This window comes from Acipenser ruthenus, chromosome 21 (assembly GCF_902713425.1).
Source record: "Acipenser ruthenus chromosome 21, fAciRut3.2 maternal haplotype, whole genome shotgun sequence".
Taxonomy (NCBI): Eukaryota; Metazoa; Chordata; class Actinopteri; order Acipenseriformes; family Acipenseridae; genus Acipenser; species Acipenser ruthenus.
The window spans coordinates 29,232,478-29,304,566 of NC_081209.1; the positions used below are offsets into that span (position 1 = coordinate 29,232,478).

Here is a 72,089-nt window from a genome sequence, read left to right on the forward strand (position 1 = left end):
AACTGTTTCGACCCATTATATATTGAGGTATTGTGGGATCTTAAAGGTAATGCATACATTTGCAATGTGCACCGTGACTCATTATTACAGCAACCCTATATAAAGAATATAAAGCAGCATTTCTGATCAGTGTTGTTCAAAGTGCTAAATGAATGTTGCATGGATTTTGTCAGCTATGTTTTAGTCTCTACAGCAAGATGATGGAGGATGCAAACAAACTGGAATGACAACAGGGTCTTGTGTTATGTAGAGTGCACAGAAGACTACGGAACACGACGGTAAACACAGACCGATTCATTATATTGTAGATACTTCACTACATGCATTCTAATAGTCCCACCAGGACGAATACCTAATAATGCAAGTATGTGTACAGTGTTTTATTTTATTTTTGTCTCATTGTGGGCTACAGGCTAATTACAGTAATTGCAAAACGCCTTGCCTTGCCTTGCAAAGATGGGCTCATCTTGCCTACAAGACTTCAGCGGGAGGAGCGCACACCCACTCCCAGGTAACCGGTCACGCGAGCCGAGCTGTCTTCTCCAATCAGAGCAGCGCTTCGGTAGGCAGGCAGGTGAGCCCGGGCAATGCCGGGTGCGCTGCGCTGTTAGTCAGTTAGCCGGAGAGCTGCCAGGGCAGGCGAATCAGTAGAAGCAAAAAAAAAAAAAAAAAACCGGCACCAGTATAAGCTGCTATAGAAGACTGGAGGAGCTCTGCTGTACTGGATCAAAATATATGCACACACACACATATATATATATTACGGGTAAGAAAACAAAATAATGCCGGCTGCTCCGTAGTTTCAATGAATGTTACATGCTTTCTCTTTACTGATCTCTATTTACCGTACTGTATTTGTTCATTGTTGCAGGTGTCGCGTCATTCAGTTGAGTTGACACACACGTTGTATTTATTTACTCAAGATTTGGCTACTCCAAATCATTGTGCTCCGAGAGGTTTCTGCACGGTACAGTTCTGGGTGTGTGTAATCCGTATGTGGCAGCAGCAGGTGGCATTGAGTGAGTGGTTGACTCTTAAAATGTACCGGTCGTGGGCTTGAAGACACCAATGTGGTAATTCGTTTTACTTTTTTGTTTTCATTTCATATTGCTTTTAACTGTGTCCGAAGAAGACACTGATAAAATACAAGACTTAATCTAATATTTATAATAACTAAATATGTGTCGCTGTGTTGACACGCACAGCACCTCGGTGGGTCTATAGACTCTTGTGTTTGGGTAAGCGCACCGTTGCTAGAGTATAACGACGCGCGTTTATACAGAATGCATTGTGTCACCTTATGCTTCCTGGAGTAATAGGTTTCTTAAGTTTAATACCGATTTTATGATTTTTATTTTTAAAAATAGTTTTAATTTATTGTATATATAAGTAAGGCCGCTTCCTTGTTGAAATCCCATGTTGAAGGTATCAGCCGCCCTATCTCTGTTTACTGTAAACCAGCACTGCTGTAAATATCAATAATACAACGAGCCCAGCTGTTTACACAGTACCATTATTTCATACTGGGCTGAGTAATAACACAGGAACAATCCACAGCGTTGTGTTATGCAAACTTCTAGCTCTGGAAAATAAAAATAAAAACTTGTAATTTGATCAGTGTCTGCAAAGTGAACGTTTGTTGCACGTGTGCAGGCCTAAAAATATTATCCAGCTTTTTAAAAAAACTTTTTTCGCACACCTTTAACATGCTTAAAGGGAGTTATCATATCCAGTGTTATACAATATGTTAGCAGTCATGGTGATGATGCCCCTGTAATCATACACAAAACATTTGGGAAATTCTTTTATAGGACAGATCAATAGGGAAGACTTGTACTTTAGCATTGATTTGGAAAATATAGTTCACTTTGATACATAGGTGTGCAAAAGAATCATTGAATCCTCCACCCAGCTTTGATGAACTTGTATAGTTAGAATACTGTGAAGTGCTGTTTCCTCGTTCCCTGAACGCCTGCATGGGGTAACCTGGAAGCAATGTACCTGCCAGTGTTTTACACTGTCAACCCCTCGGCTGCTTACCCGTCACAAAGATGTGGTATTGTTTACCAAGAGGACAAGAGTGGAAGATTACAGTTTGAGTATTTCTGGTCAGGCACGTTTTGAAGGAGTTACACACCCACCCAGCTCACTATAGTTACTATCACATGTATAAACTGGATCTGCAGGTTTTGTTGAGTCATATCAGAAACACACGGTGAAGTTCATTGCCAATCCCTTTGCAGACAGGGTCTGGTGCTGGAGAGACTGAAAGCTGCACTAATTCCAGTCCTTCAGTTAACCGTCAGAGCCTTAGAAAGGTGGGCAGGACTTTGTACTGTATATCATTATAGTAACATAATATATAATAGCCTGATGCTTTCACCTTCATGGTCAAGGAGCAGGTAGTAGAAGTGTTATACACAGCCTGTGTTACAACAACGCTTATCAGAAGACTTCGGCACCCACACCAGAACGGGAAGCTGGTTCGGGTTCAGTTCTGCAATACAGGTTAGTGTGCTTCTAGCAGACAACTGGACCATCTCCATCTGAGATGCACGCTGCATCCAATGGCAGTGCTTTGACAGAGATTTGGTAGGGATTATTGATTCAAGTCATGTCAATAAGGGGTTTAATAAATTACCACTGGGTAGAAATGGAAAGTGCAACTTCAGGATTACTTATTATAGGAAAAAAAAGCACCGTGCGTATGAATGTTAAGGATCAAGCAAGCAAAACAAACTGCCGTTACTGTTCAATGCTAAAATAGACATTTTATACAGAGCTGTTCTATTGGAAACTGTTTGTGATATTTAGATTAATCCACTGTGGTCGTTTTTTTTTTTCTTTCTCAAACCTGGGGTGGGATCCTAAAAGTCTGACGGCAAAACTTATTAAATGTAAGAAAGGTTTTCTTTCACTGTTGTGGGGAGAGACAGTTGTTGTGATACTGAAAGACAGTATACATGACAGCTTCTGAAAAGGGGACCGACCCCCAGATAAAGTTTGAGAATCTGTGCACGAGGGAATGAACTAAATACACTGGATGATGTGGTTAGATGGGTTTGTTTATTCACTCTTTCAGAGTTTTTGTTTTCCATACAACATCATCTGAATATTTTCCCCAGCCACACCCTGTTAAGTTTTCTATAGAGTACTCAAAAAGTACAAAAGTTGACATTAAAGAACAAGAAAAATAATCTAGAATAAGGAAAACTCATATGAAAGGAGCTTGAAGCTATTCATTATTTAAAGACCGGATTAAAGGTTTTCAAACCATCCTCCAAAATATCCAAAGCCCAGAGAGCTATAGTAAAAGTAAATATGGAAAAAAAACATGGCAAACTGTGGTAAATGCAGAGTAAAACCAGAGTATAACCACGGTAAAAGCATGGGAAAAAATACAGTGTCAATTTACCATGGTAAACTTTCATAAGGGTGAACACCAGCAAGCCAATTTATTTTTAATCTTTGACCCGTGTCTCTTTATTGAAATCTTTTGAAAACAGCCACACGTTTTCAGCAATGCCTTAATCACATAATCTCATATTAAACATTAGGTGACAAAACACAGTGTTGAATACACCCTGGGGACAGAGATGTAGAGCAGTCACATTTGGTTATACAAATACTGTTACTGATACTGAAAGAATGCGCTGTCTCAGGAAACATTTAAATAAACTGGTTCTTACATTTTCTTGAGGACAATGACACTGAAAAATCTACTGATAATCTATAGATGTTTAGTTACTATATGCTACCTGGATATTCCTTGCATACAGTATTTGCATTGGGAGAAACCATGCCATTATACAAGAATGTGCTGCTGTATCACAGCACTTAAACTGCGGCTTGAAACCATAGAAACCAGTGATTAGGATGCAGAACGATTGTTCGGATACACTTCAAAATACAGGTTCATTAACAACATTGTTATTAGTTTATTTAGCAGACGCCTTTATCCAAGGCGACTTACAGAGACTAGGGTATGTGAACTATGCATCAGCTGCAGAGTCACCCGAAAGACGGAGCACAAGGAGGTTAAGTGACTTGCTCAGGGTCACACAATGAGTCAGTGGCTGAGGTGGGATTTGAACGGGGGACCTCCTGGTTACAAGCCCTTTTCTTTAACCACTTTAAACGGTGGTGCAAATTAGAGCATTACAATTGATCTCCCTGGTGACAATGTTTTGTTTTTGCAAAAACAGAAACAAGCTAAATGCAAAAGAGCTGGTTGCAGGTTACTCAGTGCGGGCAGAGGCTTGGTGGAGACTCTGCCAGAATTCTAGTTTAACATCCTCTAAATCAGGGCTTCTCAAACTCGGTCCTGGGGACCCACTGTGGCTTCTGGTTTTCATTCCAACCGAGCTCTCAGTTACTTAACTAGACCCTTCATTGAACTGATCACTTGCTTAATCAGACCTTTTTACTTGTTTTCAGCTCTTAAACAGTTGCAGATTTCAAGTTAGCCGTAACATTTGACAAGTAACTTGAACGGCAACTGTTTAAGAGCTGAAAACAAGTAAGAATGTCTAGTTAAGCAAATTATTAGTTCAATTAAGGGTCTAGTTAAGTAATTGAGAGCTCGGTTGGAATGAAAACCAGAAGCCACAGGGGGTCCCCAGGACCGAGCTTGAGAAGCCCTGCTCTAAATAGTAATCGACTGATTGTTAAGGTGTTGAAGAAATTGGATGAAAAAGCATGTTAGATTATTAACTTACTGCAATCAAATACAGCCCATTAGCAACATAGGTGACATTGGGGACACAAAGGACTGGTTAGGGAAAGTAAAGTGTAGCAAAGCATAGCCACTGATGGTAAGGTACGGTCAACTATCTTAAAACGAATACAATAAATGCGTGGAAAAAGTGCTTGTTCACGTTGACGGTTAAAAGCTAAACAGCCCACGTATTTTTTTTTTTACTCTTATCATTACAATGTGTGGCTGATTAGCAGGATGTTAAACAGGCACATTGCTGTCGAGATAAACAACGAAGAAACAAAAAAACTATTCAAATTAAACAAAGGACTGCTTCTCGCCAGCATGGAAAGGACGCTAAACACAGAGCGAAGGCAAGAAAGGCGCGTTGCAGCATAGCTTTAAACTGATTGCAGCTTGAAAACGTGCTGCGGCAGGTAGCAGATGGAGGGAGAGTGACTGTGTCGCACCTTAACATAAAGGTGTGCACACTGATCAGTTTATTCTCTGTGGAACATTTCAGCAGGATGGCAGCCCGCACTGGATGCTATAGTTATGTGTTCCAGTGCTACTCATCAACTTGATTGCTTTCCTTGTTTTCAGATATTTTCAGCAATTTAAACAGTGTATGTGAAGACTTTGCAGATTCGTGGTATTTTATTTATGTTGAGACAAACCAGGTCTGAAACTACTGGGTTGAATCTGTTCACTCTCGCAGTAGGAAAACAGAGCAAGGAATGCATGTGTGTCAGCTTCAAGCATTGAAATAATTGATATTGTCAAATGAATATCTAGGAGTGGTCTCTACAGTCACGGGAAGTACACAGGTTATTTGCTTTGTAATTAGACAGGTGATATTTAAAACATGTTTGACTCTTAAATGTCAACAGGCAGACCATTGAATCCACAATCCCTTGAATCCATGCCACAGTACAACCAGCATTCATTTAAAAAAAAACAAAAAAACAAAATGAGTTTGGAAGTTTGCTTTTCATTTAAGTTACAGCTTGTGCATGATCTGCTTAGAAACCGCATAACAAAATTCCAAATATATATATATATATATATTCTGCATTAAATTTATTCATGATTTCCAGGATGCTGTCCTTTTGATTTCTTGAATTTTCCAATTCAGCAAAATAATCATGTGCTTTTATTCTTCTCCAAAATATCACACCTGCAAACTGCATTTTCTTTACGCTGTGTTAGCGAGCCAGTTATTTCATATCTGCTTTGCATTACACAGTGATGACTGTTTTTCTAGTTGTAGCCTCTGTAGGTAAATGACATTGGCTGTCAAGGAAGTATGCATCTTGAGCTAAAAATACAGAGACTTGAGTTCAGCACAGGTGCCACTGAAAGTGTGCTCCTCTTCATTCCATGCTTTGCCATACTGATGTAATATCCTTTTAGGACATTTCCTCTTCATCCTGAGCACACAGAAGTAACCTCAAGCATGGAGGAAACACATAGCGGGTCCAAGCAACACTTTAAGGACAGTCGTAAGCAATGTTTTGTTAAGGACGGTGTTTTACTGTTGACGAATTATAATAAGGGAGAAAATCAGTTCAGTAAAACTCTTTGCACTTTGCAGAAGTCAGGGTTATCTGCAGGGTTTGCATCTCGGTTGCCTGTGTTGCTATAGCTACAGCACACGGGAGACGTACAGTAATCCCTGTTTCTTCCTTGGCACAGCTGCCCTGGAGAGGAGTCGCGGGTGACAGATCGCAGAGCGAGCAGAGGGAGGACTGGGAGCGGTAATGCTTAGATGAGGCCAGTGAGAGCAGCAGCAGCAGCTTCCCACACCGCCTGCCTGCCTGTCGGAGGAGCAGAGCCACTCACACTGTGAAACACAGAGGAACTGCACCTCTTAGCCATGCTGAGCCTGAAGCTTCCCCGGCTCTTCACTATCAATCAGGTGCCAAAAGTAAGTACCTCAACCCTTCAGTGCGAGCCATTATTATTATTATTTATTTATTAGCAGATACCCTTATCCAGGGCGACTTACAAGATATCACATTATACATTATTTCACATTATACAGATGTCACATTATTTTTATATACAATTACCCATTTATACAGTTGGGTTTTTACTGGAGCAATCTAGGTAAAGTATCTTGCTCAAGGGTTCAACAGCAGAGTCCAGAGCCCTAACCACTACTCCACACTATGCACAGCAATAGCATCCCTTATAAAAGTGTACTATAGTAAAAGCATAGCAGAGTGTAAGAAAGTAAGTAAGCATTGTAAAGACTAGGTATGGTAAAGCATATTTATAACGGTGGCAAACCAGGGAAAACTATGGTAATTGCACAGTATATAACCATGGGAAAAGCATGGGGAAACTGCAGAGATACAGTGATCATGGTTAGCTTTTATAAGGTATCCGACACAACAATGGTATAAATCCACACTGTTGACATGCTGTTTCTATTTCTTCTACAATATGGTGTATATTTACTGTACACAAAATACAAGCGCAATTAGAATGAGAATCAACAAGTAACTGCTGCATGAAGAATATGACTTTAAATGCACGTGTCAGAATGGATTGAAATGAATCTAGGGGAAGGGACTATGGTTATTGAGAGGCTTTGACATTCTATACTGTATCTCTTTCAATGCTCTTGTGCTGTGCAGGTGTATCATGAAGACAGCATTATCTTTGGGTATCGTCACCCAAGGAGCTCAGCCAAAGACTGCATCATCAGTGTCTTCCAGCTGACCAATGAAACACTGAATATCTGGACACACTTCCTGCCTACCTGGTATGGCTTTTGTCATTTGTTTAATTTAGCGTGATAGAAAGAGGGCACTGACATGATACAAAAGACTACTGTCTGTCTGCAGCTTGTATTTAAACACATTTTGCTGTGAAAGATTTTGTAATTGAAGCATAGTGCTTGGCTCTATATAGTTCCAGCACAGCAGTTTTGCATGAGGGTTTCCTACGGGTCCAGCAAAGTGTCTTAGTTAAGTTCCAATAACTTTGTAACTCTCCGATGTGACATTTTTGATATCTTCCACTTTGCACAAGGGCAAGAAAAAACATCACCGGAGAACACTGACTTTGCAACCCAAGCCTTGACCTGCCTTGTGGCTTTACAAAATGTATTTATTCATAACCGGTTTAGACAGGCGAAGCAATGGCTTGCTCCTCTAAAGGGTTTGGGGGCTCAGTATCACTCTAATTTCCACGTAACGCACGTAATCTTTGTTCATTTAACCTGTGATAACATGTGTTTAGTTATTTTAATGCTGTTTTTTCTGGTATGTGTACGGATGGTCTGTGCATCATATTTCAGACCTTCTGCAGCTACCAGGTTGTTTTATACAGTAGCAAACGCAATTCCAACAGATCAGATTGCTTCTGAATACATTTCAAGCAGTGAAATATGGTGATAGAAATTAAAATGAAAAACGTGGTTAATCTGTAAACAAACCAAACCAAGTCTAGATGGGGGGCGGGTTAAGCAACAATGCGTTTGGAAGTAAACTCAAGTCAATAAAATGTGTTCACTTGACCTTTCTTCTTTTCAAGTGGGGCTGTTTTCTCAAATCAAAACAATGTTCAATTATTAGATCCAGTTGTCTTGGATACAAACGGAACTGCTCTTAACTGTGCACTTTTATGTGACTTTCCTTTCACATCATAAACAAAAACCAAGCAAGCGGTGTTATCGTAAATGATTAATATTGGGAAAATAGTAGTTTGTATACTAGGAATTCCACCAACATGCTTAAGCAAAGATTAAACTTTGACACAGGTGAACTTGACAGTCACTGAAGTCATAAAACTTTTTTTTAGCAAAGAGGGTGACATATTCTTATTACCTGACATTCAGACAGAAGGGATATGCTGGATAAACTGTTAATGATTAGCCCACATAAATCCACATACAATTATCTGTTTTAGATTTTCCTAAACTCCTGGAAAGTAAGCTAACTCTCATTATGATTAAACTGTCAACACATATCTCCTGCTAAACGTTAAACTCCTCTTTAGTGCCAGTATCCCTCCATTTGGAGACTCTGCGTTTTCAAATAGTTCCAGAACCAGCGACGTTGCCATTGTCATTGTAAATCTCTGTGAAGTTCAGATTAAAACAAGGGGTCTATAGCATGGGGATGTTGCTTTCTACGGAAGCTGTAACATATTCTCACATTCTTATTTTTTTTCATGTATGTAGAATCGCGTGTATGCCCTATTTTGCTCATTTTAAGATCTTTTTTGGACAAAGCAGGGAGTTCATAACCCTGGAATGAGTGGATCTGGAACTAGTTCAAATCTTACAAAAACAAACCCAGCATGTAAAACTCTAGCAAGCGTACCTGTTTGCTTTGTCATGCAGTCTCGTGCTTTGTTTTGTAAGCTGTTCTCTGTGGTGCATTTTTGAAGTCTTCTGGGGAAATCCTTATCTGAGTAAGAGACACACTCCCCGGGAGGGCTTTGGGTTGCATTGTTGTTTTCATCGTTAATGCAGGATCCATAAAATAAACATTTCTTAATTAGTTTACAGCTTTCACAGTAAACATCGGGCCAGGTTTTCAGAGCTGGGTATTCCCATTCGTCATTAGGAATTTCTGTTCAGAAACAATAAAAACATCCAATGAACATACCGAAACCAAACTCAACAACTCATTCAATCTCTCCCACGTTTGCCTATGTAACAAAACATGCATTTAGGGACCCTCAAGGAATCTGTCTAGCTCTCCTTTTGGGTTTTTGTTTTCCTGTAAGAAAGAAATTGCGCCAACTGAGTTGGATGCAACTGTTGTCAATTCAGTGTGATGTATTTAAGGTATAAAACTTAGTCCATACATAAATCACAATGCTCATATATATAATGATTTTTGTTACATAGGCAAATGTGGGAGATATTGACTGTACTATCAATGGCTTGCAGAGGCAAACCTTTACTGTAATCCAAAAGAGAAAAGCAAAACAAAAATAAAAAAACAAACAAACAAAGCAATGATGGCATTTGTTGTGGGATGCAAGGTTTTTACAACTGTTTGGGACCTATAGCTGTTTACTGCAATTCATTACACTACAAAATCTCTCTCTCACAGTAGTGTGTGTACCATTCCCTGTGCTGTGATCCTTGATGATCTGTGATAGAGCTGCAAGTCATTAACTGATCTAACCACAACACAAAGCCACATCCTGAATCTGGATAACGATATGCACAGTGTTGCACAATACAGTCAGCTGTCAAACAGCGATTGCGATTTTGACTGTGATATGCTGAACTCCTTATCCAGATGTTGAGGTAGTATATGCAATGAAGTCTGGGTTCAAGTATCTTTTCATATAGGTTCTGTTACATTTTTAACAGACACCCAGAACCCCCCCTCCCCCTCCCCCTGGATCCGCCCATCCATGTATGTATGTATGTATGTATGTATGTATATATACATATATGTGTGTGTGTGTGTGTGAAACCGTTCTAGACTACTGTTGCCTTCCTAAAAATGTTTCATGAAAGTTTTATGAATTAACAACTTTATTTTATGCAAGAATTTGTTTTTAAATGATTCCTATATTAAGCAGGTTGTTGTTTGTCTGACTCGTAAAAAAAACAAAACACACAAATAAACCGCTCGCTAAACTAATGTATAAGTGTGAATATCATGAGGATACAGATCAGAGTGCAGGTACATTGACTACGCTGTCGCTACACTGTGCGTATCCCCCTTTGCACCCTGCTGTAATACATGCACTTACTGGCTTTCTTCTGCCAGGTACTTCCTGTGGAATCTGCTGGCCGTGTTGTACACGCTGGACGTGTGGAACGATGCCTTCTCCTGGCCGCTGATTGTGTTCCTGGTCTCCTGCTGCATCTACCCCTTCACCTCCAGCTGTGCGCACACCTTCAGCACCATGTCTCCTCGAGCCAGGCACGTCTGCTTCTTCTTCGACTACGGAGCGCTCAGCCTCTACAGTTTAGGTGAGGGTTGCACGATGAAACCAAGTGGCCTTCGTGCGACTGTCTCCTTGAATTAAAACCAGTTTTGGTATTGATAAAATATTTCTTGGGTGTCTCCAAAGTGTGTAGGAAGTTTGTTCTTATGTGTTCAGTGCACACACATACATGGTAGAGCATGGTAAATATATGTTAAAAGCATGGGAAAAAGCAGAGTAGACAAACATAACAGAAAAAACCCCAACAAAAAAAGCCTTCAAATCGTTAATAACCCATATTTCTCCTGCAGGTTCTGCCATTTCCTACTCTGCGTACGTTATCCCAGATCAATGGATAAACAGCACCTTCCACCGTTGCTACGTGCCGATCGCAGTGTTTAACACCATCGTTTGCACCGGACTCGCCTGCTTCTCCAGGTACAGGCCTCAATCATTGCCACGGTCTTCAACATTGTTTAGTTATGATCATGTACCTGTGAGAGTAAACAATCTGGTCTCCAAGGGAGTCCTGAGGAGCGTAAAGCAACAGCCCCTCCAAATACACAGTGATACCTAATTTAACTGGGGATGAGCAAAGGTACAGCGTCCTGAACTTCATTCAGATATAGTTGAAGTTGGGTAGGAGCTTACTGAGAGACTGTGACGGTGTTCTGTGCACCCCATAGCATTTGATATGGAAGACCAATGCATGGAGTGGTCCCTCACAAGCCTGCTTAATATTGTGAACAAATGGCATCCTTAACATTTATTGAGTAATATAGAAAAGCTGTGGTCTCAAAATGGATTACTCTATGTGGGGGGCTATTCTGAACTCCTTACATACTCCCTGCTGTAGACAGAGGTGGTCATCATTGCAGAGTCATCCTGTACTGGTCAGCACCAACCTGGCTGCCCATGACGAGACCCTATTGACAATGCTATGGCAAGTGTTTCAATGTGACAAAAAAAAAGTAAATCTTTTTTTTTTAGTATTTATTTTTTATTTGCACCGTCTGTTAAATGCTTTGCCTGAATGCTGTCTAACCTTCCACCTCTCCATTCCTCACTGTCCATGAAGGCTTGGTATACCTTTTGTCCATTATAACCATGACGTCATAGAAAGGTAAAAAATAAAATAACCTGCCCAGACTGTGTTAATGTCGACTGCCTGCTACGTCTTGTTGGCTACCAAACTATGTGCAGCACAAACTAAAGCGTGTGTGTATGACGAACCGCCGAAATGCTGCTTTCCAGCGGGACGGGGCACCGGAGAATGTAATAGATGCAATTGCTAAACTGAACTCTGGTCAGCTCAAATTAAGAGACTTTTAAAATGGAAACTGTTCCTGAAGTGCGGCTATGATTGGTCGCAACATTTCTAGTTCCTTAGAAATCCAATTGCAGGTTAAAAGAAATGCCAAGAGATGGTTTGAAAATGCCAGAATTCAGTTTAGAAAGAAATCTATTGCATTTGTGCAAAACAGTATCAGTAAAAATGTTACATACATGTGGGTTTGTGCTCTTTAGTTCTGTGCACATGCTGTAGGTTGCATCGTTTGGTAGACCTGAATAATATCTTGGCTGGGTATAAAAGCATGGGCCAGTAAAAAAAAAAATATGGCTTTTGTCATTACCCTTACCTTGCAGAGAAAATACAAACCTTAAAAGCAAACAATGTGTAGAAAGGGTCACATTGGTACTGGTGGTGTAAACTCACACAAGCTGTTATAATACAGCATTTGACAAACCTAAAGGGCTTGCAGTGCTTATCTGAAGTTAAACGTTACTAGAATAATCTAGAGCCCAAATGATACTTGAAAATATTTTACCAGGCAACTATTGTCCGTCTAAAGAACAAAAAATAAACCAGTTAGAATTAATAACGCTCCCTGCAGACCACTGGCTATTCCTTTAGAAAGCAAAGACCCCATGCCAAGATGTTTCTGTCACATGTCATGACACGGTTTGTGACTTGATTTGTATTTTGTGATTCTATCAAGGCCGCAGCAGAGTTCAAATGTCATTTCCTAATGAGGCTTTTGTTTGCTTTGGACACAGCTGCATGAACTCAAGAAAATCATAATGGATTTTGTGATCATAATGAAAGCGATTCAGATTATTATTATTTTTTTTATATAATGGAAAATAATTGTGCTTGCAGTTTTCAAAAATAATTACGAATCAAACGCTTATTTGCAGATGTTTACATGTGAAATGTGTGCTTGATTATACGTTGGTTTCTGGATCCATCTACAGTGTGTTTTGTTTTGAGGGTGGGACCTGGAAACCGTGATTACACTTGAAGCTGATTAAATTAAAACGTTATCATGCACGTACACATCATCTTACAGCACTGCAGTCAAGCAGCTTAAACTCCAGGTTAGAATGCTTTTCATTCAGTTTGGACTAAAGAAACACGCCAAGACCATAAGCAAAGCAGCAGCAGCAAAAAAAATGAATTAATAATTTATACAACTAGAGTTACATCATGGTTTCGGGTTTAGATTATTCCAGTGCAATAAGCTGTATAGTAAATATTGATTCAAACTAAATACCAAAGCAAATCTTTATTGTGTTAGGTAGTGCAATCAAATGCACTATATTACCAGGACTGCATGAGATTCACATTATTACATTTTCTTTTGCATGATGATCATACAAATTATTTACTTTGTCAAATGTGTCTAATCAGCAGTAACAGTACGAAAAAAAACCAAAAAACCAAAGATGCCGCCTTTGGTTTAATACGCATGCTGCTGAATTTGATACTAAATTCTGTGATAACACAGCAGGATAATTCAAGGTCAGTTCCTTAAATTATTGAAAAGGTTGATGTGTTGCAAATTATACTATATGTAATGCGACCAAAAACAAATTGGTTCATTATTGCCCTGTAATCCCTTCATTTATTTTTAATACTGACTTAGCACTGCTAGTAACTCGGAAGGCAATTTTATTGCCAGTTTAAATGAGTAAAGGTAATTTCACATTTAATTAAAGTGACTCTATACATGCATAGAGACATGTATGAGTATTATAAAAACACATTTAAAAAAATCTTGTAAAGTACTTTCTTTTAGCCATGCAATTGAAGGCTTGTTTTGCATGGTATCTGACTGTCATTCCTCACCGTGTTGCAGGTTTCCAGAACTGGAAAGACCAAAGCTGAGTAAAGCCCTTCGCACACTGGCCTTCGCATACCCCTACATGTTCGACAACATTCCGTTGTTCTACAGGGTAGGTAGATTGCCTGACATTTAGAGGGGCGTTTCTTTTAAAATTGCTATTCCTTACCTGGTCCTGCTGAGTGTAATACCCCTTTTAAAAGTTTACCATGGTACATCTTTACAATAAGTTTGCTATGCATTCCCCAGTTTCACTATGCTTGACCACACTGTTAGCAGGGTAGGTTTTTAGTATCCCAGAGATGCCGGCACGGTTAGACTGTGGCATCTTTGTAAGCACTGCTGCTGCCTCTGTATCCTCTCCAGATATTCCTGTGCTCCGGAGAGGGCTGCACTGACAACGAGACGAACGCCCTGCACTACAGACACACAGCCCTCGCCTTCCTCACCTGCTTCCTCTTCACAACGCATCTCCCTGAGAGACTCGCGCCCGGGAGTTTCGACTTCTTCGGTAGCTATTGTTCTTCAAAAACACTTTTCAGGCTTCTTCTGTAGTTTTTTTTTTTATTCTCTCTTATCCCTTTTCATGCATGGCGACCTCATATGCGGATGGGTAAAACTGTCACCTGGTCTTTATATGGGGCGTATGGAAGGTGAAAAAAATGATTGAGGACCTCATATGAGGATGCCAATGAAAAATAGATGTATTCTGTGCCCTGCAACTTTCAATATTTCATGCATGAAGGATTAAAGGAGTCGTGTGAAGGTTGTGTGCATTGAATCATGCTTTCTGGTGCCATAACCCTCCTTTGTCTTTACATGTACCAGTGTCTTTGAATCAGAAGGCAGTATCAGTTGTTTAAGATGCAGTGTGATGTTTGATATTCATTAAACTGTTTCTGATTGTTTTGGGTTTGTACCTGAAACACTTTCATGTACTACCAACAGGCTTTAAAAAAACAAAAACATTCTTAAACTCAATACCTGCATTCGGTACTCTACTGCATATGAATGTACCAGTTTTACATAAGCATGTGCCTGTAATTTCAGACCATCCTTCATCTCCCCCTGGGTGTAACTCATTGGCTGCCATCCAGCCCTTTATTCAGTTAAAGCACATGGGTGGCACCGGTATACTCCCAATGGGCAAGATCATTCAATAAATAGTTAAACTCTTAATGTGTGCTCCCATCATTCCAAAGCTCACAGGAACTGTATGTACAAGACGTATATGTATTAGAATCTTGAACACAAATCAAATCTCCGCCCTGCCCCTGTAGACAGCTCGCACTGTTCAGACTCCGTGGAATGAACTGGGCTTGCCATACAGGTCTTAAATTTTTCAAATTTCCGTTACCTTTAGCTCTCATATGCTCATGAAAGCATTTGTCTTTTGTGAAAGGATCCAACAACAATAAGTTTCAGTAATATCAAATTGTGTTTAATTCATAGAAACGTGCAACAAAAATAAATCTTTAAATTGTGATACATATAAAACTTGACTATTTTTTTTTTTTTTTCTCCCCAATTTGAAATGCCCAATTATTTTATTATACTCAGCTCACCGCTACCACCCCTGCGCTGACTCGGGAGGGGCGAAGATGAACACACGCTGTCCTCCGAAGCGTGTGCCGTCAGCCGTCCGCTTCTTTACACACTGCGAACTCACCGTGCAGCCGCCTCAGAGCTACAGCGTCGGAGGACAACGCAGCTCTGGGCAGCTTACAGGCAAGTCCGCAGGCGCCCGGCCAGACTACAGGGGTCGCTGGTGCGCGGTGAGCCGAGGACACCCTGGCCAACCTAACCTTCCCTCCCCCCGGGCGACGCTCGGCCAATTGAGCGCCGCCCCCTGGAAGCTCCCGTCCACGGTCGGCTGTGGAATAGTCTGGACTCGAACTCGCGACGTCCAGGCTTTAGAGCGCATCCTGCACTCTAGCGAGTGCTTTTACTGGATGCGCCACTCGGGAGCACCCAAACTTGACTATTTTTATACCGGACATGAACTGGTAATAAAACATCATTGATAAAAATATATGGGCAAAACAAAGAAAGAGCTGCAGCTGAATCAATGCTGCTACAGTAATGGCATAAAAGACTGTGAAGCAGCACACAATAGAGCAATCTAGGTCATTTATTTATTTTACTCCCATGAAGAATATTTCCAATGGATTTATTTTCAGTCAAGGGATATTTTACAGAGCACTGTGCAAGAAAAAAAGTGTTTTTTTTTAGTATGTATTTCTTATTGAATGTATTTTTTATACAGGGCACAGTCACCAGCTTTTCCATGTCTGTGCAGTTATTGGCACGCATTTCCAGATGAAGGCGATAATGATGGACAAGACGCTACGACGTGGCTGGCTCATGAGTCACGCTCCCGCCACCACTTTCACAGGCACTATAGCTGCTGTTCTAGCCTGTGTCACATTCAACCTCTGCATGATCCTCGCGTTCTCCTTGGCCGCATGCTGGAAACCAGACTCCTCCAAGAAACTGAGACAAGAATATGCCACTACCACACTATATAATCAGAAAGCTTTATGAATGTCTCTTCCAAGAAAGGGACACACAGCATTTGCACTGCAGGCTCAGTTGCGCTAAGGTGCATCGTTGGATTAAGCGCACATTAGAGCAAGCACATGTTTGCATTTTTGATACTGGACAGTATCTGCCCAAATGGCTTTGTGCCTTACTAGGTCAATTGTTTGTGTTTTTTGTATTTAACTGTTAGGAAAGTGTTTTATATTGGACAATCACAATCAAGGGATTTATTGAGGTTGTTCTGCTAACCCCCCCTCCCGTCCCGCCCCAACCCAACCCAAATACACTAGATCTTTTTAAACTATTTCTAAAGATCATTTTCTATTACATAAACTTGTATAGTGTCAAGAAAAAAAAAACAGAGTGTTAGCTCGATCCTTTGATTAAACCTTCCTCAACTTTATCAATCACTTTTGATGTGGTTAAGAGATTTAAATAAAACATGTGCAGTACCTTCTTATACTGTATGTAAGTGGCAGAATGTGAACATCGCACACCCACAGTTACAAGTGAGGATTCTATTAATGCCCTTTGCTCCCGAATCCGTTTTAATTCTATTTTCTTACAGAACGTGTTTTAAAATGTCTCTTGATATAATAAACGACAAACCAAAATATGAATACTAGTGTCTGGTTGTTTATCGGCAGCCACAAAAGGAATATGGAACTATGCCTTCAATTTATAATTACTGACACATGCGAGGACTTCACTTTTGTACACTCTAAATATGATGGGGTTCAATTGTAAGTTTAAAATATTTTGAACTGTCTAAGACTTGCACTATTGAAGTTTTAAAAACAGCAAGAGGGACCACGAAATATCTACCCCAGGTGTTGCTTAAGCACTTTGAACCCCTTTCATATTAAGAACATTTGAAAGGGGGAAAAAAACAATAAAAATAACTGCATTGTGCAATCAAAAGAAAATTCAGATTCCATGCAAATACATCAACTTTTTAAAACGCTGTTCATATTTTAAGTAATAAAGTAAGTAAAAGCACCTTGGTTTAGGTCCTTGGGATGCTCTTTGATCAAGGTGTTGCGCTGCTCATAGACATGCGTCTTTTGTAACAGGTATACAGGTGGGCTACTCTTCTATATTTTCGTTTATGGTGCCATTCTATATAGTGACACTTTGTTTAAAGTGGCCACTTCGGTACAAAGGCCAGCCTGCAATTGAGGCTATATATTAAGGTCACATATTGCTGGTCCTGTGACTGGCCTTAATACAGAGGTTTTAGTGTACATGGATTCCGATTCTTTGTGGTTTTGGTGAGGAGCTGCTTTATTAAAAACTGAGTGCATATTTATCATGCTGTAACAGAACAGTGAAAAATAAATGTTATCTACAGTGCCAAGCGCATGGAATTCATAACCAATCACGTGCCTTTTTAAGACAAACAAACTAAAACCTGTTTGATTTTTGTCTTAAAAACTGTTTCTGATAAGATATGTTACATTTCTTTTATACTTTATAACTGGAAATTGTTCTGAATTGTCAACAATAATAAATGAAGATATCTGTGCCTCAACATTTCTAATTGCATTTTTTTAAAATCCTTTTTATAATTTATCACCAATGTAGTATAATATTCCATAATGAGTTGCTGAATGAATCTTTGTCCAGCTGCCCCTGTAGAATATTATGTACATACATAGGTTTGAATTGAATTAAAGTATATGGGCAGCAGTGTGGAGTAGTGGTTAGGGCTCTGGACTCTTGACCGGAGGGTCGTGGGTTCAATCCCTGGTAGGGTACACTGCTGCTGTACCCTTGAGCAAGGTACTTTACCTAGATTGCTCCAGTAAAAACCCAACTGTATAATAATTGTATGTAAAAAATAATGTGATATCTTGTGACAATTGTAAGTCGCCCTGGATAAGGGCGTCTGCTAAGAAATAAATAATAATATTTCACAAGAGGGACCGGTACTGAAGGCATATAGGAACAATTATCTGTCAGTATAACAGCAAACTAGTTAGATTACAGGCCAGCGCTTGTACATAATATTAACTGTAAAAGTGAAGGCTACCACAGAAATAGTAAAAGGGGCCTGTATTTTTCAGTTCTTAAACTGTTCCACAGTACAGTATATTAAGGTGGTTACAAATGACAGAGCTGTGAGACCAATAGTGCACTGCAGACGTACAGCTCTTCGCTTGGGATGGCTGTGCTATTTAGTACCTCAATAAGAAAAGCTATAAAAGTCACATTCATGATTATGATGATACAAACTGAAACAGGCATGCTTATCTTGAGAGTCATTTTTGAAGTTAATTCCATTTTCTAACCCCACTAAGGAAATAAACATGTTGTCTACAATACGTATTTTGGTTCATTTATAAAATGTAATTGCTTTACAAAGAAAGGTATATAAATTGAATTTCTAATAACCTATTGGTTTTCAAACCCAGCACAATCAATCTGCCGAGACCAGTCGGCACAGACCACTCAGTCTCTAGAACATATAAATGCATTTAGTGACACACTTTCGGTCGCCACATTTCTAAATTGACTACTTTCTCATGAATTCAACACACTAGTACATGTCCTTTATTTGTATTATTCCAGGAACAGGTTTTTTTTTTGTTTTTTTTTGTAAGGTCAAACATCTTCACCGCCATCGCGTGGATATATTATGCATTGCAATTGTTGTAAATCGAACATAACCTATAAACCGTGATAACGTCTGAGTTAAAGGGCGCCTGCATTACAGAAAATAACAGCGCATTTAGTGCATTGCAGTCTGGTCATTTTATACTGCAATTTGTAAAGAGGATTCTGTGCTTTGCAACATGATCATTTAGGTGTCTGTGTCCCAAACAGAACCATGAAATAAAATACAAAATCCTATGAGAAGCCCTGTGTGTTAACATTTCTGACACAGTCGGCTGGTTTCACGGACCCACATTAGCACTTATCTTGGACTACCTAATGTTACCCTAACCTAAACAAGGTAGTCCAAGACTAGCGCTAATCGTGGTCTGTGAAACCAGCCGAGCATGTTTTTGTTAGCAAATCCTACTGGAAAGTGATTAACGAATTACATTCAAACGGGGTAATGCAAGTTTGTTTTGTTTTTTAGGTAACATTCTGGAGGCAAAACTAAAATCGATTTTCATGAGCAGCTAATTACTCGTTCATTAAGCCTTGATGACAGAATTCCCATAAAGCGTTATAGTTATGATACCACCGGCCCGCAGCACCGTTCAGAATCGTCAAGTGCACATTATGGTTTTAGTAGCCATTATTAACCAACGACTAACTGCGTGACATAAAGCAGAAGGCATGTCAAGAATGTGCCGCATATCATGCATTGGCTGCTGTGCTTCTCCTGTGAGCATCTGGAAGCTCTGGGGAGACTGGGTCACACGGTATAGCATTGCAATTATTCAAAGACCCAGTGCAGTAGGAATCTACTGTTAATTAGGACACTTTGGTAGCAACCAAAACAAACCCATCTTGTTGTGTGTCTGTCTCCATGGAGATGCCGCTTTACATTTGATTCCAATTGTCAAGTCATAAAAAAACAAACAAAAACAGGTTCCAGGACAAAGAAACCTACTGTATGCAGATTTGCCTTATCATGGGAAACTAAATGCTCCAGTCCTACTGCGCCGGGGTATCCAGACCTCTTCAGGGAGACGAGTGTTCTGATATATTTTCTGAATGTAACTCGCGCACAAAGCTGCTGTGCAGACAGAAAGAAGTCTCTGTCATATTATTAGATTTGAAACGGGCGGAGATCACACAGCATTAACTGCAGCACTAAATAACAATGGACTGTTATGGGCCAGGAAACGATCTCAGGTCTCTAACGGGGGTTGAGTGAAACGTGAGGCATAGCAAGATTGAAAGTCAGTTCATCACTTGAAATTCAAAAAATAAGACAACATTACAAACACCAAACAAAATAAAACGACAAAAAAATAAAAAATGAAAATAGCAAAATGTCTTCATGTAATCATTTTTGTCACTGGTTTGCTGCAGACGTTCTTATAACAAATTTTCAATTTTTATCAAAAAAAAAAGTAATGCAATTCCATTCAATGCAAAATTAAAATAATACAACAATACTACTACTACCACTACTACGACTACTACTACTACTAATAATAATAATAATATTTAACCTCGTTAAACCTACTATCACAGAACATCCTACACAGCCTCAGCCAAGTTGCACGGTTTAGTTACACACGCGAAATAACTTTGAAGGGAGCCCCTAACTTCCCCGGTTATCGGGGCACCCCTGTACTGTCTGTACTCCTTATAAGGTGTGTTCAGATGAGCAGGACTCCTCTCATTCCAGAGCCTCCTCAGCGCGCAACCGCTGCGGGAAGACCTCCTGTGGAACCGCACGATTGATGGGCAGCAAAAGCAGCCAACCACCAAGAGCTGTCGAACGCAACTTCCGGGAGGTATAACGTCATCCTCTTGGTGATTGGCGAGATTTGAAAAAATACTTTTGTCCTCGAACCGGAGGGAAAGTTTGAATCGGGGACTGAGTGAAGTGGAAGTGAAGCAGCTTGTTGATTTGGAGGAGTCTGAAAGGAAAACAACGCCGCGTTCGACATGATTAGACAGGCGTGAGTATTTATAAATGTACAGACACAGTACGCGCTGCTAATGTGGACGATACAAATACATCTGTAACGATGCTTCTCGAGTGATAGTGTGGCGCAGCCGACGTGAGCGTGTCCGGCCTGTGCATTGTGAGGGAATCGTTACCAAGGGAGTTTTAATTTAGTGTCGGGAGTGGCAATTATTAGCGCAATATAAACCTTACAGGTGACCTTTACATAATAGACTGTAAAACACACACTGTCGTTTAGTGGGCCTAAATAACTAATATTCTACCAACTTTTGTATCGGTAAGCTCATTTGTTGTTCAGCCAGTTTGGAGTCGGACATGTTTGGGTTTAAGTTGCGTTTCTCATTAAAAAAACAAACAAACAAAGCAAGCTGTAACACGGCATTAAACAATTGTCCTTTGAAAATGGTACTGTGTCGAACTCTGTTTGCAAACTTACAGTTTTCTGTTCAAATAAATCTATAAAGATTCTGCTCATGATTTATTCTAATTGTGCGAAAGGGAGTGTGGTGTCATAAGCAGGGACATGTAGGTGCAGTATAACAAACTAAATGGAAACAAGTTTGTTCTTTGAAAAAGCAGACATTTTTATTTGTATTTGTCCCGTGAGTACTGAGTACATTTCTAATGTGTGGTATTAACACAAGTCCTGTGTAAACGTATAGAGAGACATTTATCTCGCGAACTATTCGTAATTCTGAACGACAGAATAATAAAAAGAATATTATTAAAATTACTGGCATGCTATAGTCGATATCCTAACAAAATAACATTGTTTAAAATTAGGAAATACGTAGTGCCAGTTGCAGGAATCTTATTGTGAAGTTTGTTTCCTCATTATAACAAAGTATTCAGATGCGAACACATGCCACCACAACGTTTTGCAGTAGCTTAACTTTCCTCAAGTGGTGAGGTTATAATTTCTGATTTTTTTCCCCCCCCTCCTCCAGGAGGGGTAAAACACCCAGAAGACCTGCCCTTAAGAAACCACCCAATAACAGCAACCTTAAAGATCCAGTTGGTGTAAGTTGATGAGAAAATATAATAAACAAATAATGTGTAACTTTTTTTTTTTTAAAGCCTTTTGTGTATTTATATTGTGAACTGTATGATTGATTCAGGTGTACTGCCGGGTCCGCCCGCTTGGCTCAGAGGACCAGGAATGCTGTATCGAGGTGATCAGCGAAACAACAATACAACTGCACCCTCCAGAAGGGAGCAAAGTTAACAGGAATGGAGAGTTCAAAGAGGTAACTGTATTTGCATCTTCAACTAGTACATGGTGAAGTGGAAAACAAACAAACAAACAAACAAGCACAAATCCATCAGTTAATAATATGGTTTGAGTGGGACCGTTACTTTTATAATTTGGACTGCTGATCTTGGTCAAGCATGACCTGTGCATAATGATTCGTATGGCTTAATGGTGATATTTGATTTGCCACACAATTGTTTTGCCTGCACTGGGAAAGGACAATATGGAGTGAGAGAGGTAACAGGAATGGGTTAACTTTGCAATGTTGTTGATTGTGTTGGACACAAACGTTTTTAACTTTAACTCTTGTAGACGCAGTATTCCTTCAAGAATGTGTTTGGACAGAACATATCTCAGCTTGAACTGTTTGACAACGTGGCAAAACCACTTGTTGATGATGTCATTCATTGTAAAAATGGTAAGGAGCTTGCAACATTATCTAAACTGGTTTGATGTTTAAAATAAACGCCGGCAGTGGAATAAAATACCATGTTGTCTGCCTATTAGTGCAAACCTGCTGAAAGTTTAAATCTAGCAAGCCAAAGCATTTTCATTTTCATTACTATTTCTTTTAGGTTTGCTTTTCACGTATGGTGTGACAGGCAGCGGGAAAACTCATACGATGACTGGCTCTCCTGGGGAAGGGGGTCTTCTTCCCCGCTCTTTGGATATGATTTTCAATAGTATAGGTCCTTATCAGGCAAAGCGATATGTAAGTACATTGGCAAGGTTTACCTTTTATTTTATTTTAAAGGACAGTATAAATGAGATTTCTAATATGTTTCTGCTTTAGGTTTTCAAGCCAGATGACAAAAATGGCATGGAGATTCAGACTTCAGTTGATGCTTTGTTAGAAAGGCAAAAAAGAGAGAGCCAAACATCTGCACCCAAGACTCCTTCTAGGTAGCGTTAAGCCTTTGAATAGATTTTGGGGGAGTTGCACTTGTGCAGTGTTTGTTTTTCACCGGGTTGAATCTGGTTTGAATTCTATTGCATACACTGCACAGCACCGTAATTCATTGCTGATGGACGTAAACCTGTACTTTAAAAATACCCCCACGACTTTAACATTTGTTTCTATTCTAGGCAAAGACCAGATCCAGAGTTTGCTGACATGATCAATGTAGAAGATACTTGCAAGGCAGAGGGTGTCGATGAAGACAGTGTCTACAGTGTTTTTGTTTCATACATAGAAATCTATAATAATTACATCTATGATCTCCTAGAGGAAGTCCCATATGATCCAATAAGGCCAAAGTAAGTACTAAACAATTATTCAGCTTGCTTTAAAAATGTGAGTAACCAACTTTATTAAATGTAGAGGGGATATACGAGTTTGTTTTTCATGTACGCTGTAAGTGTCCTGGTTAAAACGTTCCAGTTATTTACACAAGTATCTACTGGGATGTTTTCTGTTACGGGTGTCTGTTTCTGCTTTGCACAGTGCTATTGTCGGTATCACCCCTGAAAGATAACATTCCTTGGATTTAGAATCAATCCATATAGTGGTGACAGAATAAAAACTACAATGAGAACAGTAGAACTGAAGTTAACTGACTAAAAGTTGTCTTAATTGTTAGCTTTTCTAGCCATTTTACAGTGCTATGTTAATGGTGAATTAGACTTTCAGCTTGTGTCGACAGTTGGAGTGCATTGTTGGTCAAATCTATCTCTTGTCTAGAGTAATTTGAGGAAGATATTTTATTGTAGCAAATGATAGGGCTTCATGTTTCCCAGAGGCTTTGTTCATGAAGGTATATACATATTTTTATGATATGTACAGGATTGTCATGTGGTCTTTCTGGCATATTACCTAAAATGGTTAATTGCCCTTTTGCTGTTATCTTAATGAACATTTAAATCCTGTAATCTCAATAAGTTAACGCAAGCTCACAAAACGCAAAACATTAAACATTCATGAATTCTCACTTGGGGGGGGTGTACAAGTTTGCAAGTTTTAGAATTAGATTGTTTAGCACTTAATTTACCCTATTTTCTTTATTAGGTGGAACGGGTGCGGCACTCCTGTGCGGAGCACTGAGTTCATGTACGTGGCCAGTGTGTGAACCTATAGCTGTAGAGAATAATAGCAGCTTGTGTTGACTTATTCCACTTTGCTGTCTCCTTTTTTCTTTTAATTGTTGCTTTTTGTGTATTGGTACAGTAGCTGTTGGCGCTCAAGCTTGACTCATAATTAGAATGACTTTGTATTGTGCTGTATAAAGCTTGCATAGAAATTACACCTTTCAATTGTACTGTGCAATTACAAGAAGCTTATTTGCAGTTTGCTTTTGTTTTTACCCATCTGGCTGAAAGTGACACTTATATTAAACTGCTGAAGCGAAAGGCACGATTGACCTTGATCTGCATGTAATCCAGCTTTCACAATATGTTTCAAAAGAGGCAACTAAATGCTTTTGTAGTCTTTATTATTATTATTATTTTTTTTAAAGATGCCATTTAATTTGTACCCAGCTAGAAACATTAACCAAGTTTATGTTCACCTATTTGTATCTTCAGTGCAGTCTTACTTCTCTAATTCTCCTATGCATTTTGCAGACCTCCTCAATCTAAAATTCTCAGGGAAGATCAAAACCATAATATGTATGTGGCTGGCTGTACAGAAGTAGAGGTGAAATCGACAGTAGAAGCATTTGAGGTTTTCTGGAAAGGTAGGCTGTTGCTGGAATTGGACTGCTTCCTTATCCATTTTTTTTATTGACGGTTGTATTGGTTTAATTTCAGTGTTTTTCAAATCTACAGTAGTATGCTAGGACTACATTACTACTGTAGCACGTGATATATTTGTAGTAATGCTTTAGTTTTATTTATTAAACACAAATGTCTAAACGCTCTTTCTGCTCTGCAGGTCAGAAGAAGAGGCGTATTGCCAACACTCAGTTAAACCGAGAATCCAGTCGTTCTCACAGTGTATTCATCATCAAACTGGCTCAAGCGCCTTTGGATGCAGATGGAGACAATGTTCTGCAGGTAGAAAGTTGAATAGTCTTTATTCTGGATAATGAAAATCCAGATTCTCCATCACATTTAAGTTGTTTAAACATAAACATAATTGATATATATATATATATATATATATATATATATATATATATATATATATATATATATATATATATATATATATATATATATATATATTACAGTATATATAATATGGTAGAGACTCTACAGCAATACAAAAATCTGAGCCAAACATTGTTTTAATGGCTTACCAAAAAAGTTTCCGTTGGGACATTCATAGTCGCACTCAACATTTTTTTTCAAAAGGATCCTGCTGGTTTATGTGTGTGTGTGTTCATATACATTATGTATAATGAAAATAAATGTTTGATTAGCACTGTATTTTTTGTTGTCAGGATAAAGATCAGATCAGTGTGAGTCAGCTTTGCCTGGTTGATCTGGCTGGAAGTGAAAGAACAAGCAGAACGCGAGCTGAAGGGAGCCGACTGCGAGAGGCAGGTGCGGTATTGGTAGCTTTTGATAATTGAATACCGGTATTGACATTTTCAGTGCTTTATGGCATCTTCTCTGTTTTATAGGGAACATAAACCAGTCCCTGATGACTCTTAGAACATGTATGGAAGTTTTAAGAGAGAACCAGATGTATGGAACAAATAAGGTTGGTAATGTAAGCAAATAAATGTAATTTAACCAAAAAGTTGTTTTCAAAGCCAGGTTAAACTTTTTTTCATTTTTTTTTTCTGTAGATGGTACCGTACAGAGATTCTAAAGTGACTCATCTATTTAAGAACTATTTTGATGGGGAAGGAAAAGTGAGAATGATTGTTTGTGTCAATCCTAAAGCAGACGATTACGAAGAAACTATGGTAAGATTGGTGTGTTTGTTAGGTCACTGTCTTGCTGCAACTGTCGCTACATCCAATTCAATCTAGGGTTGTCGCTTGATGAATTTGATCGGTTAATTTATGGACATTAGTTGATTAATCCGTGCACATTTTTAATAAAGGTAACGATTTTGTAGCGTCTGTCCTGCATAGTAATTCTGTTTCTGTTGACAAATTAGATATCAAGGACATTTTAATTTTTTATTTTTTTTTTTAAACAAATGATGTGTGTAAGTCTACTGGTAAATGAAAGCCCATAAATTTATTTACACTTGTGTTCTCTGAAATAATATTGAAAAAAAAGTCCTTTTAAAATCCTGTTGTACGTATTCACAGGGATGCAAGGGCTAAATAAATGTTAGTAGCCATCTACAGTGTTATGTTTATCAATCTGCTAATATGCAGTTTGTAGTAATAGGATGACCAATTCAAATGGTTAAAGTAACGTAGGATGACTGCAAACGATACGACTACTCACTCGCCTTGTACAAAAATCTTTGCTTGCAAATCTTTTCCAATGATTTTTCCTTCAGTCTAATTTATACCCCAAACTAGATTTGAGTTTTCCTTTAATGGTTCGTAACCCTCCATTTTCTGTTCTCTCCAACTGTCTCCACATTGTTTCTGACGAGTGTAATTTCCCACGTGTCGGTTACTTTTTTAACCCTATAATGCCATTAATCTGAACAGCCCTAATTAAAACATAAATACGATTTAAGAATGCAGCTACTCAACATGTCTAGTTGCTCCATTAGCTGGTGATGAGGTTTGTTTTCCTCCCTGTTTCTGTTAGCTGGTGATGAGGTTTGCTGAGATGACTCAGGAAGTGGAAGTTGCCAGGCCTGTTGACAGGCCTATCTGTGGCCTCACGCCAGGGCGCAGGAACAGAAACCAGGCCTTCAAGGAAGAGTTGACACGCAAGCTGGAGGAGCGTGGAGGCCCAGTTAATGGAGGTAAAAATCAATTGAAGAAGTTTGTCAAATGGCATTGCAAAATGGTTTGTGTTAAGTGGTGGCATGAGAACCATTTTTTTTCCCATCAATCAAATGTACAGATTTAGAAAACCCTTCAACCATTGAGATTCTTATACAGAGCTTACCGCCTCTGCCTCCTTGTAATCTTGTGGATGTTAATGACGACCAAACCTTGCCCAGACTGATTGAATGCCTGGAGAAACGACACAGAATAAGGCAGATGATGATAGATGAGCTTGATAAAACAGGTGAGCAGGCCTATTTTTGCATAAGTTTAGTATTACAATATAATGTATTTTTTAAATGCGTGTGTTTTGGTTTTTTTTTTTTTTTAATTTGTTGAACTGGTAGTCTCCTAGAGTTCTTTAGAGCTAATGCTGTATTTGACAAAAACTTGGTTATTTTGCAGCTGGGTCGTTTAAATCTATGCTCCAGGAGTTTGATGGTACCCTAATGGCCAAGGACAACTTCATCCAGGAGCAGAGAGGAAAGCTGGGTGACAGGGATAGGATTATCACGGGACAGAAGTCTGAGGTTGATCGACTTGAGAAGAAGGTCAAAACCCTAGAATATAAGGTATAACTTCTTATCTTTATACTTTTATTGAAATCAATTCGATCCCTTTTTCAAACACTGCATTTGCTTAGCAAAATATACAAATTAAGAAATGAGAATAAAAAAATAATTTCACCTGCTGTATAAGACAGGGTTATCTTGTAACACTAATTGAATGCTTGTTTGTTTTTTTAGATTGACATTTTGCAGAAAACAACTAATATTTATGAAGTGGATAAGCGTTCCTTACAACAAGAGTTGGAGACAAAGGACCAGAAATTGCAGCGAGAGTTATCAGAGAAACGTCGAATGGAAGCAAGGATGCAAGGAGTGGTGTCTAATACAAAGATGAAATGGGAGAAGGAATGTGTAAGTGTAAACTTAGTAGCATCCTGTAGTGCATGTGCTATTTAAGTAGGGGGAACTTCACTACTTCCAGCTGCATTTATCTACTACCTTTGAACCATAGGAGTCCTAAAAACAACTTTTTAAAATTTTACATCTGTGTTGATTTCTGGATGAGCTTGATTAGTATAGTGATTTGCAGTTGATTTTTTGGAAGTGGGTAATCAAAGTAATGCAATCATGTACATAAATTAAAAAACAGCCTGTTGTCTTCTGTGGTTCAATTAGAAGTATTCTGGTGAATTTTTTTTTTTTTTACATTAATGTTCTGAATTTATTTACTGTTGCATTAACTCCAGGAGAGACGTGTGGCTGCGAAACAGATGGAGATGCAGAACAAATTGTGGGTGAAAGATGAAAAGCTGAAGCAGCTCAAAGCCATTGTAACCGAAAGCAAGAGCGAGAGACCAGAGCGACCAGAGAGATCTGAAAGGCCTGAAAAGCCAGAGAGACCATCCAGGGAGAAGGACATGGTTAAGAAAAGATCAGTGTCTCCGTCGCCTGTACCTGTACGTTGGTTTTTATACCAATTTGTCACCTTTTTGATACACAATGTTATCAAAACCCTATTGTAACCTGTTTACTTATAATACAGATGAGGGGCAATTAAATCCCTGATCTCACCTATAATTTATTAAATCATTTTAAATTATGGGTTAACATTTTAAATATGGAATAGGGAGTAGGGCGAGAAGAAAAATGTTGAATTGCCTTTGCACTTGAAGCTTGGTACTTTTTTATTGTCTGTGCACTAAGTTTCCACATTTACTAACTGGGTCTCCTGTTTGTGCAGTGTCCTCATCATTTTGTTCCTCAGCTCCCCCTCCACAGCCAGGCTCCTGTCTCTTCCTCTCACCTGGTCAGGCGGGGCCAGCCTCCCTTCAGCAGTCTGTCGGTAGCCTCCTATATTGCAGAGTGGGAACAGAGAGTTCCCCAGGCTCCTAGACAAGTTTACGATTCACCTGATCATAGGACTAGACAGCAGGAGCTCACAGAATATAGGAATAACAGCAATCAGAACAGGAGGCAAGGCTTTTACAGGACAGGAGACACTGAGGTTCCCATTCAACAGCACAGAGCTGTAGACTTAGAGGAAGACTGTTTCCACATGGTTAGTGGTGTAGGCATATGACATAGCTGACTCCTCATGTCTTGATTTTTATACAGTAATGCTACTTATTAAAGTAATTGAGCTATAACACCCAACCTATTGGTCACCACAGATCGCCAATTGACCACCACAACAGTTTTGTTTGTCCCAAGCTCATGGCGACGGGTTCAACTTGACTAGTTGTACACTTTAAATATAAAATCAACCTAGCTACACAGCCTAATAAAAGTAGTGTAAGAAAAAAAAAATTAACTTGGGCTATTTCATATTCTATTTTAACATTACCTCTTTCTCCTTAACAAATCGATCTTTCTGCTTTCTCGTTACAATAACCTGGATATCACTGAAGTCAAATAGCCAAGGTCAAATTAAAGGTTATTTTTAATGCTGTCTTTTCTATGGTTCTGCTCTAATCGGATGGGTTTGAATCAGTAAATCCAAATACCTTGCATGATGTTTTCTAGGCCTGATCAGCAATGTGCTTTGTTTATTTTTATTTTTTTTAAATGTTCATCTCTGTATGCGCTTGAACATAATTTAGTAGTTTTATAATATCTCATGATTTTGTTGCTTTACTGTTTTAATTTGTATAGAATGCACCACCAGTTCAGCCCCGACACAGGCGCTCACGCTCCGCGGGTGGGGAGAGATGGGTAGATCATAAACCAGCCAGTAATTTGGAGCTAGATACAGTCATGCAGCCACATGTACCCAATGCAATCAAGGTGTCAGTTCCCAATGAAAAAGCTTTGTCAAAATGTGACAAATACATGCTGACACACCAGGAGCTGGCATCGGATGGGGAGATTAAAACAAAACTTATTAAGGTAAAGGGTGTGTTTTTGATTGTGTGCTTTGATTTTTCTCCCTAAGTAGAGCTCTGTTTTTAATACGTTAACGCTTCCAAAAAGTTACATTCTGTTGACGTTTGATAAAGATCATTTGTCTTTGGAATTGCAGTATGTGCATGTATGTTAATTTGTATTGTAGTATTATTTTTTTTTATGATTTGCTTAACTCAATTTGACATTAATAACTACTTGAGATGGAAGTCTTAGCAGTTGTGTTTAAAGTTTCAAATTTTGTACCAGTGATTTAATTTATTTATTTTTTTATGACACCTGGTTAAACTCAACAAATCCTAGATTTTAATACAATTCCAAACAAAATAGGCTGCAGGAGACTCAAGGTGAGCAGTGGTACGTTTGGAAACATTAGCAAATGATGACCATGTCTGTATCACTTCTGATTTGCAAGCCTTTTTTTTTTTTTTTTTTTCTTCTTTCAGGGAGAAGTGTTCAAGACAAGAGGGGGAGGACAATCGGTCCAGTTCACAGACATAGAAACATTAAAGCAGGAGTCCCCAACTTCTAGTACAAAGTTTGTATTCCTTTTGGGTGTATTGTGAAACATCTAAAAAAATTCATAAAAATGTGTATATATTTAATGAAATGTGTTCTTATTCCTCAAGCCGGAAAAGGAGGTCCTCTGGTAACGCCCCTGTGCAGCAGGAAGAAACCACAGAGAGTGAATGGACAGATGTTGAGACGAGGGTAAGTTCAGTGCTGCTTGGTAAACATGTTGCTATATCGGGTAAGAATCTAATATGAAATGTTCTGTTGAAACAGTTTTAGCACTAACTTTGTTTTTCTTCAGTGTTCTGTAGCTGTAGAGATGAGGGCAGGTTCTAATCTTGGACCTGGATACCAGCACCATGGCCAGCCTAAGTAAGTTTGTTTGGTTATCAAGACTGTTTAACTCAGAGCATAATACACTGCCTTTGTTTTGTTTTGTTTTTTGTGGCATTGTTCAGTTTCTAAATTAAAATATTATTTAAATGTGTTTTTCCCTCTTCCCTGCAGGCGCAGAAAGCCCTAATGGAGACTTTTTTATTTTTGTGTTTTTATTCTTTCTCGCTGCCTTCAAAGGGACAAAGCCAAATGTTCGATTTTAAATCATGATGAACAGTGTTATGTGTTTGTATTTTTTGGTTAAGTTTACACATCCCCAAATGAACACAAACCTCTGAAGTAAATAATGCTTTTTTTAACTTGTGCACACCATTTATTTAGTTGCGTATAACTTGTACAGTCTGTCCCTGAGATGGCTCTTCTTTTCATGTGCGCCTATATATGTATATGTATGAATAATTTTACAGCCTGTTTTAAATTGGTGCAAGAATTCAGTTAGTAAAACATGCTGTTTCTGGTGTACTACTACTCCTGCAGTCTTTTTATTGCAGAAGTAATTCTATACCAGGTGTTCTACAGGCTTTATAAAAACATCAATACTTTATTAGAAGAAAGTTTAGAAACTTCACTTTTTCCTTGTCTTTTTGATTTAATGTTGAACACTAAGTTGTTTTTTTTTTCATTTTAATTTCCCTTAAGATGCTGCTATTTATTATGCTTTAAAAAGCACTTTAGTTTTTTTTTTTTAAGCATTTCATATTCCCATACAGTTTTCTGTTTATGCTGCAGACATACTATGGTATGAGTAAAATCCATGGTCTAGAGCTTTTTTGGCTGCATTTTATACAATTGCATAAATACTAGGGACTGGTACCATCTTGTAAATGTGGTTCTGTTAATGTTCGAAAGTGAGAGAATTTAATGTCTGCAATAAATAAGTAGTTTGGTCCATTTTTTTTGTTTTTTATTTAAATGTAATTATGGACCGACCAATCATTTTTGAATGTGTGTCCAGAAAAAAAATCAGAAACCAAAATGAAAGTTAACTGCTTCCACAGAGCTGCTGGGTGTGTTGAGCTTTCATCTGTCACTGCAAATTACATTAGTGATGTCATTTAGCTTCCCTTGTGTTGGTTAATTTATTTATTTTAAGACCACCAATACCTGTGTGGGCTAACATTAGCATGGTTTATCTGAATTCTAGGACAAATCCAGGTGAAACAAGCTATGGTATGTAAATAAATAAACCAACTAAAACCACAACCTTGGAGTGCTGAATGAGATCAATTTTCCCAGGTTTTAGCTCAAGCTTGGCTGTGTGTGTATATATATGTATATATATATATAGATATAGATATAGATATAGATATAGATATATAGATAGATATATATATATATATAGATATAATAATAGATGGGCTTCAGTGAGTTACAGGAAAATAATTTCATCGAGGGTTTCTTTGACGTCGTAAATTACGAGACTGAAGGTTGAGTAATTTATAAACTGTCACAGAAACCGGAGATGGAATTATTTTCCTGTAACTCACTAGAGGCCCATCTATTATTTTTTTATAATACATGGATACCCTTGTGATGCTAATATTAAAGAAGACGAGGTTCAGCAGTACCGTTAGTTTTTTTAAACTTAGTGTTTCAGTGCTGTACGGGCGTTCTGTGTCGTCATCCGTTTTCTGAGATACAGATGTACCAGCTTTTTTTTTTTTTTTTATAATCTCATTTTGTTGATCATTAATTAAGATTTCAGTACTGTGGGTGTTGTCAAGTGATTGAAAACGAGACATTTTTTGTTTGAATTGAAAAGTGATGGTCTCAGAGTCGAATGGGTCAAAGTTCAAGTATATTTTCCTCTAGAGGAATAATCACTTTTTGATGTCAGTACTGTGGTATTATGCCTATATATATATATATATATATATATATATATATATATATATATATATATATATATATAAGCTAGCTAGCTCCCACTTTACTGTTGGGTTAGTTGACATTCCTGTGGGATCCTGGGTTATGTCTGTTCATTATTCTTCTCTTTACTTTACCACATTGAGTCAGCACTGTTTATGCTGAAAAGATTTCTTAAGACTCCGCTAAGCACACAATTTGCTCTGCTAACAAACCTTGGCATTTTATGTGGGCACCTCTGTTTGCACTGCGTTCTTTGGTCTGACAGTCAGTGAGAAATGTTAAAAGCAAACTAGGCAGGCAAACAGAAGCGCACACTAACAGGCCTGGTGAAACCCTGTGAATCCAGGCTTCCGCTTTGCCTTTGGGTTTTGTTTAAATTCCACCACCATGTTGTAAATGTGTATTGAGGCTATTTGCAGTGGAAGAAGTTATTTGAGTCACTCGGGTGATGCATCATGCCTTTTGGAAAACGCTCAATAGTGGCTGAAATTGAGTTCAAATGTAGTTTTAATATTCACACATTCAACTCCTAATAATCCTATTCAAAACATATAAGTGTCAAACAGACAAATTGCAGCCTGGTGAGCATGACTGTTACTACTTTTTCTGCTTGTCTTTTTATTTGCTTCAGTTAGATGGAGTGGATCAAATCTGAAACAAATGGATCATTCCCAAGTCCAGTTGAAATGTTTTTAAAACTCCATGATTGCTTGCTGTGGGGACTGGTGATTGCATATCTGAAAGAAGGCTTTTCATTTGTAGTAATGTACCATACGTCCGAGTCGCTCTACTGGTACAGTTCCTCATGGTTAATCTGCCAGATTTGAAAGGGAAAAAAGTAGGAAAATCCATTAATAAATGTAACATGTGGAAGGGGTGTCCTGTTGCCATAACTAAATCCTGTATATTGTGGAAGTACATAACTTCTGATCCTAAATGTGACTTCATGAGTTATCTGCGTTTGATTTAAGAACCTAATATAATCTTTCAAAAATTAATCATAAAACGAATGCCTGCTAATGTGATTAGTCAGTTTATTGTTTAGTGCATTTACCATATTTAAGTAAAAACTAAATCTAGGGTAACGACAGGTGCCTACACCATTGCAATCTAGTCTCCAGTAATTTTTTTCTGTTTCTGGTGGCATATCATAACCTTACAGCTGTTTGCACACATAACAGATTAGGTCACTGGGCCAAGATAAAGATGTGCAAAGTGAATTCAATATTGTTAATTTTTCTTGGCATTTTATTTCAGTAGTTATTTGAAGTTTCCATTTTGCTGTCTGATTTATTCAAGCTGACTTCTTAAAAGCTGAAACCACTAAATGCTCAGTTGCCAGCATTCTCAAACCATTACAGACACATGGCAGTTATTATATGGTCTTATAATATGAGGTCTCTGGGATGTTTTGCAACTGCAGTCCCTGGTTTTGGTTTAGCAGTAGAGGCCAATGCTTTCATATGAAGTCAAGGATTCATTCACACTGAAACAGGCTTGTTTTATGACAAAAATGCAATACACTTTGCATACAGCAGGTGGTGCCAATGCACTTTTAAGGATGGATGAAGGTCAAACCATAATTGCGGATACAGTAGTTTAGTCAAATTCACTGCTTTAACATGAACTTGAAGAAATTAATGTTATTTATTTGCAGGTGATGTTATCCAAATACATTTAAAATGTTTTGAACCTAAAACAAAGCCTTACATTTTAAATGTAATAATGAATTACTTTAAAACACACCTGTCCCTTCAGTGCACAGTTTCACTGATTAGATCCCTAAAGCAACTAAACTGATTTTTTTAATGTTGCATGATAGAATGAGTGACCTGCAGTGTTTGATGGAGAACCAGACATTTTCCTTTATGCCACAACATGGTAGGTTCATCTCATGGTTGTCTCTATTTTCAGAAAACAAATTACTTCGGTATAGTGGGACTTGACACTGTTTTCTTTTCAAGCCTGATGTACTTTGAACCAGTTTACCAGAACATTCTGTTGTCTGCAAGCGAATGAAATGCTTTCCTCAATAATTCAATACTCCTCAGATTCTAATTACATTGGTTTAATGAACTCTGGTTGTTTATTGAGTTTACTTAATTATATAGTGGGAAAAAGGACAGCGTATTAGCCATCATAATATCCCATGCATTTCTGTGCCACTTATTGTATTTTATGATAATGACGATGATGTACCTGCTTAGTAGTTTCTTACAATGGGTTTCCCCAGGAACAGTATTTAATTATAACGTGGAACAAGTACAGACTTGACTGGTATGTCGTCTATTATAAGTAACGAGAAATAAACATTTGAATTGTACTTTTTGTCTGTTTTGTTTATTTTCCTTTAATGTAAAACACGTTAGGATACCACACAAGACATTTAGTTGTTTTTTGTTTTTTTGCAGTCCTGCAGCTCTAGGGGGCAGTGTTGTGCAGCTACTTGAGAGTTGAGTTTTGTGGATCGTGAAATAGCTCTATAAAATTAAAAAAAAAGGAAAGTGGTTTGGGTTTGGTCAAGTGGTATGAATAGGAGCCAGAAGTTCCTGGGTTTTAATCCAGTCCAACCTCTGGGAGGGTGGAGTGGTTGTTTCGCTGCAGCTACAGTATTTGTGGTATCACAGAAAGCATTTCCACATCTTGTGTGGGGTGCCCTGCTGTTTTTGATTATGACCTTTGTACAGCCGTTAGGATGCTTGTTGTGTTCATGTCCTAACCTGCTAACCCGCTGGCTGCTGTGTGTTTATTCACTGTACGGTCCCTCTGACAGCAGGGCAGGGCTAAATATTTTGTGTTGGAAGGATGGCCCAGTTTTTAGGATCTCATGTAGCTGGACATGGACCTCTTGGGCTACACATATAAGCGTTTTCCATTATGGTGCTCAACTTTCATACTGCCACTGATGTTAGGAAGTCGTGGTGCTTTATCTTCAGTTAAAAACACTGTTCTGAAACCTGCTACAGTACTACCCTTTAATGGCCGTGCGTCTTAAATTGAGCATAAGTAGCAATCTTAAGTGAACAGGCAATTTACAAATGTAACTTGTGAAAAATGACTTCCAGTTTAATCAGTAATTCATTTTTATCAAGTTGACTTTATAGTTTGTGACACAGTGTCAACATTAGCTCTGTAAACAGTAAGGGAGTTGCTATTTGCAAAGTCAATAGAGTGACGCCAATGGTACAGAAAAAAAACATAATTATAAAATAAAGGTTGCCATTTAAATGTGAAGTCAGACCAGCTTAAAACCTTAATAAAATACAATACAGGATAAGGAATGTAGAACAGCTTGAAACTTAGATATAAGTACTGTATTGCAAATTTTGCCAAGACTGCTTTACCACTAGCTGACTGCAGTAAATCACACTACTCTAAAATTGCATGCAAGTTGCTCATATTATTTTATAGTGCAGAATAGATTTTAGAGCACTTGACCATGGTTTTATTTATAGCCTATGTTTTTTGTTCTCATTGCTTTTGAAGAAAAGAATGCCTTTGCACTGTGGGAACTTGTTATATAATTCTCTGAACACATCCACGTGTCTGCAAATAATTAAAGCTACCCCTTATTATTTTCACGTTAATTAGATTTTTTAAATTGTTATTATTGTGTAAAACATTAGTAAAAGAAACTGAACAGCAGTAAACCCTTTTAACCACCATTCTAGTCTAAACTAGATATAGAGAAGAATGGACGACAGGCAGTGTAGTAATATACGTGTTCAAAACTTCCTATAATTAATCTGGTCCTTGAGGTCTGGAGTGCTCCGGGTTTTATAGGTATCATCAAGTAACTGCTTACTGTTTAATCTTTTGATTGTATGTATTGAACACTTTGTAATGTTACAAAGAGAGACAGCAACATATACTCAATCTTGCTGACACTTCAGTATTTATTACTGTATGTTCCTGCATTAGTAGTTCTGGCTGCATGTTTTATTTAAGTGGAATGACCTCAGGGGAATCATATTTTCCATGAAAGAAGTTGCAACACCAGCTACACTTGCAGAGGTGTATCCAGAATACAAAAAAATAATAATGAAATAAATGTTGACCTGAAATTCTACTGGGACCTTTGTCACTTCTTTTGCTTGTGAAAATATTGATTTTACAGCACCTAGCCTTTGTTCGCTCCCTAACAGGGAGTCTGTTAAGTGCTGTTGATGAAACAAACATTACATGGCCTCCCAGCTTTCTACGGCTCTTTTAATCAAACACTTGCTAATGGCTGCTTAAATACCTTCTTATCAGCATGTCCTTCATGTTTGCTTTAGGGCATTGCCTTCTATTGGTCCCTTTTCATTCACCAAACCCTAGTGATAAATGTAGTTAAATGTTGCACAAAGTAAATACAGGTTGTTTTTTCCCCCTCCCTCTTTCACTGGGATTATACTTGTTGGGCAAATAAACACACACAGGGGCCTTTTATATACTGAAAAGAAAAAAAAAATCAATTCACACATTGGTTAGCCATTATTTTAAAATGCTTGTCTTGTCTGTTGGCCTAAGGACAAATACGCGACTACGTTTTGGAAGGAAAATGAAAAACAGTCTTTCCACAATGGATCTGGTGGTTTGACCTCTGGTTATTAAATCATTGCAGTTTGATTGAAATACTTCACGTGTTCAAGGGAGTGCGGTGCTGTTGCTCAAAAGGGTAAAGGCAGAGTAATGGAAACGTGTTTTAGAGATGCTAAAGCAGCAGTTTGCATACAAATTGTGTAAAACTGGAAACTCATTTATAGAAGGCAGCCCAGTTTGTATTGCTTCTGCTAAAGTGGTTGTGGCTTCCTCCTTGAAATCTGCTTGTTCCCAAGTTCTTCTGGCAGCCCTACAGGCATGTATACTCCTGCAACCACTGCAGCAGTACAAGTCTTGGCATTAACATTTAGCCTAACCCACTGAGATTCCTGTGCAGGGGGTTCTGCTGTTGACTGGGTAGACATCCAGGGGTACCAGGGGAGTCGCAGTGGCTGGCTTGCTGCTTGGCCTTCTCCAGTCGCGACGGTGGTTCAAAGTGCAGAAGTCTCATTATGTGGTTCTCCTAATTAATGTCCCTTTAACCATAGCTGCTGTCTGGTCTTCCTCTTGAATAATGTAACATTCATTACAATAAAGAATGAAATGAAACAGGTAGTGTGACAGCGGTGCAGGCAAATGGAAATGTGCAGATTTGTTCATTAAATCTGGAACATACTTCAAATGTGTGCCCTCATCACGTCTAATTTTAACAGAAATCTGTCTCAATTCCCTCAAAAGCTACACATAAACTTGGAGTAAAGCACATTTGTTCTAGTTTTAAGTTGTACAAACTTTGGCTGCAGTGTTTCAAAGCATGGTGTCCCCCCTGCCCCCAAGCCAAATAAGCACATTTTCTATAAATACTAGTCCCTGTGTGACTCTAGACATGACTCGTAACTAACAGCCTAATTGACAGTATGAACAGACATACTTATACCTGCACAGCCTAAGTTTATTATTTCAGCTCCTTCCAATTTTCTCTCCTCTCTACTGTGCTATTCCAGTAGCAGGCAATCCCACCAGCATTCACCTCGCCTGTGTTTGACCCACACACTGCACAGTTTGCTCAGTGCCTGTTACCTCAGCTTCCACAATCAAAAGCCATTTACAGCAAATTTGTTTGGTTTGTACCGAATTACCCGCCAGTCTGCTAAGTTGCTCCATTCAGGTTGTTAATTACAGTTTTGCCTTTGTATTACTCTTAAAGCTCAGTGTTGATGTGGAAGACAGGAGGGTCATAAGTTACAAACTGAGCACACAATGCAAGCACTGTGCTTGACAGAATTTCTATTAGTCCATTGTGATGGAAAATAAATGATAGATTTTTTTTTTTTTTTCTTATTTAAACAGTGTCTGTTTGCCCAGCCGTCAATGTGTTTGAGTACACAGAGGGGTTTCAGTGCTGTGTTAAGTTAACTTGTTTCCTGTTTCCTAAATACGCTGTGCTGTTTGAAGCCATAGTTACCTGTTAAAAGGCCCCACAGAGGCCCTAATGCTTCCTTTAATTGAAAGTCAAATGCATCATCTTCCTTCATACAGACTGGTAAACGCTGAGTAGCTCGCTGCGGGCTGGAGTCGTGTCTTTATACAGGGGGTTTCACTTCTGAAAACCAAAGGAATTATAAACAGAACCTGATTGTCTTCCAGTTACCTTCCACGTCACTTTCTTACTGCATCTAGTGCCTAGCTTTGCCGGTGTTTCTTAACACCCTGATTAGTCTTAATAGGGAACAGTGTTGGAAACTGTAAATGAAAGCCCCTGTGCCTCCCAAGCAATATGGTCTGTAGTGTATGATTTACACAGGGAATCCACGCAGCTGAACAGGGTCATGCCAGGACCCGAGTATTCTATGTTTAGAAACTACAGGGTTTTATTCTCCAAGTATGACATCACAACATTGAATCAAAACAATTCCGAACATCAAAATAAGGGTTAAAAAACAAACGTTGGAAAGCAGACTAACGGACGGACACTGCTTCACGTGGTTCCTGATATATGGCCAGTAGGGGTCACTGCTGTTCCCGAGTTGTGCTAGTAGCATTCTGCCCTTTCAATGCACTTATGTGTTATTTTAGCATCACACAAGATTTCTTTGCAGCAGAAAGCAAATACTGAACATTGTTTACACAACTTAATGTCCCGGAGGGAGCAGTAGACGTGTCAAGCATGTTTGCTCTTGCTGGTGGGCTGTTTGTCAAGTTAAAAGTATTGGTTTAACTGTTTTTTTTTTTCTTTCATACAATACAGTAAAAGCATTTTATCTGTATCACCAAACATATTATCTAAGCAGTTAGGAGTATGCTTAATCTTAAACATTGATCTTATATTACACAGCATGCAAAGCAAATAATGTAGTCCTATTTGCAATTTGTTATTATTCAAAAAACAAAAATAACAATATTGATTGGATTTCTTAAGACCACCTCTCAATTGAGCTTAATGTCAGTTTTAATGTGGTAACTATGCATCAGCTGCAGAGTCACTTACAACTACGTCTCACCCGAAAAACAGAGCACAAGGAGGTTAAGTGACTTGCTCAGGGTCACACAATGAGTCAGTGGCTGGGGTGGGATTTGAACCAGGGACCTCCTGATTACAAACCCTTTTCGTTAACCACTGGACCACACAGCCTCCTGTATAATAAATGTATAATAAAAGCATACAGTTATTAACCCAAGCAGAGCTGGCAGTCACTAGTGGAATAACATTCCACAAATGTTTTCCCAGTTTTTAATCGGTTCCAAAGGGTTAGAATCCACATGTGAAAGGAACATGATTTTGGTGTTTGTGGAATTTGAAGGGGGGTGTCCTAGTTTTTTTTGGGGGGTGGAGGGGGTGTTTACTGTATGACGTATTTGATCTATGGTTTGGTTACACATACATTTCAGAAGATTGTGGTGATTTTAAAAGTTTGGTTAAGAAGTCTTAGAAGCATGTTTTTATTACTCATGGGTTTGAGATGTTTAATGGAAATTGTTCTCATAAGACTTTAAAATGATTCATTCCTTTTTCACATTGATTGATGGGGAAAAACAGGGTGGTTCAACAACCCTTTTTAATAGCAAGAGTGAAAAACTTGACTCATCGGATCTGATAAATAGATAAGAAATTAGATGAGAAGAATTGTGTAAAATGTTAGCTGAATAATGATGAAAGCTTGTCAGCTTATAATTCAAGAAACTGTCATCAATTATTATCTAATGGTAACATGACAGTTCTTTTCAATTCCATGAATGAAACACTTCTTTTAAAACTATTTTCTTTATTCTCAGATTTAATTAAGTGCTGGGTTTGCAATACAATACAATGGGCTAAAAAAACAAACAAAAAAAACAACAATTGGTTTTATTGGAGACATCAAGTTTTCTCCCATGTAAAGCAGTATGGTTTTTATTTAATTTCACCTCTTTTCACCATTGCACACAGTTCCATAAGTGGAACAGTATTTAAATTCTATTATTATTATTATTTAGAAGGCACTTGTATCCAAAGCGACTTACAGAGACTAGAGGGTGAACTATGCATCAACAACTGCTGCTAAGTCACTTACAGTAGGACCTAGATTTTTTTTTTTGCATGTCATCCAAAGGACGCATCACAAGGAGGTTAAGTGACTTGCTCAGTTAGTCAGTGGCAGAGTGGGGATTAGAACCAGGGACTGCCTGGTATCAAGCCATTTTCTTTAACCACTGGACCACCAAGCCTCTAAACAAGGACACCTCTATCCTGATCACTAATTTTGAGAATTATTGTTTTGCCCATAATTCTTTGATCTGGAACGATTTTGGTGTCCCACACCTTCCATGGAGTGAAGTCACGTGGCTCTGTTGACCAATTGGAAGTGTAATTGCTGTGGCATGCCAGTTCATGTAAACCCCTTCTCCTGTATTCATGCCTCTCGAGTTGCACAGCGTGTTCTGCAGTGTTTTGGAATGAAAAGGAAAGCTGGATGCTCTTCATGTTGGGCTGCAGCTCTGCTCCAGTGGTCCCGTAGCTGTTCTCCATGTCCAGTCACACAGCTTTGGTCCTGTTCTTGCCAGATCTGGTGTCCCGGTGTAGTGCTAATTGGTAATGCCACAAATCTCAAACAGTAATACACTTCAGTATATTTAGGAGTGCCTAATCTTGCATCGTGAATGTTTGTTTTTTTTAAAAATTTTGAAACAGCTTTTTTTTAAAATTTAAATAAGACATTTCCACAAAAAAAGTATTCATGAGTCTTTATAACACAGGCCCTATATCTACATGACTGTTCAGAACTGTATTTTTGCAAGCCCGTTTTTGATTAATTAGTTTGCAGTTCATGAACCCTTTCTAAGCTGTTTAGAGAGGTTTAGAAGTGTTTTCTCATTTTTCAAAGCGTTGTTTAACATAAGAGACACTCTTCAATAAACAGTCATTCAAGAAACATTCCTCTAAAAGTACTTCAAGTTTTGTTACCATGGCCCAGAAAGACGCTGATAAAAACATCTGTCTAAACTGTTACTGAGATTCTTTTCAGGACTACTCAATGGTTTTTGTTGCCCAGTTATTTTACCAGTTTATATCCCAGTTTATATTGTCCAGTGATGCTCAGTTACTGCATCGCTTCCCCAGCTCTTCAGGTCGGTCGGATGTCTTTTCTGGAAGTGATTTATTTCACTACCGTTTGTCACTTTTAATCAATATAGTAATAATTGGTCAATAAAAAAAGTATTTAAAAGAAAGAAAATATTAAAGGGCACCAGTTAACCAAGTCTTGTTTTTTTGTTTTTGTATTCTTTGCTTAAAACAGTGTTTGGTCACGAGAGAAAAGGAAGCTCAGATCCCTGAATTCCCCAGTCCCTCCCGAGGGAAGAATGGAAAGCCTTTTATTTCATCAACGGGGATTGAGAGAACGGCTAGTTTATTAAACCAAAGGAAGGCTTCCCTCCCCCGGGCTAACGCTTAACCAGCGAGTGCAGAAAAACAAAACTGCAATTCCAGAGGGAGAGGCTGGAGATCTACCGATGGCTCTGGCTGCGAACCTGGCCTGTTTAAGTTGGCACAGCCGTCATGCATGACCCCAAGGGTGACGAGGCAGGGGCCAGGCAGCGCTGCCCAATGCTGTGATGTTGCATGCTCCCCTTTCCTGTGTATGTGTGAAGGGAAAAAGAGGAAATAATTCACAGCACAATTACAGGCTGCGACTCAAAGGTTTCAGATATTTTTACTTTATATGGCAGCACCACAGATGTTTCACATTAATTTCATATTTTTTTCCGTCGGTTCCCAGCCAAAGCCCTTTTTTTTTGGTTTTGTGTCTCAATTCAAGTGTTTAAAGTTTAGGAAATGCTCTGGACTTCAAAAAAAAAAGGAAACAGAGCTAAGAACAGGTGGCATTTGCTTCACCAAATAATATGTCGAAGTCCAGAACATTTTGTCGCATAAAAAAACTTCAATTGTTTTCCTGTTTGCATACTTCCAGTTGGTCTAAGCCCATTTCATATCCATACCCCTGTGCTTTCGGTTTTCTCTGCAAAATGTTTCCAAGCAGATTGCAACATCATTTACGGAGAGTTAATGTGTCAAAAGCCTACTTGAGGCTCGTAAACTTTTCACACAGTTAAGTTTGTTTTCTTGAGTTTCAATAGGATGATACATGCACTTTGAAGCCCAATACTTGTTTTCAGACATTAACTACATACTGATCCTCCATTTGAAAGCCTGGACTCCAGACACATCTTTCTTTAACATGCTTAGTTTATGGCTTCATATAAGCTGATTCATTCATAAAATGATCTGGCAGTGAGTTAACACCAGTGAAGGCTACAGGCCTTGGACAGATTATTCCTTCCGTTCTGAGCAAATTAACTAGCCTCTGCTGCTCCAAGAGAGCTAGAAGACAGTAATTAACAGTATGTTTTAATAACCAGCCATAAGATGTCAGTATGGCACAATAATTACAGCATTTCTAAACTGTTGACTTTAGCTCTAATATAAAACAGATGAGAGCAACCACCAAAATGAAGCACATTCTCATTACATAGCCTACAATCATTTATTTTCATAAACCCAGCCCAAGCTGGATTCAATGTTACCACCAATGTAATCACTTACATTTGATGTTTGTTGTCACACATAGCATGTGTGCTGATCACTGGAGGTTTTAGTATATTTACAGTAATACAAACCAGATGTGATTTATTTTCTTTATTTTTGATACTAACAATTACTTTTTTTTTTTTTGTTAGAAATGAACAAATGATCTAGCAAAACAAGCCACTAACCCTATCATTGAAAATGCTATTGTAAGATTTGGGTAAAGCAGTTCGCATAAAACTAGGATGCACCAAATCAAACCATTTATTATTTTTTTGGTCTAACCAAAGTCAACGAAACCCTTTTAAGGATGATTAAGTCTGCATCGTGTCATAATGTAATGGAAAATGGATAAACTGGTGCAGCAAAGAAAACCAGGGGATCATAACTGAGTCAGTCACTCACCTGCGGGAGAGACGATAGCTTGTTATTAGGGTGCACCCTGTACTGATGAAACCATCCCAGATCTGGCATTTTAAATTGTAATGGACTCCCGGGCTTGGCTCAGGAGAAACAAACCCATCTCTTATCCAGAGATCATTGTGATATAATCCTTTTTGATGCCAAAGTCAGTGTTTTTTGGGGTAGCGGGGTACAAATAACAGATAGAATGCTTGACTGTCTGTGAACCTTCTCTGCTTTCAGATATGCAGGAAGTGGTCACCTAATTCCCTTCCTGACCGATTCAGCAGATGAAGCACTCCAGCCAAGCTGACAATTAAATTAACAGCCGTCTGGTATGTGCTCTGCAACAAAGAGACGAGGAACGGGTAAGGTCACGCTGCCTGGGTTGGGTTGTTATTTTTAATTGGGGTTACTCATCAGCAAGTCGTTATGCCCTGATTTGTGGAACACTCCTCTATCCCTCGTCTGCTGAACGGAGGACACAGGAGACTGGCATGGACCTGCTGGGCAGGGCTTTGTCTCAGATAGGTAGCTCACTCAGGAGGGGGCACTGCACGGGTACCGTGGATCTTTAGGGTTTTTTGATGGTATATTGAGGACCCAGCAGGGTGTGATAGTATTCAGTTTTGCAGCTGAATTTAATATAATTCCACTGCTAGGAGGAATAGCTGTGATTTGCAAAAGTGCCTAGTCCATGTTGCATGCAACTGATTTGCCTCTGTTGGGAATGGTAGATGCCTTTATAAACACAGTGGAGCACTGTCTTGTGTTAATCAAGGGTTTTCTGGAAATCGACATAGCTGTGTAATTCAGCTGTCATGTATGTTGCAGGGAGTGGCTGCTGTTTTGGGTTTATTGCCCAAGTGGACTTGACTTGAGTGAGATCCCTGAGCTGTTTATCACAACAATCCCGTCTGTCAGCGTTAGGCAACAGAAAAGACCGTCGGTGGATTCTTGCTAACCCTTACCCTCGTATGTTGACAAAACCAACAAAGACTTTGTCTGGAGCAACAACACAGGTGGTGTTTTGGGTGAAATTTTGCTGTGCTGTAAGTGGCATAACCCATTCTGCAACTCACAGCACCCTGGTCCATACCATTGTGCCGGGGTCATTGTGTTAATGTTAGCATGGCATTTATTTGAAATCTTTCATGGCATTATTACTGTTTTTCCACCTGTGGGAAGATGCGATATACATAGTAAATATGGACTGGAGAGGAGGGCTATAGTGGAAAATTATTGCCCCGAGGGAAGACTATTGTTACCGGCAAGGGGCTATAATGCCCAAAGCCGCTGATAGCTGATACAGCACACGTAAATAAATATTGACTTATGTATTTTGTTTAAATATATCTGATACAGCATAAGTAAATAAATAAATAACAGAAATAAATAACAGAACATGTTTTTGAAGTTCATAGCGCATACAGTAGTAATACAAGTTTTTTTTGGCATCCAGCTCTCCGTCTGGTTTGCTGACTGCTGCATAATCCAGTTTATATCCCGGCCGTCATATTTGTTTACATCGTCCAGTCAGAAAACAGTGGCAATATATATATATATATATATATATATATATATATATATATATATATAGAGTGATTAGAAAGTAAGTTGACATGGTAAACGTACTCTCTAATCACCCTGTATATTATTTTACCAAGGTAAAGACTCCTGTCTTAAAACTGGACAAAGAATTGCCGGAAGACTGTCTGAGTTTAATATTTTCCACTTGGCTGAAGGGGACTCAGCTCCAACCTTTATTCATGCAAGTACTGTTCAGTGTGCTAATGCAGGCAGGCAGGAAGGAGTGGAGGAAACAATAACTCAAGTGACAAAATAGAAATGCAGATTAAAGTCTTCAGACAAATTGTCTGTTTCTAAAGAGGTTATTTGCGTATTAACAATATGAGTGAATGAACACCATTAAAGCATTTAATTTCTCTTGTTCGGCTTTTTACTTTCTGCTCATGCCCCACTTCAGGAGGAGGGGTATTTAACACTTCAATGCCTTTGTTACATGTTTATGTCAGAAATCTAATTGTACATTTGAAATGTACTCCTGGGTTTGTATGTAGGGTGCATCTTATAGGAATACTTTAGAGGCCGCCACTGTAACAAAAAAAAAAGTTAACCTAATTTCTTAAATCTTATGTCAGTTGAGTAAATATTTAATATAGCAGGAGATTTTCAGAACTCACTGGGTCAACAGTTTAGTCCATTTTTTTATGTTGTTATAAACAAAGTCTGCTTTCAGTTACTTCTGTGAAAGTGCTTTGCTGGATCCATGCATGATTTAATATGCATTATGTTAAACTAGGTGGTTTCTAGCCCTGGTAAAGCCACTACAGCTCCAAAGCATTCCTTCTTTTCTTTTGTGTTTCAGTTGAGTTTTTGTTTTTACAGTATATAAACAATGGCTTGTTATGGATATTTTTGTACCTTTTTTGTCTGTGTGCTCGGACACACATGGAACCTTTCTGAAGGGGAAATGTCGGAATTTGTGGTTGGGAAGAATAAACAAGTGTGGCCTGGGGGAACAAAATTAGTCTTGAACTCCCAGCTTTCACAGCTTGCCAGCTAGCTACTCTTGGCATGGCCTTTTTCCTTTAAAAATAAAGCCAAGTTCGCAGTAAATATTGACACAATATTTTATTTCCAAGCTAAATTTACTGCTTGATTGAAGAGATTTCCTGGAAAATTAAATGAAAAAGTAATTGAAACTCCTTCTCGGATTCTCTAAGCTGTGTTAGCGTGAGTCGGTGTTTATTTATTTAGTAAGCGGAGAGGGATTAGGTCATGCTGACACAGAAGGGATTTGTGTATCTTTTGATTTTTTTATTTCATCGAGACACGATGAAGAGCTTCTACTGCAGATGGGCAGTGAAATTCCTAGCAGCTGGTTTGCGTGTAAGGCAACAATAACAGAATAATAATAAAAAAAACCTCATGTATGCTTTTTTGATGTTGTCACGCAGCCAAGCAGTATGTTGAATAATTTGCTACTGTGTTTGGTTTTCATGAAATTATGTGCTGTGGCCATAGCTGGGAGCTCATTTAATATCAGTGCATTCCTGCATTAGAAACAGTGACTTGCAGCTTTGCAATTCTCTCTCAGGTGAAGAAGTAGGTGTCTTATGGACTGTAACCTGGAACCTCATGAGATATTCATACTTAAAGTGATCAAAGCTTCTTAACTTCAGAGAATAGAGAAGGCAGGGTGTCTTGGCAACAAAAAGGTATGGAAACAAGCAGGGATGAATTTGTTTGTGCTGTATTTACTTGTGATATTCAGCTGTGTTTGTACCCACACAAAAACGAGAAACAATAATACTCCAATTTGAGACATTGGAGGCACATTTCTCAGATAACGAGCCAAAAGGAGGTTTGTGCCAGGCTTCTCATCACATTGATTGTCATGTTACTAACCCTGAGCTATTGGAGAGGGAGATGTGCAGGGCTCCATACCCTGGAGAACTGCATGCACTCTGGAGAGGTACAGTACAAGGTTAAAAGTGCTTTGGGTGTTTGGATTGCTTCGGAACTGTAGAAGACAGTAATTGAAAGCCGTTTTAATCTACTCCGGGGTAACAGCAGAATCTTCGATTGACAGATGGGCCCAATTAAAATCTGGGGGGGGGGGGGGAGACGGAATGCAGTCAAAGCAAGTCTCTGCTTTCTGCAGATTCATTGCATGATTAGCTTGATCTCTAGGTATCTGAGTATACATGCACTAACACATCTTTATTAAGACTGATGAGATGCTCAGCAAACTCCCTAGGAATCAGAAATGATATAGGGTACAGATCACACACCTACGCAGTGTTGTTATGCAGTGGATGTGTGTCCTAGTTCAGGCCACAGCACAGGCCTTCAGAGCTTATAAAAAGATGAAATTGATTTCCACAACCAAAGTGGACGGCGCCTACCTTTCCAAACCAGCCTGGGCAGAGATAGCCCTAGATTGCAGACTAGTACAGACTGATTGGTATGTTATATGCTTCTTCTTCACTGTGCTTAGACTGTCCATGCAAAATTAACATTGCACCCCTCCTGTATAGCTCTGCTCAATGAGCACTCCCTGTACAGTACATTGGAGTAGCTCCCCCTCATGACACAAAGCTGTAAATGCACAGAGCCAGCCTGACAAGACCAGGAGCATTACTGACGAAACCCCTTCCCCCCAGGGTATCTCAGGAAGCTAATCACTGCACAATGAAAGGGGATAGTTTGGATGAGACTGTGAAGACACGGTGGTCTGAACTGTGTGTTTATCAAGGGGGTGATTGACCTGGGGAAAGAAGATTCCATTAAAATACCTCCTTGGTTGTCTGAAAAAGCTTGTGGTTCCAGCTTACTTGTTCCTTGACTCATTTTCTCCTCTCCATTGATAAAATCCAGAAGAATAAAGTAGAGCTGAATATGTAATATTTTATGGGAATCCCAACCCATTTAAAAAAAATCAATCTTTGCAAAACGTTATGCTCCGTAATTTAGTTTTTGCTGAATTTACACATCTTCAAACCACGTCTGCCGCCTGCTTTGCTACACATGGCATTTTAGCTCTGTAAATAAAGCTTAGAGTCTGCCGTTCAGATTAAGTCTTTTCAGCCTTGAATAAACAGCTTCCAAAAAGCCCAACAATATCCAGCTCGATAGGAATTTCCTTACAAATTAGATTCTAGAGAAAACCCCTGTGAGTTTCTCATGAACACAGGAAACAGGTCCTTGATGGTATCTAAATGCTGCACTTTTGTTTATTGGCTTTCCAGAAGCCTGTCGGGATAAACCTCAGGGAGACAGATTGTGGTCTCATGCACTTAACTGGGACGCAGCCTTCGGTAACACACAGTAGATGTCTTTCCTTGAAGAGAAAAGAAAAATGACGACCTCTCATAACCCCTGCGTTGAATGACACACAGAATACCAGGCGCGCTTCACGACTGTGAGAAACCCTGTCCTTTTACAGCATGCTACCTGCCTTATTACACAACTGAAATCTGTTCGTGTCAGGCAAGTACACAAAATTCTATAAGGTCCTGGCGAAGGACTGGGGCTTGTTCATCGCTGCATCCAGTCTGAAGTCAGGCTGTGACAGCAGGGGTTCAGAGCTGTATAATCAGCCTGGATTGCAGACAGAGAGCCAAGGAGGCATTTGTTTTCTTAGCAATTCAATCCAGGAAAAGGGGATAATGAGAAAATAAAAACCGTAGCATTTCACATTCTGTGAAGTGGCTACCCATTTGTTTTTGCATGCCAGGGGGCAGAATACTGCAGTGTGCTGTGAATTCAATTACAGTAAAATGAGTCATACTGCCTTTCTGATATATGACCACAAAATTAGGAAACCCAAACCAACTTGTATTGAGCAGACATGCCTCGTCCCTGTGGATCTGTGACATATCCTTAAGCTTTCCACTGCGGTCGTCCCAGGTCACACGTTGTGTGTCTAGCCTTGGTTTGCATCTGTGCTGCAAAAACAGTTGTTTCCTCTTCAAAGATCAAGCCAATCAGCCCCAAAGAATAAACCATACCAACGCTGTAAAAGTATAATAAAGTAATTCAGACCAAGAGCAAATACCTATTCAGAAATAGGTTTCTTTATAGAAGTACGATTATGATTGAATGTTTAAAGCTATGGATGAAGTATGGAACATTCAATATTTAGTTTATTATCAAAAAATATCAACCAGTTTAAAGTATTTGACAATGAAAAAAAAATAATAGTTTTATTTTTTTGCAGATTTATGAAAAAAATAGGACTAGCATATGATATGGGCTGAACTGGTATTGGTGTTGGTATAGGTAAAACCAGACTTTAAACTGACTGGACAGATAATTAGGGAATGTACAGGTAAGTTCAATTAGAAATCCATCTAGTCACACGGTATGAATGCTACTGTATATGTTATGCAGCATTGTTTTCCAGTTAGGTCTATATAAGCTGTGTTTAAGAGTTGTGTGCAACTATTCAGCAACAATTATGGGGAAGCAGAAGGATCTCAGTGACTTCGCAAGGGGCAAGATAGTGGTGTCAGTGCAACTGGCTCACCACGATGACAGACTCGCAGAAAACCACAACAGGAAAGTACAACCCCAGCAGGTTACAGACTGAGCACGCAAGCATGTGCAACATATTGCAACAAGCAAATGCATGTGCTACAGCGGCCACAATCACACCTAAGTGGATGGCTCATTCAAAATTAACGTTTTATAGAAACAATAATCATTTGAACTCAATTATCACGTCATCGATGAAAATATTGATCCACTCTTGTGCATTTAATATAACGGATTTCGTGTTTTTACTCCACAATTCCCACCAGCTAACAAGTCAATTAAACCAAACAGGTGAAGGGTGCTGCAACTCTGTTCAAACCATTCAGAGTGACAGCCGCCTTACAGAGGTGAGTTCACCCTCAAAAATGGCACACAAGGAATAGATCCTTAACAACAAGGGGTTAAAAAGCTGTGCTGGAGGATTGTTCAGAGAGGATATTAAGAACAATGAAGGTACAAGAGGTTTTCCATTATCTGCATTAATCTAATTACGCGGGTAAGTGGGTTACCTTAATGGTGCTTGAACAGCCAATTATCTAAATTGCTCCATTTACAGAACCTGTAAATGTTCAGATGCTGTGAGTAGAACTTCTCAGATGAGCTCAATAAATCCTGGTAATTATAATTGTTAATATACTTGTTAATAAGGGGGCTAGGAGAGTAATGGCTGGCTGGATGTTGAAAGAAGATGGATCACTAGATGGGTGGATGGTGAATGAGCAGACAGACTGACGGAGGGACGGATAGGTTTCAACCCACGCTACCCTTTGCTCTATATCTTACAGTGTAATACCATAGTAATACCTTTGTTTAACAGTGTCCTAGGGCCAGCGTTGCGAGGGCACAATCAGAAGAAGCTTCCTTTGTATAAAAGTTTTATTTAAATTGAGTTTTTACAGGGCTTAGGCAAAGGTGTGCAAATGTCACAATAACAAAACTGCTAGAAAAAAGGCCTTTGTTGGGCAATGGAGAGAGGAAATGCATTTGTGACTTAATATTCAACCTTCTGTCGGCACTGGTAGTTCAGTAACACTTTGGAATTGCTAGAGAGTAACTAACATAACAGCCAGCCCTTATTGGAGAAGGTAAAGAACAGGAAGCACAGAGCACAGCCATTAAGCTCCCTTGTGAAAGGCGTTGAGTGGCCTGGGCTGTGACCAGATCGCACTTGATGGGCCCCACTGCAATATAATCGCTTGCTCTCCTAGCTTGTGAAGGGGGAGAGTGAAACCGGAGGTGTTACACAGCTCCACATTTGGGCAACACTTTAAAGTAGTGCTCATGCAAATCCATATTCATTCAGTGGAGCAGCTGATATTCCTATGGTTTCCATTGGGATTATGGGTACCCTCGTAATTCAATGTGGGTAGGCTTGGTCATGCACTTACATCAATCATTATCTATCTAAATACATCTGTATTATTTCGATCATTTAATCTCGGTTTCAAACAGATATTTAATTCACACTATTTGATTACTGTGTATTATAAAGTAAAAATTGCTATATGCCAACGTCTTCATTTTCAGAGCAAATTATAATTGTCATAATTTATATGACCTTTTTGACTTGCAAGCAAGACTTCAGAAATGTTAATTCAGCTCAACATAATTAACCTGGGAAGCGAATAGAAGTCTATTATATAATTAAATGCGCTCAGATAAAACTAAAGCTGATTATGCTTGGAAAAAAGGAGAAAGGAAACACCAAGTTTTATTGGACCAAAAGTAATTCTGTATTTGAGCTATTAACCTGCGGAGCTCACATCAATGCAGTTAAAGTTGTCTGTGGAAATGCTAGCTTTCTGGTTGAATTCACAGTGCTAATTAGTGAGTCTGGATTATAAAATGAAATTATTGCATTTGCTTTATCTTCTGTTTGGGTGAGCAACTCCCATAAAGACCACATTTTTTTGTGTCCATTCAATCTAATGGTAAAAGAAGAAGGGGAGTATTTGGAAAATAATGCAGATTAAATGCGCCGCTAATGAGCTACAAAGAGCAGCAACACAGAATAGCTAGCCTTTTAAAATGCAAATGCTGGCATATTTATTTTGGGTAAATTAAAACCGAAAAGCACAGCTCCACAGCTACGTCTTCCCTTCAGTAATTTTTATTTACATTTGCAATTATTTTCCAGTATCTTGATTTTTTGTCTTTCTGCAGGTTGGGAGTTTCATTGTCACATTATAAATTAAAACTCTCATGTCACCACGTTGTTTCATATTTAATTTTAAGGATTTTCAGCCTACTTTTGGTTGCCTTTGAATGGCTTACATTACGTCATGAACAAAACCAGGAAGGGGCAAACCAGTCTCAATATCTAAATAAGTTGGATGGAAAGTAACACAAGATTAATGTTTCTGCTAATGCGAATTGATCAACGATTACAAGTGAAACAACAACATTGGACCCTAACCCTTGGACCTTGGAGTAAGAACAGAACAGAGGTACCATGCTGGCACTTGCAAAAAGGTTATTCTGCTCTGTTCTGTTCACAGTGAGATAAAAGGGTGCCGTGCCTTTAAGTGTTAACGGCAGCCATTAGAGTTCATCCCCGGCAGCCGCTGACCTTTGGAGGCAGTTCGGAATGAGGCGCTCGTCATCTGTCAGAATCTAAACTTTCACTGCTTTGTCAAACGTACACTTGAGAGCAGTCTGTGACATTCAAACTCAATTAGAGGGCTACTTTCTAAATAATGCATGAGCAAAATGCAGTACTAACGTTTCAAGGCCCAGAGCAGGGCTCCAGCACTGCATCTCTATAGGGCAAGGTTACTGTTTTAGTTAATGTGTGCTGGTTGAGGGAGGCAATGATATGCAGATAAATGCTCACAATTAGGTTATTGTCATTTTCACATGCAGCAAATCTCTCTCCGATTCTCTCTCTCTCTCTCTCTCTCTCTCTCTCTCTCTCTCTCTCTCTCTCTCTCTCTCCTTCTCTCTGTCTCTCTCTCTCTCTCTCTCTCTCTCTCTCTCTCTCTCTCTCTCTCTCTCAGCTACCCTACCAGACTTTTCCGTGCTCTTTTCATAGCATTTGTTTTAAGTGGAGTTGCCAGTTGCAAGCTTATATATATATAAACCTTAAATGAGTATTTATAAAACTGCTACTCCCCTATATGAGGAGTGGATATGAAGATGGCCCTATTGAGCAGTTGTTTACAGCTCCCCCTATGGTGGGGGTAGTAATAGCATCTCTATTACCTGGCGCTCTGCAGTTGATGTATTTTTTGAAGTATCCAGGAGATCCATGTACGTTACAGGTACCTCAGCAAACATTCAAAGAATAAAGAGAAACTCTTTGTGTTTAAGCCTTTCTTCTTCTCCTATTTCAATCACATACTGCTGAGACGTTGGAGGGAGGGGTTGGACATATGGTGACCCAGCTTGACTTTTGACTATTTTTGAATGATTGAGAAGCCTTTGCTTGTGAGCTATATGCTATATCCATCTTTTCATCACCACAGGCTTCATGTGCTCCAGAAAGCGAGGTGGCTCCCCTGGGTGCTGTAAGCATAGAGCTTTACCACAACAGCAGAGCACCTGCTCCCAACAGCTGTCATTAAGGTCTTAACTAATGGCACCAAACGGGCCTAACTGACACAACACTTAGTCTCAGTTGGCAGCTAGGCTGCGTTGTCAATAACAGAGGCCCGGTAGAGCTGGTGGGAATACTGGCAGCTAATGAGTAACCGAAGTGCAATACTGCAAGACTTCATGCACGGATTAGCACAGATTCAGGGTCAGGGAAGGCTCGGCTGAGGCCTGGCTGGCAGTTGTTAGCTGCAAAGTGGATGGTGATCAAAGAAAGCCGGGGCCTGTGAATGGCCTATCGTGAGCAAGGCCCCTGTCAGCAGGCAGTTCGTGTTCGTAACGAGTCTACTGGGAGGGGCAAAGGACAAGGCTTTGTTTCCGTGGGAAACAAAGCACTCCCAAAGGCCTCTGTTTCAATAAAATAAGATACCGCTTCCCCCCCCGGACTTGATGTGCAATAGGATATGTTGATTTTTCAATGTTTTTTCCCTATTGTTTTTAAAAAGGTCAATTAATATCTCTTTGAAAAAAACTATTTCCTTGAAGGTTTTTTTTATTTGACAAAAACAACATGATTCCCCAATACTCTGGGGCTTGTAGAAATCCTCACAATTAAATTATCGTTCTTATGCTTGTTTTATTTTTAAATAGGGGCAACTGTAAGTTTTCACAAATTTTTTTTGTTTATCTGATTCCTAATTGTCGTCAAGAACGACCTTCATGTTATAGTTGTTTTATTTTTCCCTTGAGGGAAAATTAATTGGTTACTTGCCCAGTGGGAAGAAAACTATCCTGGGCTGTTTATGTTGTGTCTCAGTAAGCTTTTCTCTTACACAGTAGCAAACCAACCTCCGCTTGTTGAGAAATGCAAAGGACCCTGAATAACCATCGCTATCTCAAGCCCTTTTGGCACCATGCCTCTTCTTTCATTAAACTGGTAAACAGCAACGGAGGTCACATTGGAGCTGGTAGCCAGCTTTCCTAATAGCTTCACGCACTTTGAGTCAGATTAACAAATGTGTTATAGTTGCAATCATGAGCAATAAAGATAAATAAATGTACAACTATTGCTGTTAGGCCAGTTACTCGTTAACTTCTATGGGGCTGTCCGTCGGTGCCAACGATAATAAAAAAAGCACTGTGTTGTTTTCACAGAAAGTATTGGAAGTGGTTTTTGTGGTATAGCAACATCCAACAATGCAGTGGTTGGTTTCTGGCACATCACACATTTTTCCACAGATGTCAGTCTCCCTGCTGAACAAAAACCACCAACTTGTAGGCCTCTGTAGTTATCCATTTTTGAAGTAATGATCTGTTTCCGTGACGACGATCTTGAAGTGAGGAAAGAGACTGGATCCGATAATTACCCCTCCAGTGTTTTTGTTTTGTTTGAAAGACCTGGTTTATTTTTTATGAATTCATCCTTGTTGAACTCTGCTTTTGTTTGGATTTGGAACACTAATGCTTGCTATCACATGGCTCATAACCTGGTTCATGAATGATACTTTACATCAACTAACATGTTGATGCGTGCTTACTTAACTACATGTCTGTAATCACAGAATATGCATTCATTTATACTGTATTTCATCCATAATATTAAATATACTAGCCTCAAGTCTCTCTTCATTTTCATAGCGTGATTTATTTCAATAAAGGGGGACGCCCTCACAATGAAACTGCCATACTACTTGACTTTAATCACATCAGGAAGTTCAAGACAAAAACACATGTTTATGACCCCAATTTCCATAACCGAATTTACTCAAAGCCCGCTGATTACCCCCTCATAACAGGCACTGTAAAAGGTTGTGCTAAAGGTACTGACAAACTGGGAAAATGATTGTTTATTTTACTGCCTGTATTTGCACCTAGTCCATGACTGGCAAAGTCTAAATAATTGTATAAGTAACTTATTTATCTTGTTAAAATAAAGAATCATCATTTTCCGAGTCCTGAGTGTTTGGTTAGGGATAATAGCACAACAGTATCAAGCCTTTTGTAGGCATGGAGCTTTATAGACGCTTTTACAGCACGATAGCGCTTGAAGGAGGAACACTGAGATAATCCACTGCCAGGACATTTATGGAGTAACACATGATTTACTTAAGCAAGCGCTGACATCAGACAAAGCCTGTAATCTTTATAGTGGGAATGCCGATGTTAATGGCCTTTTGATTACATTGTTTTAATGTTTCTTTAGTAAAAGCAAAACATAGACATTCATTTTGCCTTTCTTGTGGTCAGGCCCAGGCTTTGTATTGTCAAACATAAACAACGTCAGGAACAGAAAAGAGGAATGGCTGCTTTCAGCTGTTTGCCTGGGTTTTACAAGCAACTACTACAGGATAGCCGCTGTTTGAAAAGAAATCACTTTCAATCAGAGACATATTTAGTTCAGACAGTGCTCATAATGTGTTACTGTACCTGTTGGTTTGCCAGCAGTGAAGATGCTGTCTCCGATCGCCCCTCCCCACAAAACCCTTAATACAGTGATTTAGTCATTTTGTGCTGTGGTTTTTACAAATCAACGGATATGAAACAATCTTTTCACCCAGCAGCTTTCATAAGCAACAAGCTATCACTGTTTTACCTGTGACACCACTCTCCCATGATTCCTTCAACCAGGAACAAAGAGAGGTGCCAGCTAGAAACACACAGAGGAAGCTATGACCTTGTTATTATTTCCACAGATCAAATTCACTTTACCCATGTGGTGTGGTTCCAAATTACTGTATTCCTTTTTATTTATTTAATTGCAATTAATTCACAGAGTGAGCTGCAATGTCTTCAGTTTCCAACAGGTGGCACCGGTGTATATACCCCTGAGTGTCCGGTGGTACTTCGTATTTCTATTTCTTCTACTAGAAAAGGTAAAATCAAAAACTATCACCACATAAAGTCTGTTCAAGACAAAAAGCAAACAAACCAAAACTGTAAGGATGATTTGTTTGAGGGGAATGTACACTGTACAAAGTGCACAGCTTTATATTTCAGCATTATAACTTGAATTGGGCAAAGGATATTTTGAAATTCTTCCCAACAGCACTCTGATTTCATCACTAATCCAAAAATGATGATTTTATTGGTCAAGAGCACTGAGTTTCGTGCCGTGACAGATTTCCAATATTTGATTGCTGATTAAATCAAAAGCAGTGATCGGTGTTTTGACATCTGCCCTTCCCTGAATATAGCATGATGTCTATATTAAATAACTCCCAGAGCTGTTGTTCTACCATTAACCCAGAAAGCTAACCACAGAAAACATTGTTTGTTGTGTTTTTATTTTCCAGCCCTGCTGCAGTTGCCATGGTTTGTATCCAAGGAATTAACATTTGGAGGACGGTCAACAGCGAGCAATCTGTTTTTATTTGCATTAATATTTAACTGATCTACTATGTGCTGAACTTGTTTTAATACCCTTTAGTTACTTTATTATCCCTTATTAATATTTACAGCTAGTGATTCAAGGATGGGCTCGTGATAAGAAACGCTTCATTTCCAGGTGGATTAATCAATAGTTTTTTTTAACATAAACCAACGACTCCTCTGAGGTGAAGGCCGGCCCATGCCCCCTAATCCAGCACTGGCAACTCAAGCAATTCATTCTACCCACAATTCTGAGAGGCTGAAATTAGGACAACACTTTGTAAGCGAAGCCTTAAACACCCAGGATCGCACACACAACATAGACACCCGCACAAACACACACACGCAGGGCTATAGTGATAAAGCACGCTCCAATACGTTAAATTGCACTCCATTTTTGCATAACGAAAAACCAACTTTGTTTTAACTACGGCAAATGCTTTGTGAGTGTGTCCCATAAACACACAGCCATCTGCAGATAATGTGAGCTGGATTACAAAGAGCGACGACGACAACGAACACTGTACAGGAACCATAAGTGTAACGACACAACTTTCTATATAGGGGCGCAATCAGTAAAGCACGATGTCTGACAGCAGCGCAGCCATGACAGGTTCTGCCAGTGTTACACTGTTTAGATTTCTCAAGCTTTTTCCTTTCTTGCCTCCTTTCACACACTTACACCATTAAGTCCTCAGACACCCATAACTTGCGAGTTACAGGGAGGTGATCTTCTGCTGAAACCAGTTTTTAGCATGTACGAAAGGGGGCTGGCTCAGGGGAAAGGGTTAAGACCTTCTATCTTAATTGTGTGTTTTAGTGGCTCTGGTGTGGAGTGTGATGAAAGAGCAAAGCCCATCCTGCACTCGAATTCGAAATAAAGAGGCCTGAAACGGTCCTGAGTGTGGCCCTTGTGTGAGTGGAAGTGGCTTTTTTCTCTGACGGCAGACGGATTCAAGGGTTTTTTTGCTATAGTGCCTTTCTGGTCCTCAGCTGCTGAAATTAGATTTTTTTTTTTTTTTTGCCAGATCAAAAGAAAGGGTACTTAGGTAATGCATTAAGCTTCACGTTGCTAAGAATCTGGCGCACAATAAACGAGGCCTGTTTTTTATCTTTACATTTTGGATCAGATACAGTATTTTTGACAAAGCCTATTTCCTGCTCTAAATAGAACGGCCATTAGATTTGATTAGAGAGAGCTTTGAACATGATTAGCTGTGAATGTGGCAACTTATCAGCTTTGCATTTTGGGATCTGCTGATTAGTTTGTGTGGAGCAAGCTGAAAATATGACTGAATTAATTGGCGGTGAATCAGACCGTAACTGCCTTCAGTTCTGTAAGCGACTGCCAGTTATGAGAATCAGTGAAGAGATTGCCTGAGTAACAAGGTTAAAGGTCATGGTTCAGGGGCAAGGGGACATCAGATAATTTCCATTGGACTAGCAATCATGTGCCCTTTTTTGTTTTCACGGTAGCAACTTTACCTTACTATATATAGACTCCCAGTTTAAATGCATAGCTTCAATGCAGGTTGAATGCAGCCCTGGCCTTTGTGCTTCGGTCTTGAGAACTGTGCAGCCTCGGCTTGCAAATTGAAATGACGCTGCCCCTCATGCTGTGCATGGGTTTCAGACAAGGTGACTCCGAAGCAGATAAGGCAAGTCACAAAAAAACTACAGCTCAAAGATAGCATTTACATTTCACGTTGCTTATATACAGTATTGGTAATCCTGCTGAGTTTATCTAGGAATCGTTTCAGTACCTTCACAGTGATCAACATGCACATCAAAGGTTATGTGGAGCTAGCAACAGTCTTTGAAGCTGTTTGTGCAGAACTGCGTTTGCTCTGCTAACATTGGCTAGTACCTCTTCCAATAACCTTGTTTGTCTAGCATTAGCACTATTTGCAGAAACACCTTGCAGAATCAAATAGAGAACTTTTTTTTTGTTGCTTTTTTCTTAGTTGGGTGCATCTGCCAATCAATCTGCTATCCCTTTTCTGATATGTGCAATAAACCCAGCCAACCCTAATATTTATGCAAACTTTTATTGACTCGGGCTAATTAAACACAGTAAAAATACAAATTCTAAATATACGAGAGAGAATATCCTGAGTAAACAAACTGGATAATTAAAGAAGGAGATGGACGGAGTGATAGCAGACACTGCCATCATTATTTCGCTTTTATTGGATGCTATTTACTGGAGCTAACAGCTTCTTTCTGTTAATGTGTGCGTGGCGTGTCATATTTCAGAAGCTGCTGGTCCCAACTTTGAACCATGCCATTGTGACGTGGAGCTCGCCTTCTGAACCTTGACCTCTGATACTGATATGTCTTGTTTACGCAGCTGATTGGTGGCAAGCATTATGATGTAATCGCTGATTGAGAATCACCCGACTCCTGAGATAAAAAGCACATAACTGCAACAAAGCAAATAAATGCACATAACATACTGTGGTTTTCAATCCTATAATATATAACAGCTAGAACAAAAACCCTAATTCCTATCAAATCCATTGATAATTACCCACCGTCCTCAGTTAACATGTTAAATATGATTCACATAGACAGATGCCGAGCGCATTTGGGGGGCAGTGGTCATAACATTTGAAGCGCTCTGCTACAATTGCAACATTTGGCCACCCGTTGGCATTGTGTGCCAAAGTAATCGCCTCAGAAAAAGAAACCTCAGTAGCAACAACAGCCACAGGTGGCACTGTGTGCTATGCAGAAAGCCCATTATAACTGAATGTAAAGAGAGAAAAAACCAAAAAAAAAAGCTGGAACAAGGTGTTCCTTTGTCACAGGCTTGTGATTGACTGAGAACTAGGAATTGTGATCTGAGATATCCTGACTGCAATCCTCGAATTGCAATCCTCTAAATATTGTTCTAGTAACTCTTAAGCCACACAGAAGCAGTGCATGGATGCATACACTCATTTTTAATAATCTGCCTTCTGCAATGATGTGCTGTAGGAGGACAGTATAATGATCTTCATTAAAGCTACACTAGGCTACAGCTTAGCCTTTTGTGCACTTTGCAGACCTTATTCACTATCCAGATTGTTTACATTAACCAACGGTCATTTTGAGTGGTATGGTCACCTGCTTGCCACTACTGTCTATCACTCTGTTAGCCATGGAGCTACAACAGTGGCAGCTGTAGGGAGAGATACAATATATAGCAGCTGTAGGGAGAGATACAATATATAGCAGACGCCCTGGATAAGGGCGTCTGCTAAGAAATAAAATAAATAATATATATATATATATATATATATAGAGAGAGAGAGAGAGAGAGAGAGAGAGAGAGAGAGAGAGAGAGAGAGAGAGAGAGATTCTTAAATAAATCAACCTTACTTTGAAGCTATATTTATATTAAAGCATGTGCATGTGTTATACTACTCCAGGAGTCTGTGGTGATTAGTGTCTCATTACAGAGTGATGCGCATGAGGATCTGGAATGAGTGCCTGTTTGCGGTAGTCAAGGGTCAATGCCAAACTAATAGATGGTGGTGATGATGATTATCTGCTTAGCCTTTGCTTTGGAAACAAATACTAAAGTCCTCCCAGTGATAAAATTCTTCCTGAGATATCACACGAAGAGTGATGAGAATCTCAAAGGGCAGCGGCTGCAAGGCTGTTTAGCAAACAGATTAAAAGGAAGTGACAACCCCAGCAGTTGCTGGGTTCCACAGTTGCACAGGTTCAAGGAAGATGCTGACTAAACACAACAGTTTGCTTCGAGCTAAAGACAAGGGGGCTGGGGAGCTGCCAGTGTTTGACTCCCAGAGTGATGAAGACAATGAAATAAAGCGTTCTAGATGATTGCAAACAGACTGGACTGTGCGTGAGTCCTGGTTTATGTACTACACACACGTGTCAGTGTTAACTTTTGAAAAGCATGTTTCCTTTGGTTATGATGTGAATGTATTGTGCTGCCACAGACTGCATGCTCTGGTATGCCCCTGCTGGTTCAGAGCAGTAGATGGCAGTATTGCACCCAGTAGGCTATGCTGTGGAACTGAATTGAAAATGTGTTTTGTTTAGGAAGACAAGAAAGCTCTGTCTTCTTTACAGGTGCTACTTAGAACTAGAAGTGAAGCTATAAATATGAACCCTGGGAATCTGGGATTCCTTCAGGATACTAATCCTCATCATCCCCTGGGGAGAAGGGGTATAGAAATTACTTGAAGTTACTGCACTATCTGAAAAAAAAGATGAAAGCTGGTTTATATTGACGCTGAATCAATACTGAATAGTGTTATGTGCTTAATGAACAGAATGGGGGGTGGGGGGTGTACTGGAGGGTAGAGAGAGAAAGAGAGACCCCTACTTATTGCATCACTTCCCGCAAGTCCCCCATCCATGTACTGACCAGTCCCAACCTTAGATCCAATGAGACTAGGTTCCAAAGTGGTACTAAGAAGCTGCAGCCCCTATCAGCTCTTCTGACTGACTCTCTTATTAACCAGTAATTGGTTGCAACCTTCCCCGTGCTGCTGCCCTTTCTGCTCTGAAGGTGATGTGATTATCACCCCAGTCTGTGGAGTCTCATCCTCACTTGGAGTGCTGTCACTGCTCATTCCTTCTTTTCTGAAAAGACACTGATTTCTCGTGACCTCACGTAGGGTTGCAGTGCATATCTGTGGTGGAGAGCTGTGCAGTGGCAATCCATCCGCGTACAGTATTGGCAATCTCTGCTTGTTCATGAGAAATAATGATGAAGCTCTAGGAGCCCTGTGGCTTTCGTTCTCTGCTACATTTCATGCAGAGATTTTTTAATGGTCTTCCACAGCTCTTAATGACTTTCTACACAGACAGGATGAGAACTGGAATGTTGAAACTAGATTCTGTAGTCTCTGTAGCAACCCTTAGACTTGTTGAAGGCTAGGTACTGCATTGTATATTCATGTACAGTATACTGGTGTCTTGTTCAAGGGCATTGTAGAATCTGTTTTCTTTTTTTAAGATTAAATAGTTTAAATAACTCAAATAAACCAGAATGTTTTTAGTTCACGTTTAAATGTCCTGAACCCACCACCCCACCCCCTTTCATTGACAACAAACCTGATCGATATTGTACGAGTACTTCAGTTTCCTGGAAATGTCAACTGAACTGCTAAAAAACAAGGGCTGGAACTTCAGAAGAGGTCACGATTCAGCGCGGACACAGTACATAAATTAGGAGGCAGGCGGGTAACGAGCGAGTACAAACCTTGACATGGCTGAGAGAAAAGACTAGGCGAGGGATTTGTTTGAACAGCCAGGAGTGGTGTAAGCAGGTGTACTTGAATTCTAAGTACACAGGTAGTCTGTCATTAGGGCAATAACCCTGAATGGGCCTTTCCTGGTTGCGTTAGCTGTTATCACAATGCGGTTCTAATGCTAGTCAAACATTATTGTGAACAGCCAAACTCAATAGTGGCAGTGTTAGGCCGAGGAGTCAATATTGGATCAGCAAACAGTGAAAAGAAGGGTTGCTGTTTGTGTAACCATGTGTTGAGTGTACTTAAGTGGAGAACGGGGAACTCCTCATGAAAAAATAAAAGAAGTGTCTTGCTTTGGGGTTTTATCACTGAAGGTTTCTGTTTAACAAAAAGACATTCATACTTTTTTTTTTATCACAACACAAAATTCCTCCCTTTATTTGTGGGTCACCCCCAGCGTTCCACATTCTTCTGTGGGAAAAGGAAAGATATCTCCAAACAAAGGCAAACTTGTCATTCCCTGATAAGCTAAAAGACTGGCTTACATTATCAAGGAGGAATAATCAATCGAGTCCACCCACACACCCTTTAACACACACACACACACACGCGCGTACACACAAACACGTACACACATTTACATGTCATTAATGAGACACATGTTAGAGGTACAGTGCCCCAGTTCCCTGTTATGTTTTTTAAATAGTTTTTACATATTTTAGAACCTTATAAAACAGTATGTGTCCTGTGTACAGCTCTACGTCAGAACCCAAAGAAGCAATTTGGTCATTTGTAACCTCCCAATGCTGTAAGTTGTTGTGGCAAGCGGACTTACAGTACAAAACAAATCCCAATGAACAGAGGCATTACATTTTAGTGTAAAGCTGATCACAATTATAGGACAGTACATTTTTGAATAAAAATAAAACTGCTGACTATATTATGTGCTAGATTTGTAGCTCTAAAAACAGTTTTACAAACTAATCATGCCTTTAATTTACAGGGCACATAAACATCCATGTCTATTTGGGAGAAATAAGTATCACACAGCAGGCAAATCCTGCATTCATGAATCAATCACATTGCTCTGACATGTCAGTTTTGTATCTGGAACATGTCCTTAAATCTATCATTTCACACTGAGATCATCAATCCTTCTTCTGCACCTAAAGAACGATCCATCCTGAAAAACAAACAAACAAACAAACAAACAAACAAACATACAAACTATGCTCATTTTAAACTCCAAACTCAAGAACATTTGACAGCATTGCTCAAGTTTACTTATCATTAGTTTGGTTTTCATAGTTTTTAAGCTCCAGATAGCTCCCATAGTATCAGCCATTTAGTTTGGAGATCATTATGTTTTATTTCAAGGTCAAGTGGAAATTCCTATAAAAAAGAAAAATAAACAGCAATGAAAGTAGTGCAGTGATTGGCTTGAAGCTTTTCTACTTATTCATACGTTATCTGTTCTGGTCAGGTCAATAACACAACGTGAGTTTGACTCCAGTTCTGGCAGCGGAGTGTTTGCCCGTGTGTGCATTAGTGATAAAGCAGAGTCACAGAGAGGGTTCTGTCAACGCTCGGTCAAGTGTCCACCAGTCAGGCCCGGAACAGCATGTGTCACGTGCTCTGGAGGGGGACCTGATGAAACCTGTCTGCGTTCCAAGAGGAGGCCCACAATCGTTTGGAACAGCCTACCACCTTTCAGACTTCAAATATTTCCGTCCAAACAAACCTACTTGTTTTCCCAACAAGCCTGACGATCAGATGTGTAAGAACCCCACCTAACTGGTACACTGAAAAAACGGGGCTGCTTTTGTTTTTAGCTGCCACAGACAAAACCTGTTTTTTCCATATAGGTGGTCCTCCTTAATCATACAGCCTGAGTCAATGCTGTGCTCAAACATAGTTGTGCTGGACACTTGAAGCTTATCACAGAAGGCACAGCCTTAGAGCCCTTACCAATGGATCTTCAATGGCAATGCAGCCACACTACAATCTGTACTAAGAGACTAAAGTACTGTATGAACCATTGGTAGAATGGTAACATTTCCTACCAATATAATCTCAATAGTATGAACTCACACTGATAAACCACTGCAGTACCATTGTGACATATCATTGCCAGCGTGCTGTTGTAGTACAGCACCACTGTGCAACACTGTATCTGTCCCATGGCCATTCTGGAACCATTGCTGTCCACAATAGTATCTAAAAGATATATAAGATGGTTTTAAGGCAAGACGACTTTACAATCCACAGCATTCATACAAATAAAAATAAAAACTTACAGAACATTCTTAAAATAGGATAGTATCAAAACACATTTATTTTAACTGTCTAGATCGGCGACTACAGCTTCATAACATATTCCAATACATGCCCCAGCTATTTAAACAACGCATGTGTGCTTGATCAGGTGTAGTATTACTGTGCTAGCTTGAGGAATGCTGGGAGGTTTGTACTTGTCAAAGCTATAACAGAGTAAAAATAATACCATGTTTATACACACACAAAAAAAGAACAAAAGCCAATTCTAAATTTCCACGGAGGTGAGTGAACCTGACTGAGGGGCAGTCTGATTACAGATTTCACAGTCAGTCAGTTGTTTACGATTCACTTAATTTCCAAGAAACAACTTCTCCATTTGTTTTAGTTTTTTTGTTTGTTTTTTATCCTGGCTCAGGCGAGCTTTTTCCACTTATTAAAATTGTTTTCAGAAACCAGAAGCATAAGAAAGAAACTATTTTATTGTGCTTCTAATTGCAAACAGTTACTTTCTTCTTTTAAATAAAATTCCTTGCAGTTATGATCATTCTACTGTCTGGCAATGACAATACAACCTAGTATAATTCTGGTATAAGTACTAGAGCTGCCCTTCTGTTATTAATACCAGAGGGTCCCTTACAAAAGCTCCTTTATAACTTGGTTTTAGGGAAGCTCTATCATTGAAATGAACCAGCAATGTCTGAAGGGTTAAGTGTGAGGCTGTGGACCAGCTCAACAAAAGACAGCATGATTGATTAATTCCATATCTAAGGGGAGGCGGTGAAGCCAGGATGGGGTGCAGAGGGAAGTTCTGGGGTGACACAGACACTGCTAGAGGAAGGGAGAGGACCCATCTGCTATTCCACCTCCTAGAAAAGGGGAGACACAATTTCTGTGAAACCAGACCAACACCAAACACTATGTGGAATTACAGTTTGATTGCAAATAAATAAATAAACAGGCAAACAGTTTAACCTATCGAATAACAGCCTTCTGTGCCCCTGCTTATATAAGGCTTACTCTCAAATCCCATTTTAATCTGCATGCTGTTCTGGCGAACAAATAGACTAATATTGACAGCCTATGCACGCATGCTGTCTTTAATACTGCTCTCATGTTTGACTGGTTTTCACTGCACCAGCAGGGTTTGGTTACAGGAATTGGGTCATCAATTAGCCAGTGAAAATCTTGCTCTTCACTTTACCACCATGAGCCTGCTACCTATTAAAGCAGTGGATTTATTGTTTACAAGAGAGTAAATTAGTTTGGGATTTTGATCTCGATTTAGGGTGAACCAAGGGGAATGGAATAGTTTCCATTTAATCAGGATGTTTCACTGCTTCCCCAACAAACTCAGTGCCTCCGGACGCTAAGAGAAGACACATGTGGGGCCGTTTCAAGGCAATTCAAGTTTTACAGCATCCAAATGACACACTGTGATTCTCCAGCCAGGGTTACGTTCCGCCATTTGGCTTCTGTGGTCATGACTTCAGCAAAATGGAACTTTTGTTTTTTCTGCATTTGCAAAACCACAACTTGTTTTGAAAATAGGAAATTTCATCAGACAAAATACAATCAGCAGAACGGTTACATGCATATTAAATGCAATATGATCTTCTTGAAGCATACTGGAATAGAAAGAAAGTAAATTATATAAATAAATTAATATATATATATATATATATATATATATATATATATATATATATATATATATATATATATATATACAGTATGTGTGTGTGTGTGTGTGTGTGTGTGTTAGGGGAAATAATCCTCCAATATTTTGTATGCATCCTCTTTACATTAGGTGCTTATGTACTATTTAATGGGATTTGAAATTCCTAGCGCAAGTTCTATGCATTTGTAAACTGGTGCTTTCTCAGGAATCCTGAGGCCGCTGTTTCATGTCTCGCCAAAGCCTGTTATATACTTTGTCAAAGCTGATTATGTGGGTTTCCCAGATGTCATGCTGGTTCAAGACCTGGTTTATCCTTAGGAGGCAGTGTGGTCCAGTGGTTAAAGTCCAGAGCTTGTAACCAGAAGGTCACTGCTTCAAATCCCACCACTGCCACTGACTGACTCACTGTGTGACCCTGAGCAAGTCGCTTTACCTCCTTGTGCTCCATCCTGTGGATGAGATGTTAAATCAATGTCCTATTGTCAGTGACTCTGCATATAATGCACAGTTCACAGCCTACCTCTGTAAAGCACTTTGTAATGGTGGTCCACTATTAAAGGCGCTATATAAAAATAAAGATATTATTAAGGTTAGATAGTTCATCAACTTCATTTTCTTCCACTGTAAAATGCCAAATTCAAATTCACAATGACCTATAGAGAAAATGACTGGTCATAAAATATGTTTCCCTGTATGTGTCTTCAAGAAACCAGTCAATGTGTGTTGCAGTTTCAAACTCTAACTGGTCCCCAGTAAACAAACAAAGTCTGTCATTGCCAGCCACCATACAGCAGTGTACAGGGCATAACTGGTAATAATAACCATGCAGTCCATTCCGTTACAGGTTGAATCCAGTTCCTGCTCTTGCAGGGAGCTGGTTGTGTCACCCAGGTGACATCAGCACTGCTAAGCTGCTTATCAGAAGTTGCCTGTAAGCCCTGCAAAGACATTGGTTTCTCAGTATCAGGTAACCTAAGGCCTTGAAAAGTGTTATGATGATCGTGTCTGCTCACAGCTGCCAGTTGGGGATTGGATTGCACACACAAGCCCAAACACTTACTCATTAATAGGCCTAGCATTCCTATTAGAGTGGCTCTTGCCAAGTGAAAAACAGATTATCAGATAATCAGCGCTGGTTTCAATTAAAACATTCACAGTGTACGGTGGAAGCCTTACATAACACCAGTTTGTCGCAGTTACAGACGTCTGCTAATAACGTATTCGCAAGCTGTCCCTGTTGAATTGAACCAATGAGGACGTACGGTAAAGATACTGAGTGGCCTGTAAGGTTTTCACCACACACCTTCTCTTCTTTACCAACATTTCTATATAACTTTAATTCAGTCAGGAAACTCACTTGATAGATTATTTATTAAAACACAGACTACTACATTACATTTACACTACAGTCTTTGGCCTTTGGCCTTGCCTTTCAAGGTACTCCTGTTCATAAATTAGCTTGCAGGTAAGTGGAGAGGCTGACCATAGGGAAGCCATGGGCAGGGGGGCAGGATAGCTGCCCTCCCCATTAGAAGAAAACAAGAAGAGGGTGGAGGCTGGGGAGGAGGAGGCGAACTCTGACGCACAACATAATGGGTTGAGGTATCATACAAATCCCTTACTTGACGATCATTGAATGAATTATTTATCGAATGAGCTGGTATTGGAAGCACCTAAAATATGCTTGATCCAAGGTTAAAGTAAATTCCATGCCAGAACCACTGCTTTGCATCATCAAACGCTTTTGTTTTCGATTGAATATGATTTTTTGGTTGCTAAATGAACACAGTTTACACTGAGTTCTGCTGTCTTGTAAAAGCAGTACAGTACCTAATAACCTCTCCTTAATGACTGTTAATTAGGAGACTTGCCTCGGCAATAGCTGGCTGCGTCTCTAATGCGGCACGTTGTTTCTGTTCCCATTGAAACTGTGAAGACAGGCTCTAATGCTACTGTGCTAGCATAAAAACCAGTCAGTCAGAGAGTTGGCTGCCAGCAAAAAGCTAGTACTAGCTAAGCCACAACATTGCACATTTCCATGTTCGTTATGCTATCTGTTCTCACAGTAATGAAAAGCTGTGATACACCTAGAGCAATACATTTGGCATTCAGTCAGCGGTTTTGTGGGGCGGTCTTGCCCCCTGGCCTGTTGTGTTAACACTTACCAAAGAAGGAGTGTTTTATCCCTGAAGCCTGCCCTGTCAAGTCATGACAAGGGCCCCTACATAAAAGAGGTTGAACTGGGTAACCTTTTGGAACCTCTTCCCTTTACCTGTGTTGACAGGCTTGTTTTTATTGCGCATCAATTACTTTCATGTGAAAAGATCTCATTATCTTATTAAGTCCCACCCCGCCCCTTTTTAAGGCGCTGTTAATTAAATTGTATGCTTAAGTTTAAATTTCAGCGGAGATGCCAATCGTTGCACTGTATCAGCTGCCCTCGGGCTGTTTCTCGTTTAAGCTTTGGGTAGCTGTCAAAGCCTGAGACTTAATTGTAGCCCTGAGAGTTCATCTATCAAACCATAAGTTACACTTCTGCCATAAACTGGTGCCAGTCCTTGACTGCCTATCTTTACGGTGGAGTAGACTTTGACTGTTGTAATTTCTCTTGTCGTTCAGATCGTGGTAGATTAAGTACACGGCACAGCAAGGGTTTTTTTTACTTTTTTTTTTTTTTTTTTTTTAAACCTTGGTTCACACCTTCAGTGGTCTTTGTGCTCCTAAATAAATGTAAGAAAGTCACTAATCTGGGGGTTGACTGAGTGAAGAGAGGGGCAGGGCTGTGTTTTCAATTCTAATTGTCGGGTTCCCTGTTTCCCTGTTTTCAGCACAACTGGGTGACTCAGTACAGTAGGCGGTGCTCTCTACTCAAATACCCCCGGGGACGATGTTAGGGGACCTTACAGGAATTCTTGCCGTTTTAGCTTGTCCTCTGCTGCCCATACAACTACTGTACTAGACAATCAGCATTTTTGTGTGTGCACTTCTCATTGACTCTGACTCAAACACACGGAGGGCTGGAGAGTTAGAGAAAAAGCAGGCAGAACTGCCGATCAGGTCTCCTTACAATTCCCCTTGTTGTTACAGCCTCAGAACCTGGCAGTGCCAACCCAAGCATAGACCTGCTTCTAACCCATTTGGTCCTTCTTCTAGTTAGCAAAATGAGGCACGCTGAACTCCACACTCTCTTTTAATGTTAAAGGAATTCAGTCAGTATTTAAAAAAAGAATGCTTTCTCCATGTGAATTAAAACAGGTAGCTGAACTAAAATAGTTCAATTAAATGCTGCCTAATGGATCAATTCATTTCCCAAGATCTGCATGTGTGTGTTTAAGTGATCAATTAGGATTATTTATACACCCTAGTCTAGTCATATCTACGCAGCAGCCATTTTCTATCAAGATATTATCTTAATTCACCACTAAGCCAGACATTCAAAAGAGAAATTATAGTTGCTTTTTATGGGCTTGAGTCATTTCTACTGACACAGCAACTACGGTATATTTAGAAAAAGGCGATGTGAGAAGTTCATGAAAGTTTGCCAAAAGGGTATATTTTAAATGGAGCTCTTGGGAATAGATCTGATTTGAGGGAGGGAGGGAGGGAGGGAGGGATGGGGGTTGAATTGAAGCATCAACCATGAAATTACCCACCATTAATCACACTCCGCTTCACGAAGGGAAGTTAGCACATGAATTTGTATTGCTTCTTAATTACTTTCAGTGCATGAATATCTCTGCCTAAAGAACCTTTTTCTAATTGGTTTCTGCCTTTCTTTTATTTAAATGTTCTTTTTTAATTTGCATTTTAAGAGTTCCCCTGTGTGTCAGGCCACACTGCCAGAGGTCATGATATGGTTGTGCAGTGTGAGAGGCGGCAGGGTGTATGGTAAGGCAACAGCAAGCTCTTTCGCTCTGCCAGTAACCCTAACAACCAGGAACGCACTCCAGGGGAGAGGAGTGGCGCTGCTTCAGCTTTGAGGCTCAGCGGGTAATACTCTGTGCTTAAAACCTGAAAAGGAAGATCGGTAATCAACAGAGACTCATAGCAACAGTCAGCAATTCCAATATAAGTATGTATGAGCAACACCCGCAATTTCCTGCGGAATTACACATTATTATTGTTGGCAGGCAGGCAGGCAGGCAGTCATCCTTAATGGTGTGCAATCCCAGTACTGTGAAAGGGAGCTTGTTAGCCCTTCACCTTTATATAAGAGACACCTGCGGCACCTCAGCTCTGTGGGGAGGGTGTCTACAGAGCGGTGCATTGCCTGCAGATACCCTGCTGACACATCCACAGTCTGGCCGTGTTTTTAGTTCTGTCCTTTACAAATGTAGAATCAAACTACTCTGAGTAATATCATTTTTACAAATAAAAACAAAACTGCATTTTCTAGAATTAGACTGGACTGGAGGCTTTGAAAATATACCTAGGATTGTAATCAGTGTGCTCCCTTGTAAACTGCAGGTGGAATCACAACGCTAACAAACCTGGAAGAACACATGTACTCTTAATGCAATGAATAACCATATGTGTAATTACGGTGTGACTAATGCAACTAAATAGCTGGAAAGTTCAAGGTGCTAACAGTAATCACGTTGTTAATAAACTCACTTAATACGGCTCCATTTCGTTTTAATTCACGTAAGTAAATGTATTGATTGTATATTTCATGTGTATTAGGGAGCCTTGAGTGTCAGCTCAATATAGGCTTGGAGTTAGAATAAGTGAGGAATGTATCAATAATGAATCTTTACTTTATATCAATTGAATTCCAGTTACAAGTTGTCACTATGATATGAAGGGTACAATAAAGCATTAGCATTCATTCTTCATTCCTTAATTATTTCTGTCTTGCTGCTGATCCCCTCAATTGTCTCTTTGGGTCAATGGAATATTGTCGCTTATTTTGCTTTTCTTCATACTAATCACCATTAGCTGGCTAATTGACCTCCTGGAGCATTAGCCACTCAGCTGACAAGATAAAATAATCAATGGGCTCACAATCTGCCACTGAAACATTCAGGAGATTTAATCCACACACAGTGAATGCACAAAGCTCACAATCTCCCTCTGAAACAACAGAGACAGACTCCGAAGTCAGCAGTATGCCCCTTCAAAAACAAAAAAAAGATGTAGTGACACAATTTATTATACCCAATGCTGCTGCAAAATAATAATTAAAAAAACATTGCGGTTTTGCAAAAAAGAAACCTTAGAGCTTATCCATTAACAGTTAAGGGGAAAAAATTGAGAGTTGGAAGACACAAGATCATTAATTATCCAGAACTGGCAAGCAATGAAAGTGGTTCCATGGTCCCCAGACAAACGCGGGATAAAAGAGTGATGATGATTAGCTAAATCATAGCATTGCTCACGTCATGCGTACATGATGAGCCCCTCGATTGAACTGCCTGGATGAGGAGCTGCTTTCATATCTGTCCATCATTTCCACTTTACAGCCTCACAGACATTACAGCGGCTCTGCATTTTTGTGCTATCTGGTACATCAAGTGATGCTACAATGAACATATATTGACCTTATTATAGCAGCCGGCTGCTAGTGCCAGAGGCAACCAGGCATACTTTGTACAAATTAAAGCCGTCAGCATGTAATTTATGGTTCAGTTGCAAAACAGGAACAAAACTGTGAAGGGAGCGGTGTGGTTTGGAAACAGGTAGGAAAGCTGATGAAATGTGAGATAACATTCCACTCTAATGATGCGGCGTTCCAGCTGTGCTGCCACTGCTTTCTGTTCTGTCATACAGACGTGTTCACAACCACAAAGAGTTACAAATGCCAAGCACTCCCTAATGCGTGAACCCTCCATTTGTTCTTTTTTAATCTTGTTTTTATTTTCTTAAAGCTTGACCTAAAAGACACAGAGCTATAACATTAAAAGATCTGTTTATTTTGTATTGCGATACTCATTCATAGCCATGACAAAACAAGGCACTGCTGTTGAAATGACTTGTTAAGCTGATAAAACCGCAGTTTTTTTTTTTTTTTTTTTGGTTCTGTTTTGTTTTCTAGCCTGGCTGCAGGGGTTTTCTACAAAGTGAACACACCCTCAGTGCTTTATACACCCAGCCTAAGTAACTCCTGTCGATACACATTTGGGTTATTGTGTTTTATTAGTCTAGTCAACGACATTTCTGCAACCGTCATCTTATAAACATGAGAGGGTTATGCTTTAACAATGGGGTGGAGCAAAAACAAAAAGAAGATAGTTCTGGTTTAAGATTAGGCATTTCAGGGCTGGATGTGATTTTAGTCCATGTCTCAAACTTGAAAAATAAGTCAAGTGTGTTGAAATTG

The 72,089-nt window shown here is 39.4% G+C and overlaps 2 protein-coding genes across 7 annotated transcripts; both read left to right on the forward strand.

Annotated features, from left to right (window-relative positions):
• The first annotated feature begins 563 nt into the window (after nt 1-563).
• Nucleotides 564-17,800, forward strand: LOC117427774 (membrane progestin receptor gamma-B-like). Of its 4 annotated transcripts, XM_058995490.1 has the most exons (10): nt 564-766; nt 872-1,073; nt 6,392-6,623; nt 7,339-7,466; nt 10,444-10,649; nt 10,915-11,041; nt 11,682-11,726; nt 13,744-13,840; nt 14,095-14,239; nt 15,995-17,800. In XM_058995490.1, exons 3-10 carry the CDS (start codon nt 6,573-6,575, stop codon nt 16,270-16,272), a joined length of 1,077 nt encoding a protein of 358 aa, XP_058851473.1. In that variant the 5' UTR covers nt 564-766; nt 872-1,073; nt 6,392-6,572; the 3' UTR covers nt 16,273-17,800. The 4 variants fall into 4 exon arrangements, with proteins under 4 accessions (XP_058851473.1, XP_058851472.1, XP_058851471.1 ...); XM_058995489.1 differs by lacking the exon at nt 872-1,073; XM_058995488.1 differs by lacking the exons at nt 564-766; nt 872-1,073 and adding an exon at nt 2,209-2,508.
• A 2,802-nt stretch (nt 17,801-20,602) lies between these two features.
• On the forward strand, nt 20,603-31,674 carry LOC117963094 (kinesin-like protein KIF23). Of its 3 annotated transcripts, XM_058995492.1 has the most exons (23): nt 20,603-20,858; nt 21,814-21,886; nt 21,985-22,113; nt 22,431-22,536; nt 22,694-22,830; nt 22,912-23,021; nt 23,205-23,375; nt 24,124-24,165; nt 24,678-24,790; nt 24,988-25,109; nt 25,499-25,601; nt 25,682-25,761; nt 25,850-25,969; nt 26,781-26,940; nt 27,042-27,209; nt 27,371-27,537; nt 27,712-27,885; nt 28,221-28,430; nt 29,626-29,859; nt 30,321-30,412; nt 30,504-30,585; nt 30,689-30,759; nt 30,895-31,674. In XM_058995492.1, the coding sequence occupies exons 1-23, from the start codon at nt 20,845-20,847 to the stop codon at nt 30,908-30,910; spliced, it is 2,694 nt and encodes an 897-aa protein (XP_058851475.1). In that variant the 5' UTR covers nt 20,603-20,844; the 3' UTR covers nt 30,911-31,674. The 3 variants fall into 3 exon arrangements, with proteins under 3 accessions (XP_058851475.1, XP_058851478.1, XP_058851477.1); XM_058995495.1 differs by lacking the exon at nt 29,626-29,859; XM_058995494.1 differs by lacking the exon at nt 24,124-24,165 and having other exon boundaries at nt 20,605-20,858.
• The last annotated feature ends 40,415 nt before the right edge of the window (nt 31,675-72,089 follow it).

Coding starts and splice junctions, on each gene's coding strand:
- LOC117427774 (XM_058995490.1), top strand. CDS start 6,573: ATGCTGAGCCTGAAGCTTCCCCGGCTCTTCACTATCAATCAGGTGCCA. Junction 11,042..11,681: donor GGACTCGCCTGCTTCTCCAG/GTACAGGCCTCA, acceptor CTGTCCATGAAG/GCTTGGTATACCTTTTGTCC. Junction 14,240..15,994: donor CGGGAGTTTCGACTTCTTCG/GTAGCTATTGTT, acceptor TTTTTTATACAG/GGCACAGTCACCAGCTTTTC.
- LOC117963094 (XM_058995492.1), top strand. Junction 21,887..21,984: donor ACCTTAAAGATCCAGTTGGT/GTAAGTTGATGA, acceptor TGATTGATTCAG/GTGTACTGCCGGGTCCGCCC. Junction 22,114..22,430: donor GGAATGGAGAGTTCAAAGAG/GTAACTGTATTT, acceptor TAACTCTTGTAG/ACGCAGTATTCCTTCAAGAA.